This window comes from Trachurus trachurus, assembly GCF_905171665.1.
Source record: "Trachurus trachurus genome assembly, chromosome: 20".
NCBI classification, from domain to species: Eukaryota; Metazoa; Chordata; class Actinopteri; order Carangiformes; family Carangidae; genus Trachurus; species Trachurus trachurus.
In genome coordinates, this window is record NC_139911.1 from 10,840,522 (window position 1) to 10,912,610 (window position 72,089).

The following is a 72,089-nucleotide window of genomic DNA, read 5'->3' on the forward strand; positions in this document are numbered from 1 at the left end:
GACAGGGGCAAGTATGTGGAAATGTTATCCCAACCACACTGACTGCCATCATCTTTAATGGGTGTCACCCACAGGTGGCCCCACAACAGAGCTGTGATTAAAAGGTAATCATATTCTACCGGGCCACCTCACTTGAATGTGTGTGTAATAGCGGCAGCAGTGCAGTACCAGCAGCTTTATTGCTCCCATGGGGATATCCAGATTGTGACATGTGACACGTGACAAATGAAATGTTAAAACGCATAACTGAGAAATAAATAGGACAAATTAATTCTAACATGAGGACATTTTCAACGTGAGTCGAATCTGACATGTCACTGCTGCATTTCTGTTTCCGTAGTCGTGTTGCCAGATCCTCAGCTGTGACCTCATATGACCCTGAGAGCGTCTCTGTTTAATTTTTCATTTCAGTCAGAGCTGTAAGCTGGCAATGAAGAACTCAGTGTGACACTTCACAGTAACTAGTCAGACACGAGCGATGAGTAATGGTCCCCTGGGAGTCTCCAGTGTCAAAAGTCAGAACAACATACTACGATGACACAGATCCAAGTAACCACTGGGTTTTCAATAATTCATTGGTCTCGTAGAGAGGGTTTACAGAGGAAACAGACGGTGCCTGGTTGAGTGTAATTGAGCGAAAATATCCCTGACACTTCAGATGCACGCATAGATTCAGCATCACAACATTACATGCCAAACAACACATGCGACTGCAGGTGTTTTCCACCGTGAAAACCTCAACGTGCCAGTTCACACATAATAAGTGCAGCTTTCATTGTGTGTCTCCAAATTCTGCCTCTGTGTGTTTTCCCTTTGTCTTTGGTTCATCTCTCCCTCTCTCTCTCTCTGTACCTCTCTGTCTATCCCTCTTAATAGTGGTTCAGATCAATAGAGTTTGCCTCAGGCACAGACCTTTGCACTAAAACCAATTATTCCACGAACTCTGTCCACGCAGAATCCAGGCTGTTTTCTGTGAAGCCTGCCTGATTTTTGCATCCCACAAAATGTGCCGCATTTGACATTTGCTTTGGGTTGGAGGGAAAACATGTTTGTTTTGCTCAATGTCGCATTCTTAATGTCACGATCTGAATACACAATGTCCACAGTAACAGCTGTAAGGCTAGTTAGATATAATGGATTGATAAATAACAGTTTGCCTTTCAGGATAATATTTAATACTCAGCTTAGCCTGATATTTAACTTTCTCGCTAAGAGCTAGTTGAGAAGATCGATGACATTCTCATGGATAAGGAGTAAATGTGAACCCCTGCAGGCACACAGCTGGCCACCAACATCGTTAAACCTTGATATTTGGCTGAAATCCAATGTCAGGACAATGTCTTACACCAATGTGAATTGGATGTAGAATACTTACAACAGTTGACACTGATATTTTATTTGGTTTGAAGCTGCTGTTAAGTAAAACCCACATCTTCCAAACCTATCATGTGAAGAGCATCTGACATTAAACTATAGTCATGTCAGTTAGCCTATCCAACACTGGGTTTTGATGTAAACCAGATTTTCATTTTCATATAAAATTTAACATCTGTCCAATGTCTTCCTACTATTACATTGATGTGCAATGCCTGCTGGGAAGTTATGGCTAGTATTCCCTTCTCCCTGCACCAAGACATGTACTTGCAAATCACTACAGATACAACAAACTTTCATTTTACACTTTGCATTCAATATTTAAACAAAGACCAGAAGTAGCAAGGCAGTGAGCCTGGCTCTGACTGGTGAAAGTAGTTTCCATTTAGCTAGCTGTTAGCAGAGGGAAGCTAGCTTTTTACCCCCGTACCCAGTCGTTATGCTAAGCTAACTGGCTTCTGGTACCAGCTTCGCATTTATCGTTCAAATATTGATCTTCTCATCAAACTCCCAGCAGGGCAGCGAGAACAGAATAATCACATTTTCCAAAATGTCCAAAACATTCCCTTTAAAGTTGAGCAGAAATGTGGCATGGTGCTTAGATAACCAGGCAGCCCTTTTTGAACCCACATTAAGCTGCAGCAGGATCAGAAAGCAATTTGGACTGCACCTGCCGACCAAAACATCTTCTCTTAGACCAGAGCCACGGGATGTTACTGTGAGGGTAATACAAACTAGTGAACCATGTGAATTTGTGAAAACTGCTTTTACAGTAGGGGAGAACGGGATGACACACAGGGTTAGTTGATACAGCCCTTGTTTCTAAACCATAAACATTTTTTAGTATGTGACCAAATATTTAGGAGGAAGGCATCATTTCATGTAGTCTGTGAAGGTAAGAACCACATGGGTAAAGTGGTTGAACAAAATTTTATGTCCAAAAAAAACATTTTCACTCTTGAAAGTGAATTTCGTCGATCATAAGAATTGTGTTTAGACCAATAGAGATGATCATGAATTTATTTTATACATGAGTTGTGGTATCTATGAGCTTCAACATGAGGTAGTAAACTTAGCATGGAAGTGAAACATTTTAGTTGTGGGGACTAATAAAGTCAATAAGGTAGCTGTGGGGTAAGTTGAGCCATTTGGCCAGGGGTAAATTGAGCCATCTGCCCTATACACTTAATGAATGTATTTTGGCTGTTAATGTCTTAATAATTAAATCAAGATTCTGGATGTTTATGATTACAGTAAGTATATTCCTGAAAACAGGAAACGTTGTTTATGGTAAGGGAAAGATAAGGGATTCTTCCCAAGATGTGACGTAATCGCAAAACTCCCCAACGCTCTCTGAGTTGGTGGCTCAGCAGGTCCCAGCAGTTTATGTTAACCTCACCATATGAAGATATGTTAGTTAGCAACAAAACTATACAGTAATTCTTGATGTGGTGATCCTGAATATGAAAAGTGGCTCATCCTACCCCACTCTAGATAATGCGCTGACTCATGCCATCGCCCCACACTCGCTGGCACACACACTGCAAAAGTCAGAGAGAAATAGTGATGAGTAATTTATTTTTTTTGACACAAAGAACATTCACCACCCAGTTATCCAAAATTATAGATAATTTAGAGAAGAGTAAAGGACATGGACACCTCCTGGGAGCGGGCATTGTGCAAGGATGGATGCCAAGTGAAGCCACTGCCCTCAGAATAAATGTACTGCGATGATGTGAGCGGTAAGTGGTGATATGGCCATTCAGAGGGTCAGTTCATTTTTAATTTGATCAATTTAAGTGGTTTATTTTCCTGTACAACTGCCAGAAGAAAACGTAGTACCACAATGTTAATAAGCAGCAGCTTTACAAGAAAAAGTCCCGCTTTAAATGTTTTATGCGAGTCAAAGTAACAATATAATGCACTTTGAATATCGAGAGTTATGGTATTTCTAATATATAGTGGTTAATTATTAATGCACTAAGACAGCAGAGCTAATTTCTTCCACATTATATATTTTTGGCTCGTTTACGGTTTTTGTTTATGTTACATTTAAGTAATAATAGCTGTCTGATAAATGAACTAATGATGTAAAATGTATAATATTTATATATCCACTACACTCCACTACATTATTCATGTGGAGTAGATATATGAGGTAGCACAAGAACTTAAATAAAAATAGGAAAAACCCCAGTATTGTGTTGTGTAATTCAGTACTTTCTTCCACTGAACAACAACTCTAGTGCAAGGAGAACTACATCATCCTCTACCTGAACTTCAGGGCTATGGAGTAACATTACATTTACCCTTCTATATGCTGTAATTGTAGACTGATGCAACCTCGGACCATGCAGCAGGGATGATACTCTTCCTCTCATACTTCCCATTGAGCTCTCGGAGCCACAGGACAGGCAGCAGCTTTGATATAAATGGATTTCTCCACACCCGTCTGGTCTTGATGCACCATTTAAAGGGAAGATCTTACTGGGCATCATGAACCTATTACAATACTGTCACCGCTCAAAGCTTTCCCCCCACTATCCAGTTTCCCTTCTCTACAGGGATCAAAAGAGGAGAAGACATAAAGGAGCAGAAGAAGAGGGAGAAGGGTGACCGCTGGTCAGTGGTAGCTCAGAGTTCAACCCCAATGATGTAAATCCCTCACTGTTATTTTGTCAACCAACATATGTGGTGGTAGATTTTTGGGATTCACATTTGGTCTGCTGTGGTTTATATTTTATTTTAATGGTTTAAGGCCTCAACCACTCACTGAAGTGTGTAATAAGAGGTTAGGAAATGTAAAGTCTTTGCACTCATCAGTGTAGAGCAAGGTTATGATTATCATCCAGACTTTTGGGAAATATAGATTGAGTTCTAATATTCTTTTAATACAGCAGTGTCATTTAAGAAGGTTGTTGTAAATGAAAAAACCTACACACACACACAAACACAATCACGTTCCCTCCTGGTGTTATTTCATTAGTTGCCTGTTTTCCTCCAATGGGAGGACTAAATAAGGACTGTGTCATTGGCTTCTGAGCCTGAATAGTTTGGTCACTCACAAGGGAGAGAATTAAAGGCTAAAAATGGAAGCAATTTTCTTCTAAGATTAGCCTGTGAGGAAACTAAGAAAGATGAGTTTAATGAAGCTTTATGCCACTAAATTTACCCATTCTTTCTTAATAGTTATTTGGTGTTAAAGTCTTTATAAGTTCTGATTAACACACAGGCTTGTAATTACTTTGCAAAAGAGCAGAGAAAGGGAGAGAAATGCAACATGAGGAAGAGGAGAACACAACACAATTGCTGAAGAGAGCAGAAATGAGCCACAGAAAAATTGTGCTGATGAAAACGTTGCTGTAAGACATTTATAAGTTTTTCTGCGATTGCGTTAAGATGGATTGAATAAAAGGAGAAAATCAAAACCAGTGTGCTGTTTATTGATTTTTTCATTGTTTACCAAAGAGAGCCATCTACTGGAGAACTATGTGTGTATATCTTTAAATTAAATAAATAAATGTGGATATTTTCCTGCATGTAGCGATTGTAATAATTGTTCATAGAAAAACATGTACAAGAGCATTACAGTCATAGTTTCTGAACCAACAGAATTAGATTACACAGTATTTCCAAGGCTCCACAGACCTTGTCCCCCAAAACCTCTATCCTTTGTTTAGCCATTACTGTGACTCAAACATCTGTATAATTGGCTATATGTTCCTATGAGTCCATTCCCAAGCCTGCAATACCCTTGGCTCCCGGTTTTTCTAATAAAACGGGAATGAGGGATTGGCAGTTTGCAACAGTTGATGTGACAGCAAGCCTTCATATGAAGGTCACTGTGATGGAAATGTGTTTTAACACTGTGTTGTAAGCTGAAAGTCATACATGGCACACTTCATTCAGTCCACGTAGTGGTCAATGTCATGTAATTTGTCAATGTTTTAAGTGTCCCAGGCAGCGATCCAGTGTAGTTCTATATGGCTCTAATTGAATAATTGGTCACTTTGACATCATGGACAAAGCCCAGTGTTGGATGCAGTTAGAGAGCACAGGCTCTGTGAAATGTTAAAAATGCAACATATGGAGTCTTTGTGATTCAGACAGTGTCTCTCCAACCATCATAGTTTTTGACTCCGTTCAATTGTGGAGCTCAGGACAAAAAAAACAATTCATCACACATACTGCTGTCCCTCTTTTTCCCTCTGGCTCATTTCCCCAAATGATTTTGGATCTAGTGCCAATGTAGTTGGTGATGTGTTTGGAAAAATAAGCATCTTTTCAAGGTGATGATGACCCTCACTGGAAAAAAAAAAAGAAAAAAGCGGGGAAGCCTCTGAAATCCTATTATCTAGAGGCCTGCCTTATTTTATTGCCATCAGCAGTGCTGGCCCATCAGCAGCATGGCAACTGTTTCCAACAATTGCTCCCACACTAATTCTATCGCTGTAGTGAGACCTGCCCAGGGTGTGGACATTAAACTCAATTTTCATCTAAAAGTGATTGCATAATGTCTGACAATGCAATTGAGGTAATGTGGTTATGAAGGTAAATGTCATGTCATACTAAGGAGACAAAACTTAATTTGCTCAAATCATAAAGTAACGGCTAAATCTTTATTCATTTGATATTAATCAGATCCTCAATTAGACTCAATTTTACTACGTCTTACAGTGTGTGTAAAATTAAACTTTGAAGGTCAGAGTGAGGTAATGGTACAGTGTGAGGCAAAATGACCTGCATCAACGCTAAGCCTACATTTCTATTCACACTTTAATTAGTTGCAGAAGCAAATTATTTTGCGAAATAAATACTAAACTGCATGACAACAGACCAATACACAAACAACACAAGACAAGGAAAAGGAGTTATTAAAGTGTATTATTAAAGTTTTTTGAACTGAAAGATACAAAATAATAATAAAAAAAAACAGATTGCAGTTTAAGGCCATTGGTTTAATCTAAAATATTAACCACTAAAAGCATCTATTGTCCCTGTAGATATGCTGATGTAATATCAGAGGGGTGAAACAAAGCTTCCCCAACAAGGAGCTGACCTGTGGATGTTGCACCTTAAGATGCACCGCCATGATAAGATTTAGATTACAGGTACAGGGTCAGTTTTCCCCATGTGATCTAAAACATGACCTTTAGCTAGATAACCAACAAGCAGCAAACTCAAAGAGCAGCCAGCAGACGATGAAACACACATCTTATACTAAGGTGGACTTTGCCAGCTGTTGCTGAGCTGAGCAGTGCAGACTCTGATATGGCCTAGGCCACTTTCTCTGGTGAGTGGAAGTCTGCCATGCTAGCTGGCAACTGGCATATTTATTCCTGAGTTGCCAGCGAGTGTGTGTGTGTCTGTCACCCAGGCTTAAAGATTTCCAGTGAAGAAAACCCTATAAGCTTTCTCATGAATCCCGCTTCTTCAGTAGTTTCTCCCAAAATGCTTGTTGACATTAGAAACACTCAGGTAGATAACTAAACCGATGACAACAAACTGACTCTGTTCCCTCATCCAAACAAGTTTCATCTTCACTTGGCCGTCGGAGTCCCGGTAGTGGATCAGGAAGTGCTCACCATCATAGTCATAGTCATAGGAAAAAGGTGTCTTTTCCAGCTCCATGGTAACCGGTGAGCTGACACACCAGAAGGGTTTCTTGAACTCATCCAGCAGAGTCAAACTCATGATGCAGCAGTTCTGGCAAGAAGAAAAGAAAACACGCGTCAAGACCTCTTTCCTGTGTGAACGACCTGTGTGATCTAACTGGGGTTTCTCTACGATGTATAATTCAAGGTTTTGAGAATTAATGATAAAAGAGAGATTTCAACTGTATTCAGAGAACCGAGGGAGCCCCTCCCTGGGAAGTAGTTCTAAAATTTACTTTTTAATAGGTCTGTGATCATCACAATGAGAAACTGCACACTCCTTCTTTTTACCAGTTGTCAGCAACATACTTAGGATGCCTAGGGCGTGCATTTCTTCCCTCTAATAACACATAGTGGGACTGTGAGAGTAGCTGACAGTAGGCTCCGTGTAGTACCTCCACTGAGCCCTGCAGGGCCTCACACCTCCAGGGCAGGGTGATGCTGCCTGACAGTGGGGTGTGCTGAGACGAGTTTGTCCTGCTAATGGCAGTCAGCGGGATGTATCCGCTACAGATCTGGGCTGGTCAAAGACAACACCACACATCAACAGCCAGTCTTTGTATTATAATGATTCAGCACTTTACAATAGTTTAACTTCATATGTTTACTTCTTGTCAAAACTTATTTACTTTACATGCCAAAACCTTAAAGCATCAAATAAAAAAGTTAATTTCTCTGTGAAGACGGCTTGTTGTTTTTACATTTCAAAGACTGAAAGACTGTTAGCCAAATATAAATAATACGGTTTTAAAAAAAACTACATACTTTCTCAACAATTTCACAATGTAATGAAATTTATATAAATATATAAATTAATTACTTTTGCGGCAAAATAGCTGAGGAAAGCTTGCAGACATGAGCTTGCATACAGTGTTGTGGAGAGCAATGTGTAGTTGGTAACCATGGAGACCATATTCAGGGTCTATGTCATCAAAAGGGGATTTGACCATCGTCTCTGCATAGGGGCTGGAGGAAGGAATGAAGTAAAAAAAAAAAGAAGATGAAGAAGAAGAAAAAAGGTAAATTAGAGGCAGACTGTGTTGTGTGATGAATTGAACTGAATTAAATGTATAATAAAAAAACACACAAAATAACAATTCAATAAATAAATTTAAAAGGAAGTAGGATGAAGCCTATGTTTATCCAGTCCTACCCCTATTCGCTTCCATTTCAAAGTAAATTCAACTTAAAACAGGTCTCTAGGATGAAAACATTGAGGAAAACAATGTTTCAATATAAAACGATTTTCTGAGGTTTATTTCTTCAGTGGCCTGTAATCATCATGCTGTAACTGTATTGTGCTCTCACAAGAGACCAGAAGAGGGAGCTATGTCCACACTTTGCTCAAGTGCAAGACTCACAAATTTAGCAGTGTCAAGAAAACTGTGCAGTCCTGCTGTTTCGTCTCTCAGATGATCAGTGAGGCACTTTATAGAGTCAGTGCAGCAACCTCCCAACTAAGTATCAAATAACTTGTGGTACTTATGAAGTACTTACTTTCAGATGCAGGGAAAATGAACACATGAACACTCTAATGTCTACAGATGATGCATCAGGGTTTGGAGACCAAAGTGATTTTCCCTCCTTTGTGTCGTGTCCAGATGGCAGGAGGAAAACTCAGTGGTGTGGCGCTACATGACAAGAATAGCCATCTTTATATAAAAACGTGATGGAGTCACATTGTCCTCTGTGCTGCTGAAATACAGGTGCCACTGATGCTGACGCATCAACTCTCACCCCGTAGTGCATCATAGATGGCTCACATCAGGAGCATCAACTAAATCCTGTCAGTTATCACACCCTTTGAGTCTGAACCCTAACCATCTGATGGTGATACGATGCACATCACGCACGCATGTGAAGGAGAGGTGTGTGTTCAATTGTGGCCTACCAAACCGAGGATCCCTGGATGCTTCTCTCCGCTAGTCTGTGGAAGTGGAGGGTGAACATGATGAAGGCAATGGAGCACTGCTCCTGCAAAGAGAGTCAACAATTAAAGGCAATTTCAACCTGGGGCTGTAGTTTCCTAATATTTTAGGTCTAAAAGAATGAATCTGAAGATTTTCTTTTTAATGTCTCCTGTTGTGCACTAGTTCTGTCTGTCCCGGCATCAACACAGCAGCATATAATGGGAGTGGATGGATCTTGGGCTGTTTACATCCCACAAAACCACATTTTTTTTCCACAGACAACGTCAGATGGCTATCCAAACATACACCGAGCCGAGCGGTTTGTTTACTTCAAGAAAGCCGACATGTTTGTAAACGGAGCTGTAATACAAGTCTCACGAAGTCTCGCGCGAGAGTCAAGTTGACGGGCTCAGTATGTTTACAGGTAGAATAAACAATACCTAGACTTACTCTTACTGCTATGAAAACGTTGTGCCTCCGAGTTGATATTCCTTTGTTGATAAAAAAAAACGGGAGCTACAGAGTCGTCAATTTGACTCTCGTGCGAGACTTTGTGAGATTGCGTGAGACTTCTCAGCTTTCTTGAAGTAAACTTGTATGTTTGAATAGCTATCTGGCATTGTGCATGAAAAAAAAATCAGGTTGAAATTATATTTCCTTCTAAATCAGTGATGTTGAGGTAAATAAGGTGCCATACCTCTCCAGCTACTACAAACCAATTCATAGCAATTACAAATTTTGTTAATTACCCTCCAGGTACCGATGATGATTCCCGGCTGTAGCAGCTTCATTTCAACCAGTCTGTCCTGGCCAATGACCTGCGCGCCTTTAGTTAAAGTCTGCATGTCTAACTTGGCCATGAGGGACCTCCAGCCAGGTCTGACAGGACAAGCAAAGACAACATTAGTTTTTTTCTTCTTTTTTTACTCAGAAAAAAGAGGAAACAGACAGATGGACACCTCCTCTCTTACTTCTTTAGGCCGGGGCAGCTGAGGGCTATCCTCCTGACGCCGTGAAGTTGAAGGGTGGAAATCTGCTGGTAGTTGGGCAAACAGCGTCCTCCGCTCCAGCACAGAGACACAGAAGTCTCGCAGAACCGGGACCAGCTCAGCTCCAATGTGGCCTCGCGCCCTGACTTATCAGAGACGGTCAGCTCCCAGGTGACGCACAAGTTTCTAGAGTATGACGTGACAGATATTTGTTCTTTGTACTATAGTTGATACACAGAGTAGGGTAACAGAAGGGAAGGCAGATGAGTGCTTAGTGGTTGGTTCAAACAGCTCTCTCCTTTATAAAGTAGAAAGTAACTCACTGGATGTTCCCTGACAGCTGCATGAAGACGCCTGTGAAATGCATTTTCAACAAAAACCAAGTCATCAAGACTTTTATTTGAGGTTAACACAATGCAAATAATCTGCATTGTAAAAGCTGACACTCGCTCTTTAAATCATGCAAACTAGGAGTTTAGTGTGTGCTGCCTTTTTTCTGACAGTAGTATGGAGTAGTATGGCTGCGGTTAAGCTGTTCTAGCTAATGAAATGATATGCAGCGAATGAAATGAAACCGCAGCTGTTGTGATAAATCTCTTGATCCAGTTCTGTCTAAACTGTGATTCAGAGCTGCCCCTACTGTGATGCAGCCAGTGTCTCGCTGAGGCACCATCCAATATCAATTAAGTGGAGGAACAAAGCTAAAAACTGGAGCAGCCCAGGAGGCTCCGGATGACCCAGGGGATTTCACTCTTCATTGTCTGTCTGTGTGATGTCTTGTGATGATTATTACCAAGGTAAATCGCATGCTCCTCAGTGTTTCTAACAGACAGACCCCCACGGGGAATTGTCTGAGTTAGGTGGGAGGAGGGAGAAAGCGTGCTTGCGTGCATGTGTGTGCCGTGGATGATGGGTTGGGGGGCTAAGTAATTTATTTCAACAATTCAGACAGCCTCTGCAAGGAACACAATTATTTCTACTTCCCCTCTGTACCACAGCGACTGCCACAGAACTCAAAATTGAGTGCTGCACAGCCTCTAATCAGAGGTTATAAAAACACAGCAGAAACCGCGGTGGAGGCGGAGAGAGGGAGCCTTCCCCCTGCGTGCCGGCATCCCCCTGAGCAGACATCACATTCAGACAGAGACCTCCTCTCTCACCTTTAATAAGAAAGTGTCATTAAGTGCGATATAAAAACAAGCCGCGCTTTGTTTTTGATTGCCAGTGGCTTGAACTGTCCTCTAGTCTCTACCCCTGAGCCGTCTTGACAGGGAGGGTGCACCTGCAAAGTTTTACTGTTTGCTAACCAATGCAGCCGGTGCCAGGGGTTTCCCATGATACCTCGCGAAAAGATGCTACACATACCAAGCAGAAGGGGCGAAAGTGGATTACAGTATGTTTCACACACACTTCCATTTCACTGCAGAAAGCAACAGACTGTAAAATACGAGGATTGCCTGAGAAATAATGAGCCCCTTTCTCTCACCTCGGCGGCTCAGATGTTCAAATGCTTGAAAAAAAATACACGGTAAGCACTTGATTAGTTTAACTACAAGCAGCTCTTCTCAGGCTACTCAAGTACCTAGTGAATAAAAATCAAGTATCTGGTACATTAAACAAATCATACACCCCAGGTGCTTCATCTGAGTGGTTTTTCAAAAGGTGTTTTTTTTTTTAGTAGCATCGCTCCATCTCTTACCTGAGAACCTGCTCTGTTTGACTGGGCAGCCCAGTGTGACGGCTGATGAGTCCAAGATGTCTCTTCCACTTGTTCATGTCACACGCGGCTACAGTCTTGAAGTACAGCCACTTCCAGTAGCCAGCAGCGTCATCCCGCAGCTCCACTGTGGCCATCTTCAGCAGCAGCTCATCCGTGCACTTGGATTTCAGCTTTTTTTTCTTGCCAAACTCTGCTATGTATATCTTGTTCCACAGAGCACTGCAGGTGAGAGGTGGCAGTGAATGAAAATAAAGGGAAACAACTGACTGAATGACAATAAACATATCTGGTGTTGTTTTGTTGATACTACTGTATGTAAGACATTTGAAGACAACAGTAACCATAGGTTGTCATTTGTGCTTTGCTTAACAAAAAAAATCTGCATTTTTATTTAGGATGGATGCTTTACATTTCCAAAGCCATACAATAAAAGAAGTATGAGCTGTCATATGATGTCATGATAGCACAGTGTGGTAGTACAGTGCAGCTTGTACAGTAGAGTCTGGGCAGCTGCTTCATACTGACTGCCTCTGCATTTTTTTTTTAAATTTTTAATTACTCCTTAATTATGTATTCTAAATTGCAGCCTGTCGGGACGCTGAGCTGATCTGCAAATTAGTTTGTCTTCTAGTTGTTCACCACCAGTTTTGCTGCCTCCTCATATGTGATAGAAAACTTAAGATCAATACAAAGTGCTGTTAGCGATCGCTGGTCCCAGTGAGACTCCTACTCAGCTCCCTGCTGGTCACACTCACACCATGGTATCATTTTTTTTTCACAAGTCATTATTTCTTCGTGTTCTAGCATGTTACTGTACGCAGGCTCAGAATTACAAGACCTGTGGTGCATTATATTCATGAAAACCACTTTACAAAACTGTATTCATATTCCACCGCATCTTACACTTTATCTAGATATTTGTCTTTCTGAAGATCTACATCATTATTTTGGTTGCATGACAAAGATGTTGCTCTTCTCTGTCTAGAGCACTGCCACGCTGCTCAGTATTTCCATGTCTGCTTAAGATGAGTCCTACAAATTTGTCACTTGCACTTAAAAAAACAAATTTGTCAGGGCATTAGACATTTTTCAAACTGTTTCCAGTGGTTTGTTTTGTTCACAAGCCCTTCATTTTTCACAAAACTGTTGAAAGAAGCCGAGAACAGACTGAAACAGATCTAAGATTTACTTGAGGTGAGACAGTTTGCCGATTTGTGGACGAGAAAATTAATCAGCAACAAATTCTGATAACACATTAATCATGTAAGTGAATTCAGCAGTTCCAGCTGATTGGATGTGATTATTTTCTAAGTCTTCTGTGATATTAAACTGAATATCTTCTTTTTTTTTGGTTGTTAGTCAAATGAAAAAAGTAATTCAAACATGTTAACTTGGGCTCTGTGAAAATTACAACATTAATCAGTTAATTGAGAAAAAAATTATCAGGAGATGAATCTGCAATAAAAAGCGATTGTTTGCATCATCATACAGCAGTGGCAGGTTAGTTTAACTTTGAGTGCAGACAAAAACAACGTGACAAGGATGAATTTCTTTGCGCAGCACAGTCAGTTCCCTGACTTGAAAGAATATCATATTTACATAGTGTTTAATTAGATAAACATAATAATTTGTAAGATATGCCATGTAGGCTACTGTATGTGAAATTAACAAGACTTGCCTGATACTTACTTATCGTTGGCAAGCCGGTAGAAGAGCTTATTGACATGGTTGAGGCTGAAAAGCGCAGAGGCATCCAGGTATGACAGAATCTTAATCAGGATCTCAGATGGCAGTCTACAAAAAAGGTAATTAGACATCAGAACAAGGAAGTGACACCAGCGTTTTTCATGCCACCTGTTGCTCACCATGCAGAGGAACCAGCGTACGAAACAAATGCGAATGCGCTCTCACCAGGCTACTTGGCAATCTAATCATACACTTCTGGCAAGAAAATGAAACGACTCACGTCAGTGTTCTCATTTAGTGGACATGGTGTAACATCACAAACGTATGAACAATATGAGTGACTCATCGTGTTTGTAAAGCGCTCTTACAATATCTTAATTTAAAAATCCATCTAAATCTCAAAACATGAGAGGAGAGTGTCACATCTTCTGTAATTGACACCCAAGGGAATCAGAAACTGTGGTGTCAGAATAAGACCCTTCTCACTGTGCAGGAAGTGGTGAATTTAAGTGTGAGTGAGACGAGCCAAACTGTGAACAAGCACTCATCCATATGAAAGCTGAAATCACTGATGATGTTAAGTCTTTTGTCTTTCTCTGGTAAATATGTTTGGATATCAGAGTAGACATCTGCTATGTGTACTGTTTATTATCATTATTACACCTATTTGCATTGTTTAGTGTGTTGAAACAATTAAAGGGAAGCGTTTTTCCTCATACTACTGAGAGTTATTGATCAGGCTTGTCTGGATGCACCTGTCCTGGTTAATGATGCCACTAGCTTCCAATTAAATGACTTGAGTGAGTAGGCTAATATATTCATTCTTGCCTGGTCAGTCATTTCATAACAAACACACAGAACAACTTCCAAATTAGGCACTAAATGAATACTAAATCATATTCTGTGTAATTTTCACACAGGGATTGTCACATACTTCAGCTTTAAAATTCAAATGGCTCAAAAAGTTAACCTCCCGCTGACATTTAGAGCTGTCAAAAGGCAGAGGTGCTCTTCTTAGTCAAGTTTGGCAGGTCTACAACTTTGGGAGAAGGAGACTAGACAGGGAATGAGTCTGCTGCAAGTAGAAATTCCAATGGATCCACAGCGTTTCCAGTGAACTGTCACATTTGGATGACACTGTGTTGCTCTTAAACCAGTGCATCATACAGTATCTGGCTATATCCAAATCCATATCTTTATATCAAAAGAGCTACAATTCATCAGTATATCATTTGCGGAATAATGAATCAACAGATAATCATCAGCAACAATCTAAATAACTGAATAATTATCCTGCATGACTAAGAGTCTTGACAGTCCAGCATCTGTGAGATTGAACTGTACAATCTCACAGTACAGTGTTGCTTTGAGCTAAATGTTAACATTAGCATACTATGTCACTGTATGCTGATGGTACACAGTTATGTTTCCCACATTCAGTATGTTAGCAAATCTAATTGACAGTAAATCATTGATGGCAATGTCCTTAGTTCTGTAGATCTTTTGTTTGAAGAAAAGTTACGGGATCATGAGGGTTGTGACAATTGGAGCGAAACAATTCATGACAATAGTGAATAGTTGTCACAACGTTAAAATCCAAACCAGATGTATCAGAATGAAGACAGTGTGGCATTTAAAGTCTGTATCCTCTGAGGACCCTGACTGTGTCTAAAAAGATCCACAGCAATCGTTTCAATATTTGTAACATTAGGCTACACTAAAAATCAAAATGCAACAGGTGGTTGGCTACTTCAGAAGCATCAAACTGTTGTTTAAATAATTTACTCTGCACAAACATGGTAACTGTATCAAACCACCAAAAACCAGCAATGCAAGCCCAGCCACTTGCAAAGACAAAAATGCACAACCAAACCAAACAAAGTGCATGCTTTTCACATGTGCAAAATCTCCAGTCATTACTCTTTGTCATCGTTATCTGAAAACATCTTGTTTTAGAGTACAAAACAAGCTATAGGTAAGTGTACCTATTAAGCCCACCAAATCTGCTTTTCAGCCATTTTTAATATATACCACCCCAATTTAAGTGAAAACATTTTAGTTCAAATGATAGTCTAATGTCTAATTTGAAGTGTCAATCATTCATTTATAGCAATTTTTATTGTTTTTATTGTTTAATTTGTCAAAATATACCAAAAATCTGGCATGGGCTTAATGGGTACTTAATGTACCCTTTAAGCCCATGGGTGTTCCAAATAAGCCCACTTCATGATTTGTTGATAAATACTGTATATATATATTTAAAAATCTTAAAAATCCAAACTTATTCTATTAAAATATGTAATCTCTTAGCTCTCAATAGCTATTTTCATTTTGTCTCCACTCCTCTCCTCGGCCCTGTAAACGGCATTTGAAATAGGCATGATCGGCCTATTTGCTGTGTTGTCAACACAGAAAAAGCTAAACTTACAACATGTCTTCTTTGGAATGTAGCCAAAAAACTATTCATGAACAAAATAAAAATTAGAATGGAAATTACTCTTCGGTACTTAAGCTTTCAATATCTGTTGTCATTTTGTCCGTATCTCTATCCTACATTATACAATTGGCATTTACATTTGGCCAAATTTTCTGGTCCAGCCAGCTGGTTGAAAGTGTTTTTATCTAGATTTCTGAAGACCCAATGACTGAGAGAAAGACAGTTTCCTGGTTCAATACTATTTTAAGGATAATAAATGAATCAATTTCAGTATTTACAACTAAACAAATAACTTTTTAAACATAAAAACACAGCTTAAATAGAAACAATTAATACAATTAATGAATTGGTCGATGCAATATCACTAATATTTAAATTTGGGTATTTAATTATCTGAATTATGAAGCTGATTGTTTAGGTGAGGTCAAACTTGGGCAGGAAATGGTTCAAAAGTCAAAAGGAAGAAACTCTCCATTGAAACACAGCCAGTGGGCTTAATGGGAGCAGGTGGGCTTAAAGGGAACATCAGTGAATTATTGGTTAAAAATCAGAATATTTTTATTCTACACACATGGCATTTAAAAACAACTACATGACATGAATCTGTATATGCTGCACTAACATAACATGAAAAGTATTAATTGATCATGTATTTAAGTAATTAGCTATACTCATTTACATCTGCCCTAAATGGTGTGATTTTTCTGCTACTGTCCCCTTTAAGCCCACTTGGTAAAAATGTTAATTAAAAAATAAATAAAGATAAATATTCATATGTATTATCAATTTAACAATACAATAGGATATTCTGCATACAAAAATGTAAACTATCCATGTTTATCATGCTTTATGTCATGGCAATGAACAATGCTATGCAGTGGCTGTATTGATGCAGCATGTGGGCTGTTTGCTAGCATGCTAAAATGCATATTTTGAATTCAAAAGAAAAACTATTTCTAATTCTAGTAAAATTCTACCACATGTTTTATTTAAAGCACTAATCTCTTACATTTTGGTAACAAATGAGTACTTAGCTAAAGTCGGAGTAGAAATATGGAATAAATATTGTTTTTTTAGGGCATCAAAATCACTGAAGTTTTTTTGCAACTTCTTCGGGAGCAGCAGGCACAAGTCACACATATGCTTCGATAACTCAAGATTGACAAATCTGATTTGCTTAGAATAAAAAGTATAATTTATGTAACAAGCTGCTTCATTGGAAGAACCATGAACCAGCAAAAATGGTAATGTAGTTTTTTTTTATTTGACTCAGTAGTCACAGGTGGGCTTATATGGTACGTGGGCTTAATAGGTACACTTACCCTACAACAGAAAATGACATGCACTCTCTCTTTGTTTTATACACTTCTCCAGCACTAATCTAAAACTAATACTGTGTGGTGCTTTAAATGTTTGGGACATAATTTTTCAAGCAAACTGTGGCAATTTAAAATAATAACAACGAGATTTGTGCTTATTGAGCTATGGAGACAGTTTCTAGAAAATTAAATTGAAAAAAATATCTTTAAGTGAGCACCATAAAACAACCTTGATTAGACACTCTTGTTTGATAGTTCCACTAAAATAACAAGAGAATGAGACTGGGTGAAAATAGCCATTTGAGGGAAAAGCCTGGCGTTTCACTGCTGCATTTAGTGCCTAACTTACATTCATTGGGGGGAGAATCCGATTCCTTAATTTGAACATGTAGTGAAGTGTCTTTCACCCATATTGATTTTACTGTGCTTTTATTGTGTATTGCTGCCAGCACTGTCTATAAATCCTTTCACTTAGAAGGCAATAAAGCATCAGCACGTTTCCTAAACACAGCCTGGCTCCAGTTTTTTTGAATGGTGAGTGTGTTTTTGACAGATTACCTTTCTAGAGACGGCTGAGATGATTTGTCAACTCTTTTGGACGTCCTCACTGCCCGCACCCTGGAGGTCATTTGTTTTGAAGCCAACATTTGTCTCACTGGTTTTGAGCACTTTGGGTCAGATACAGGTTCAGTTTGTGAGGCCATGTTGTCTAATGTTTGTTCAACAGCATTTTAGTAAAATTTCGACGCTAAATGGACAAACGTGTCCGCATAAAGTTTGTTTTCTCTCATTAAAACCGCCGGCAAAATAACCACAACAACGTTAACTACCTTAACTTCCGCGTCAAGTCGCCATGGTGACGGCGGGTCAAGTTCCGTCGATGAGCGGAGGCAGGATTTCCGGTGGGTAAGGGCACTCCTGCCTTCAAAATAAAAGCAGGGGGAAAAAACTAAGTATTACCAGAGAAGGACTTTGTTATTACTCATTGACTGTATGGAAATTACACTGTCATTGAATCTACTTTTAAAAAGCCAGTAATTGAAGTACAGCTGGGAATAGTTTGCTAGATTGTCTTTCAGTAACCAGGTCAGCTTTCTGCAGTGTTGCTGTAATTTGAAAGGCCGGCGATGAATTAAAGTGATTCAATAACCTACTGCACTTCCAATAAGGTGGGGGGCCCACAGGAGGCACATTAAAAACAAAACGGTCAAAATTGAAGCAGCACAGGATGAGATGTGCTGACCTTAACGTTCTGGCGTGTGTCAAATCTCTGAGGCAAAGACGGTTCAACAACACAGCAACTCAAAGTCCTAACTCAACTCACAGTGGCAAGTTTGTTTCATCTCAATTTTGAACTGGACAAGTTACAGTACAAAAGTAGGTGTGACGGCATGTGATTTTAAATGTTTGATTCAGGAAAGGTGGAGTAGCCTACCATATACATCGGCCTATGCGTATGAAACAATCAGCACTTTTCTGAACATTTTTAATCTTTATTTCTTCTAATCAGGCAGCAGGATTGCAAATTAGTTCTGACTAGAGACAGAAAACACACCGACACTTCTTTGCCTTATTTAACAGTTTACTTTTGAAAATATCCTTAGTAGCCTATTATATTTATAACTTCTGAAACAGATGATGAAACTATTATGAAATGCTTCATACATTATCTTCATCATTCTGTTGCAAACCAATCCAACTGTCTAACAATTGGTTTTTAGAAGAAATTACACAGCCTTGATTATTTTCATCTTACACGAAAGTAATGATGAGATAGCCTACATAGAAGTATATACATACACAGTATATAGACACTGCAGTTATTTAGGCCTACTTTAATTAAAGTTGCGTCTTTAAGTATTTAACAGGAACAGTCAGTTGTTTCCATTGATACGACCTCAATTTAAATCTTATCAATAAAGTTAGAAAGGTTACCTTGAGGGAACCTTTCTGTCCCTAGACAGAGGTGAATAAGTTGGTTTCCAATATGTGAACACACACACACACAGTGTGTAATACCAGTTGCTGTAAGCTCTAGCAAGCACAGTACGGTCTGCTGCAACCTTTCTCAGGGGTTAGCAATATAATTCCTCATCAGGGTGTTGGCTCAGTACAAGCAGGGGAGGAACAGACAGATTGATGTTATTTGTCTCTTCACACATGCTAAGATAGAGGTCACACCTTCCTGATGTAAGGCAAGAGAGACACAACACAATCTCCCCCTCTCGTTGTCATGATATTTATCTTAAGAGCTGCACTGAGAAGGGAGAGAGAGAGAGAGAGAGTTCACAAATGAACTTGTTTGAGAATCTGACCTCATTTCAAATATGAAGATACAGACATGTTCATAGCTACATGCAGACAGATGGACAGGCAGACAGATGGACAGAGAGATATTTATTTTACAGTGGGTATTTAGACTTCATGAAGCATATGGTCGTGCTGTTGCGTTTTAAGTGCACAGTGTTTGTGTATTAGGCATAAGATGACTAAAAATGCCTTCTGCATTAGGCAAAATCTCAATCAGAGGAATCCTGCTGATAGAAATACTTGTCTTGGTACAGAAGAACACAAAACCAACCAGACTGAAGCTAAGTCCTTTTCCTTGCAAAAGCAGATGGCTCGCTTTAAGACCCATCACATAATCGACCTCCCCGTTCCTGGAAGCCAGTAGGCTCTGCTAGCTGTCAGGGAAAATAACCATAACATTGTTGTCAGTCTCGCCGATCAGCTTCCCTGATGGAAGTGAAGTCCCTTTTAGGGCAACGGCAGCCGCTGGTATGGTAATGCCATGTAGGCCACATCCCTTTTCCCTTGCAAGCCCCCACCCCCCCACCTTACTTGACATTTGATGTTTTCTGTAGCTATGTGTCCTTCTGAAGGCCTGGGGTCAGTTGTGACTCTTGGATACCTGATGTCACTCTTCCGCATGGTTTGTCAGTCAGCTCTGACAGTGCAATGTGGGGCCGAGAAAGAGGGGAAGGATCACTGTGATTAAGTCTAAAAAAAATTGCTTTCTCTACTCGTCGTAAAGATGATTTGATAAAATCTTGCCTTTATCAAACCAACTTGCAGAAATGTTACCATACCACATCTGTGTCTGTGTCATTTTGTGTCAAGGCTTTTTCACGGCTTTATTCACAGACGCATTCAGCAGCTTTAAGTGAATGATTGAGTTTTGCCCTCCATTTCCTTACATTCAAAATTTCAAATTCCACTCCTGATGGATTGTGTTCAATGAAATGATGTCTTCTCCTTCTAGCTACTATTTACTCAAGCTGCATGGAGTCTAAGACAGTCTTTACAGTCCCCTCCCCTGCAAAATGTGAGTACCATGCATAATATGGCCAGTTAGCATATCTTAACGTAGGAAAGTGACAGCTCATTAAAGGTTCGACCAAGCCCACTCTGTACAGCCCTTCAGAAGTGAGGAGTACTGATAGGGACCCTCTACATGCGACTCTTTAAAGGATGATGACAAGTCAAGAAATGAGAAGAAAGGCACAAAGAGGTGCAGGGCATTTATTATGAAGTGAGAATACTTCAATGTGTAACACACTTAAATTGATTATGGCTTGTTTATTATGCCTGATGTACATGTGAAATATCCTGCAGATACTCCACTACACTTATATCATCTAATATGCAAGCCAGATCTCACTGAACCTTATTATTTGAATCACTTTCATGCATTGATATACCTACACCGAGGAGCAGATATAGCTGCACAATTGAAACGCACCACTGGATGGCGCACGAGTATCTTTCTTGGACTCATAAAAATGCTCGTTTACGTCTGAAATTAGTAACATATACATGCATGCCGATTGTACCATGCAGCAGCAAGGTTACCCGCTGCAGCCCCTTTCATTTCAGATTAATCAGGATGAGACATGAGAAACCCACCGCATATAAATGACAGACACTGAGAGCAAGTGATCTCTGCGGTCCTGAGGGGCCCCTGCGCTCACAGCATTGATCTGATTAATATGTAAACAAACCCATTAATCCACGCATGTGCTCTTAATTGCGGGATACTTCTGATGAGTCTTGTTGCAGTGGCTGCACACAAAGAATGGGCGTGAGTTGTCCCTCGAAAGGGAGCCCAGAGACTCTTGCTTTTTTTGCACCAGCGATCTGAGCGCTCAGTCCACAGTCTGCCAGAGACAGAGAGCACACCAGCGGGATGGATGGCACAGGTAAGTCGTGATTTACCTTTTTTCTCAGCGGAAATACCTGCAAAGTGTTTGTTTTACCATAATTATCAGTCAGACTAAGAGCAGGGGATTACTGTATCATCTCTTCCATTGGCATTATATATTGTTGGAAAGTGCTGCTGCGCACTAATCTGTGAGGAAACACTCCGCAGTAGCACAGATAGTTGGTTTGGTCAATTTGGACAAACGCACAAATGAGTAACCATATCTATAACACGACTTGTCGGATTTTGGTATTTACAGAAAGCGACTGCCTTTCTTTTTACGCACGATAGCCATTTTACGCACGAATACGAATATTCAAGTTGAATCACCAAACTATAAAAGGCATTCACCTTTGGCTGTCTGACATGAAAATTCATTTATTTTCTCTCTCTTATCATCAGGATTTACAACAACGGTTATCTGAATACTCTCCCAAAACTAAGAGGACGAGGACGCACAGGAGGGAGGGGAGTCTCAGCCGGAGAGAGTCTGAGTGCGTCTGTGTGTCAGAGGCTTTTTGAGAGAGTGAGGGAGCATCACAGATAGAGGAAAAGAGAGAGGGGAAGAGAGAAGGGAGTAAGTCTGGACCAGGTGATCGAATACTAACAAACCTCCAAGGGGCTACCGGGTTGTATCAGTGTGCACGGGACCAGCGATCTGACCATGGTGCCAGCGCGCTGCCCGGGACCCTGTGCCATGCTGGCACTGATCCTCCTCATGGGATGCGGCGTGGTTTTCTGCCTCGGCCAGAACGACACGGAGCCCATCGTGCTCGAAGGGAAGTGTCTTGTGGTGTGCGACTCGAACCCTTCTTCGGACGGAGCGGTCACCTCCTCACTTGGCATATCAGTCCGCTCCGCTGGGGCAAAGGTGGCTTTTTCCGCCGTGCGTGGAACCAACCACGAGCCGTCAGAGATGAGCAACACGTCTATGACCATCTATTTTGACCAGGTCAGAACTGAGCACTAACATAACCCACTTGCAGCGTAATATAAATGAGATTGGCCCAATATGTTGGCTCCATTACTGTTTTCTTTTTATTGTTTTCCCTTACCTCGCCTTAAAATCTCTTTGCCGTGGGCGTACATAACTTGTTTAAGGTCATGTTTCATAGATTTTCTATCACTGCTCTCGCTCTGTGTGATCTGAGCCCTGAGAATCCCCCAACCTAGAAGAACACAATGCTGCTTCCCTTTCATTCAATGCTCTGCGTAACTGGCACGATTTGGAGATGCGCTGCCAAAAGGATGATCAACCATGCATGATCAGTTATTACATATGCGTGCTAGGCCTCGGCCGAATCTACACGTGCACTGCGTAGCTTTTTATTTTTTATTTTTGTTAAAGATGTCCCAATAAGTTTTCACGGCTGAGGGCTTTGGACAGCGGCCTGTTATACGCATGACGTTGGGAACCATCCCAAACTGCGACTTAAGTTCAGCCTAAAAACATTTGGCATAGCAGAACCAGAACCAGCCTATCTGATACGCCTGTCTGTAGTCACGTAGCGTAGCAGAGACAAACAATACACAGTAGCAGCTGTTATGTTAAGTGAAGCATGCACATTGGGGAGGGGAAAAAAAGAAGGAAGAAAAAAAGATGGAGCGCTGTCTCATTGTGCGTCCTTTCTGGTCACAGGTTTTAGTGAACATCGGCAACCATTTCGATCTCAAAGCAAGTGTTTTCCAGGCTCCAAGGAGGGGGATATATAGTTTCAGCTTCCATGTGGTGAAGGTCTACAACAGACAAACCATACAGGTGAGCAATGATCAAATATACATTCAGCATTTTGGAACATTTTAGTGCTTAAAATCCTGAACATGCCCGTGTGTCTGTGTGTGTGTGTGCGTGTGTGCCCCCTCCCTGCAGGTCAACCTGATGCAGAATGATTACCCGGTTATATCAGCTTTCGCCGGTGACCAGGACGTTACGAGAGAGGCGGCCAGTAACGGAGTACTGCTGATGGTTGAGCGGGAGGACCGCGTCTATCTGAAGCTGGAACGGGGCACCCTCATGGGTGGATGGAAATACTCCACCTTCTCAGGCTTCCTAGTCTTTCCTCTATAATCTAATCTGCGATGAGCCAACGTCGCACGGGACTCTGCTTAGGTTGAGGAACAGGAAACGAAACAAAAAAAACGAAAAAAACAAACAAAAGAAAACACACAAAAAAACATGCCATTTATTTTTAACTTTAAATAACTGTCAGCCAAGGAAGCCGACGAATATCTGTATACCTACACTCGTCCACTATCTAGTCAAATATGAACGTTTCCTTGGAGTTTCATATATCCAAATCCATCAGTCAACTTTAACGCAATCTGGATGATTAAACGTATTGATCGGCCAGTGGCGTGTGCTTGTCGGGTATGTGGATTTTTTTCTTGCTTGGAAAAACAAACTTTTGTCAAGAGACAAACGGGTGCACCTGGAGAAAAAAAATGGACAAGGGAGAAGATGAGGAGTGGAGGAACTGATGTCCTGGACAGGCAGAGTGTGTTATGCTCTATTTTATGTTTGTATAGCCTTAAAGAATATATGGTTTCCGTCCAAGTGAAATATATGGAATTATGGACATCCAGAGAAGAAATGCTTTCACACCCAAGGCATTTTTTTGCACGAATGGAAGTTTTTTTTTTTTTCCTTTTTTCCTTTATGTTTTGTGCTGTCAATGGTGTTGCGTTTGGATGCTGAACATATTGAAAATAAGCCAAATGTAGGCCGCCGAGAGTTTATTAAAAAGAGAAAAAAAGGCGACATATTTCAGCCACCGGAGACGACTTAGAGCCCTTTTATTAAAAAAAATTATTATATAATTTATAAAGTACATATTCACATTATTGTGTGTTCTCCATTTCGGAATCTGCGTAGCTTTGACTGATTTAATGTTCAGTGACGTTGCTCACCAAATGTACATTGTGGAAATAATAGAAGAATCCCTATATGTCCCGCTTAATAAAAGATATTGTATTGTATGTAGGCTGAGCGCATTGATCACTTTTTATTCACATGGCTTTCAGTTTGAAGGGAGTAGACTGAGAAAAAAAAAAAAAAAAAAGCTCAAGGGCCTCAAGCAGAAAGAGACGCAGCTGCTTCAGTCGCTGTCCGAGGTGCTGAAATATACAGATGGACTCAAAGTGGCGCAGCAGCACTTGTTACACGTTGGTGTAAAATAAGAACTTAACATGGAGCAGAGACCACAGAGAAACAGATAAACTAACTTTTAAAAATGTGATTTTAAACGTGCTTATCTAATGGAATATAAATGCTGGAATATAAATACTGAGCAATCAGCTTACAGGTCGGCTCGGTCACACTGGATGCGCCTTTTACGCAGCGCTCGACAAAACATAAAGCCTAGTCCCTCTTAGAATAAACAGAGGAGAATCACGCTTTTTTTTTAAAATTATTATTATTTTTTTAAGGCTGAAATGATAAACGAAGAGAAAAAATTCTGTAGTTTAACAACTTCAACTTCCTCCGCCCTGTGGTGCAACTTTGGGTTTCATCATATAATTGGATGCCATCTTGTTTGAAAATCAACGTTTTCAGGATATTTCCGCCCACACACAGCACCCCCCTCCCCTCTCTCCCTCTGTCTCTTTGACACATATACACACACGCGCACACATACACACAGTCAAATACATTCCCTGCCCCCTAAACGCAGCCAAAGTCTGAATCATGATTCAGGTGATTCTGGCCAATCCAGGAAAAGAAGTGACTTGTGTTGGGTTTGTGTAGGCCTTACTTCATGCATCTGTACATAAACAATACACTTCGGTTTCAGAGCCACTTGATGGTTGGATAATACAGTTTATTCAACCACCACATTTTAACATTCATCTAAATGTTTGTTATGCATTAAGTAAGTTTCTGTGCAACATCCGCTGGTAGTTAATAATATTGAGGACACTTGCTGCTTTTGAATTCAGGTGAAAGCCTTTATCCTCTATTGATTTCCTTTGTTAAATCTCTGCATGGCATAGACAACTTTGAGACTTTGGGGCATTTGAGATGTTGGACTGAGCGAGAGCAAAAGTACTGCTGCTCAATATCAGAAATAAAATTCTAGTCTGTTGAACAACTCTGAAGTTAAGTAGCCTAAGCTGTTCGCTGCAGTTGGTCATTAATTTTGCAAGTCTAGCTAAATGGTTGGCTGATGTGAGACTGTTGGGTCAAAGGTTGGACTGTATGTGAAGTCATGCCTCAGCTTTGTGTGGTGGAGTTTAGTGCGTTTGGAGCAGGGCTGTCTTACAAATGCTGTTGTGCTAACTCTGGGGATACAGTAGCAATACACGTTAACACTTCCTGTTTGGGCGGCGTTGGGCTCTGCTGTTGTTACAAACATCCTCCGCAGTACAGGTGCACAAAGATTTGGAAGGAAAAGAAATAGAGAAAAACCACTGGTTTCTTGATTACTGTGTGTGAAATTGCAACATCATCAACACGGGTATCAACTCTCATGCATTTAGATTTTCTTAAATTTTTGTCAAACCTGTGATGAGGATGTGAATCGTCTGCCAAGGAATTCTCGATGTTGCTTGACATCAAACAAGTCCAGGCGTGTTACTCCCTTGACTGACCTGCTTAAAGGCAAAGAAACAAACAAAACAGCACAGGTTGAGGTTTAGAGGTGTAGTCTGAGATATGTAAATGCATTTTTGAGTGGATTTTCACCTGAAAACTGAAAAGATGCCTCACTGAAACTATGATTTTTGTTTCAATGGAAGTCAATGGGAACACATGTTGAATTTCTTCAAGCTTAAACCGGCCAGAGACTGTTTTTCTTTTAATTTCCAAACTGGTTTCTTTAACGAGGAAGGTTCTCAAGTGACCAGATGAAGAGCGTCTGATTGGTTGAGCGTTGCAAATCTGATCCTAATCCTGACAAAAAGTTATTTTCCAGTGGAGTTGTCTGTTTAATACAAAGCCAGCGTGACAATGACAGAAAAAAAATACTGTCAGCAGAGTTACGAGCCAGACTGCAACACTTTGTGATAATCCTCAGCTTGTTTGAGACACACTCCACTGTTGGAGCTACTGTGTCGACTCGAGGACAAACATAAGAAAACATGAACATAACAGTTTGTTCCATCGGGTTAAGAATGTGACCCAGCAGCTGCTAAGCTTTGAAACCATTTGCATTCTTAACTGATAATATCCTACATGTGAGCATCTGGAAACTTGCTTACTTGCCTCTATCTTTTTATTTCCCACCATCTTCTTTTTTGGTTGTTTTTTTACATATACCTTGATCTTGTGAATAACAGAACACAACAGCTGAGAACAAAGGAATAGACCTGCTGATAGCCTGCTGATGCCAGCAATAGGACTGCACAAAGCAGCAGAAACTGCCAGCAAATCAGAGTGATTTGGAGGGTGTATTAAATTGGCCTATAAAGTGCTAATTGTGCCCATACTGGAATGAAAAGTCTCTTTCCAAAAGATCCCCTTAGCTGATTAAGATAGTTGTCAAAAACATATCAGTGCACTGAGCAAATGAGAAATGAAAATAAATACTTTTTTTTTGGTTATTGGATACTATCAAAAAAGTCTGACTACGTGCTTTCATGTAAAGGATTTAAATTGTACCTGGGACTGTTGAAGTGCTGACATGCTTGTTGAAATTCATATCTAGGAGAACTGTTTGCAGCTTAATGGGAATGTTATACCTAAAACAATCTGTAAATGTGACCATAATGTGACAATTTCTACACAGCCTAACTGGATTTTACTGTTTGTCGCAGAAAATATAGAGTCATTATCAGAGTATATGGCACAATTTAGCCACCCTGAAAACATTATCAGTCTTCAGATAATGTGGTGGAGTGCATGGCAGTACTTTTTTCTGGGATATGCAAGGCACACGCCCTGAACTCCTATGGCCTTAAACAATTTTAGAGCATTACTTGATCTTCCAGGGTCTCTTTAAAGATTCATGTTTGCCCTTGTGACGCACATTCTCCAGCGATTGGCTTTTTAATTTGTATGACTCGAAGACGCACACAGCCCATGCATTAAGATCATAGGCTGGCGGCACCGTGGGCCTCACGCAGTGGGGAGGTGCAGCGCTGCTAAATGCATTGGAATCTAAATTATGTAATAGACTCATCAGGCGAATGTCATCTTTGGTTCCAGACTCTCATGGAGAACGTCAGTTTTTCATTAATGAGGTTGTTTAAGTGTGTAAACACCCACGCAGGCTGAAACACGCAGAGCACATTTACACTTCTAACCGTCATGTACAGTACATGCATGCACGCACACACACACACACACTCGCACACATCACAGAGTTAAATCCTGCTCATTCAGCCTTGAACAAAGCAGCTCCTATTTGGAAACATGGAGACTTATCTTCAGTCGTTGTGGAAAACAGCATTACAACCATTTTGGCGACAAGAGTTAAACTCGTCTACGGCTGATTTAGAATCTGTCATCTAAATATCAAGGCAGCTTTTCAGCTTCTGTTGTATTCTCTAACATTTAATTACACTGCCTGTGCATACAGTATCTTCACTGGGGTGATTTGTTCGGTTTTAACAGGGATGATAGTTAGCAGGTAAAGTGTCATCATTTTATCTGGAATTCTTTAACAAGAAAAATATTTGTGCAAACAAAACGAGCACCACTTTCCTTCTCCTCGCATCAAAATACCACTACAATTTCTCTATTGAGTGACAAGTCCTTCATTGGAAAACGAGACTGTAAATTTTAAACCTTGCTCTTGCGTGATGCTGAAATTGTTATTATAATGTTTCTTCTGGCACAAAATCGTTGTACATGTGGAAAAAAAGAAACACTTGCTTTTCCATCCTTGGCATAATGTTGCACCACTTTGTCATGTTGTTTCGCATATTGGTAATTAAGCTTCAATTTAAATGTTATTTAATGAGGTTTCCGACCGACAAGAGTCAGAATCTTTTTTTTTTAGGTAGAATTATAGACTATTTTCAGTCAGTAGGAAGCACGTCTCACCTTGAAACTTGTGTGTAGAGTTCACTTGTGAAGATGTCAGTGAGCAGCTGTCATCCTCAGACCCAACATTTCATTTTTTCGATTCAGAGATCTTGAGGTCAGGAAAACGTGTTGATATCGTTGGCAAACGGCAAGACCCTTAAGAATCAGTTTCCTGACCCATCTTGAATCCCAGCCCAGGGTTTAAGAGCAGAGGAGTTGAGCACTTTGATTTGCTTGCTTCCTCTGAGAGCCACAGAAAGCAATAACAGAAAGCTGAGCATGTAAACTGAAGACATAATGTAATAATTATCTCAAAATGCCCATGTGACTGCGGCGGTCAGTTCAACTAATGAGGCAAAGTTTGCTACAAAATGTGTTTGGATTTTTTTTTTTTTTGGAGAGGGAGTTTCTATGCGTCTCTCTTCTCTCTACTGCTGGAAATCAGTGTGTGGACTGACGTGCATTGTGTCGTTCTAGAGATACACACTGCCAAAGGAGAGAGACCTTAACAAGATTTTCAACCTTTCCTTTTGATTGCAGATGAGCTAAATACATTGGTATGCATGAGAGGGAAAAAAAACTCTCAGAAAAGGTGTCTTTTGCCATAGACTCATTTTCTCCCAGTCCTAGTCCCTGTTATGGCTGAAATTGCCTTAAGTGTGATTGTGAGTGCGAATAAGCCTTTCACAGCATTATTTTTATTCAAGCTGTTCCCAGGCAAACCTACAGGCAGTTCCTTTTGGGTCTGAAATGACGCTTAGGGGCCCACTCAATCTAATATCTAATGTGGCTGCAAGTTAAAAGGAAATGCATACTGAATGTCAGGATTTATTGCCAGTTTTAATGGTCCAGACCTCTTTATATCATTTTTAAAACCTCTTTCCATAGGTTTCCTTCCAAATGAGCCCTGCTAATTTCATGGGCCGTGGTAATGGCGGTATTTTGCCGGCAAGGCGTGGAGACATAACCTGTGTAAGACATAAAACGCACTTTCACATAGGCTACTGGAAGAGTTTTTTTTTTTACTCTAATATTTTTATTGTTAATCATAAGACTATATCAGATTATATAGGTCAAATATCCTTTGAGTCAGATTTCACCCCAGGCGTTGGTAATACAGTTATGGGGTTTTGCAGTGACCCAACTAATTTGCACTTGAATGGAAAGACACTGATGCAAACGGAGAATACACTGAGAGGACAACATGTGGCAGTGGCTTGTTAATAATGCATTTGTTTGCCAAACAAATAAATAGACGCATAACACAGACAAACATCAGTCACAGAACCGCCTCTGTGAACAGGCCCATCCCTGAAGAAAAGGGGGGGGAGAGGAGAAAGACAGAGAAAGTCTGTTTATTCCTTCTGCCACAGCCTGCAATATCCATACTGCTGAAACACGCAATTCCCCAAAGAAAATACAACCTCGTCCAAACCCCCCCACACACACATACACACACACAGACCGTACACAGACAGTAGGCAACGCGGCACCAGGCAGCCCAGGCTCATATGAACAACTCCTTGATGTGATAGTTCCAATACATCATCTGTCTACACATTAGATTCAGGCACAGCAAGCCTGAGAGAAAGCATCCCGGACCCAGAACCTAACCAGTTTAACGACATTCATTAGAATGGGAAAAACTGTGCCTCAGCACAACCAGCTGGGGTGGATGACAAAACACACACTGTGAGTTGTTGATCCTCCGGATCAGGCAAACACACTCAGAAATACACACATTTGTGTTGCACAAGTGACAAAGATGCACGCACACACACATACACACACAGAGACTTGACACTGCAGAGGCAATAAGACTATTTTTACAGGTGTAGGTATGGATTCTGGTTATGGTAATTTTATAGATCATTTGGAAGGGATATAACACAGGGTTTAATAAGGTTACAATTCTTGCCCCTGTAACTGAAAATAGACTATCACCAAGCACTGGCAAGCAGCCTGTATATGTTATATTGCTAATGGAAACCCACACACAACTCAACATTTAAGGCACAGTTTGTTTTCTGGGTCGATGATCCAAGGGACCAAAAATCAGATGCCACATGTAAGTCTCTTTATTTTGTGCTTCTTTCTCTCTTTATGCATGGAGCTTTTTAAAAAAAAAAACAACAACAAAAAACCGTGTGACACAAGTGTGCTTTTTGCAAACGATGCCATAAAAATCCAAATACATAAAAGGACGCTCATCAACAGATCTGAAAAGTCAAACTGCCCGAAGCGTGACAAACATTTCTGTAAAGCCTCTCCGGGGGATTCCTGTCAGCTTATGAATGTTAATGGAACAGAATCTGAGACTTTGCTGTAGATTATGGCGTTTAACCACAAGTCTGTGATGGCACAGCTACTTGTTGTAGCGCTGTGTTGTTCCACATGGACAGAGATGTGAGCAGTTTACTAATAACTCTCTAGTGCTTTATAGATATAGACCATCGCCTCAGATCACATGTAATGACCAACACAAAAGTCTTCTCTGCTAATATGACAGAGGCTGCAGCTCTGATGTGTCTAGACGGTTGGACCCAGTTGATATCGATTTGATCCTATTGACAGCAGTGGATATTTGTTTGTTTTTTCACATCAGACTCTGAACTAGTTGAACAACACTGTTAAACAATGGAAGTGTTATGCTCATATACAGAGACCAGCTTAATTACCAAGTCATGGGAGGTGTTGTCAGGAGCCATAATTAGAGCGGAGTGTCAAACTGAGTTTCTCACCATATAGAGGGAGTGCTGCTCAATACAGGCTGTGTCCTCTGTAATACATACAGTACAATACAGTATAGGTGTGACATCAACATGGTGTGCTGTGTCTCCAGTATTCACTACATACTAACTGTGCATAGGAGTGGGACTCACCAGAAGCTATACAATAATATCACAATAGCATTCACAGTATGATATTATTGTGATTTTCAACATTTTGCCATATCTGGAGTATTGCAGTAACAAGACAAATTGTGATTTATTACCTTTTGGCAACTGCAAATTATCTCAAGAGAGGAAAACTTTGTCAACATCTGTTTTATCTAATGTGAAAAACTTCTCAGTAGGGGCGGCGTTTAGCTCACTTGGTAGAGCTGCCGCCCCATGTTGAGGCTATAGTCCTCACTGCAGGCATCGGGCGGCCCTTTCCTGCATGTCATTCCCCCCTCTGCCTCCCCATTTCCTGTCTCTCCCTCAACTGTACTATCAATTAAAGGCAAAAAAAAGCCCCCCCCCCAAAAAAAAAAAAAAAAAAATATATATATATGTATATAAAAATTCTCAGTCTGTTTATCTAACTTAAATCTTTACACTCAACATGAGATTGTTGAGCAAACAGACTGACCAGCACAATCACAGTAATTACTGCTTTAGTATTCCAGTACCAAAAACTTCAATTTGTATTTCAATTTACACAATAAAAGATTGATCCTTGGCATTCATATATTGCCATACTACGCTGTATCGATTTTCCACCCACCCCTTATTGTGCACAGTATATATTAAATACTGATCACAGTACACAGTTTTGTTGCTGTACCCTCACTTCATTCTAACAGTAAATAATACATTATGTGTGACAACAGTTGTCTTGACTTTGGAGGATCTCTGCCAATTAAACTTTGCGTCTCTGGAGCTCTTTCATCGCCCTTGCAAAAGATTTTTGATTCTTTCCAGCTGTGAGGAGTTCCTCAATTTCCATCACGCAATGCACTGTGGGAGAAAAGCTGCTCTGTCTCAATTTGCATACTTCAACTCGCACTTGCGATTTCCAGTGCGCAGGTGCGCTGACATTGACAAATATGGGAAATATGGCCAGACTTATCACCCTCATGGTCGCCATCTTGGCTACGTAGCTTACAGGGAGAGAACACTGCAACCACCAAGGAAGGAGGAGGACACATTGTCAGTGGCAATGAACAACTTAATTTCTATATCACATGACAGAGGGGACACACTCAGGGAGAGTCAAACAATAATTTTAAATCAAGTGAGCAGGTGGACGACAGCCATGTTCACATGTTGCAACAACAGTTCTGCATTTAAAGTCACACATTTCAGCATATTGTTTACACAACTAACTGTTGGTGTGACATCTAGTGGCCAAGGAAGTTGCCTACAGACCCTTTAAGGCAGTGGTTTTCAAAGTGGGGGGCCATGTTCATCTTTCTAATTGCCTGACAGTCAAATATCACCCATGATGTGGGTGATATTAAACAGTTTAAACAGTTTGTGTAGTTTGCACCTGACATCGAGCCTCAAACTTGGGGGGTTTGCAAAGGGGGTCCTCGGCCAGAAGCTAATGCTATTCGGGGGTTTGGGAACCCCTGCTTTAAGGTAAGTAAATGGTCTGTATTTATATAGCGCTTTTACTATACCTGCAACGATACCCAAAGCACTTTTACATCATACATCGCATTCACCCATTCACACACTGATGGCGGAAGCTGCCATGCAAGGCGCTGACCACGACCCAACAGGAGCAAGGTGGGTAAGGTGTCTTGCCCAAAGACACTACAGCAGCAACCATGATAGTAAGCTTTAAAGTCACTTGTCCAAAAACAATTTAGAAGAATGATTTTGATTGTTGCTTTATGATTCTAAGACAGCAGTGAAGTTTTATTTCTTCCCATAAAAAACTACTTTTATGATAATTTAGACAGACCCAAAGGTTCGCATATAAAGTCTGCATGAATATTTGAGTATGTGACAATAAATTTGAGGGTGCTTAGAGTAGGATTAAGCATGTATTCACAGCATTAAAATGAATGACCTCCTCCTTCCATAGCACAGATACATAACATAAATCAAACTGTATCATGAATATAAAGTTCTGACAAAACTTTCAAGATGAAAGACTTTTTTTATTGTTTGAATATTGTGACTGTGACAAATCTAAGTAGTCTGCACAATCTTCCAGAATTAGAGTTGGACGCCAAACAAGATATTCCGCCAGCTTCGAGTAACTGCTGCTCAAAGTCTCTACAAGTTAGCATCGTCCGTCATCATTCATGGTCACACACACACACCTATATTATACTGAAAATAGTACATTGTGACCAGGAATTTGTGCTAAAACAGGATATCCTCATGCATTGAGCATGTTCACATGTGGACAATCTCAGGCATCATTATTTCTCACCTTAATAAGCTGTTGTCCTGGGTTCTTCCTGCTGCCTTTTAATAATGATACCAGCTTCCAGGATTCACCATGCACCGCCTCTACCTGCTACTGGAGAGTTGGCTTTTGGACACATTGACAGTCACGCCCACATGTGGTATTTTAAACAATAAGACAAGCTGTGAAACGTTTGGGAATTTCTAAAAAAAAAAGAAAAAAAAAAGAAAAAAGAAAACTACACAGATGTGGCACCTGAACCAGGACATTTAATCGGTTCCAGGAACTCATTAAATATACATGTGCTGTTCTTATGCAGAGGCCCATTTATTGGCAGATTTTAGGTCCTGACCCACAGTTTCAGCCTTCCAGTATCCTCAGAGGTATCGTAAGTGGCAGAAGAAATAGGGAAGATAGAAGGAGCTCTTCTATCTCTCAATAAAATGTTTTTATGGGGAAAATATACATTCGAGAGAGAGTGAGTGTCATATTTTTTCATAGGACTTGGAATTCATGTCATTATTTTTTGTGTATACACGCCTTTTAAAAATTCCAATATTGACAAATTGCATGTTGCTGCGGGTTAGATCAAAGTCTCTGTGGAAAAGGAAATAAAAGCCTATGCATGTCAAGCGCATCTTATCATAAACACATGGGTGGAGAGGCTTGGTGGAGGGATTGAATTGAGCCTGTGTTCATCGGAGTTTCTCCACAGCCTCGGGCTTCACAGGGGACCTTGAGGAATGCTACAGGCATGTTTAAGGGCAAAGAGAGTGGATGCTAGAGATGGAGGTTGATCTGCGATCAGTCCACCACACCAAGAATGGAAATTCATCTGGCTGTCAATAATCACCTTCATTTACACTCCTGCAACATGAGAAGCTCTACGAAGGAACATGCCAGGAGCGGGAAGGTCAAGGAACGCCTGTTAGAAAACATATTATTCATGGGAACATTCAAACCCAGTTGCATGATTATTTCATTTAATTTTAGTTTCATTTACTTTCCATCCATTAGTCATACAGCTCATCATTTGAGGGTCGCAGGGGGGCTGGATGTAATCCCAACTGTCAATGGACGGCAGGTCGCCAGTCCATCACAGGGTTGACATATAGAGACTAACACAACATTCACATCTATGGGCAGTTTAGAGTTGCCAGTTAACCTAACCCTCATGTTTTTAATCATGGGAGGAAGCTGTGGTGTTCAGATGGAAACCTCACAGACATGGGGAGAACATTCAAACCCCAACAGAGAATGGCTCCGGCCAAACAGCGGGTTCAAAATCCTTCTGCTGTGAGATGACAATGCTAAACCACTGAACCACTGTGAATGTGGATCAGAAATTCACTTTAAAGAAATAGTTTGTCATGTCATTGGTATCACTCTCATGTCAGCACAGTAAGAATGAGGATGGAAGTAGCAGCTGGTTAGCTTAGCTTAGGCTCCCATCGCCACCTCTAAAGCTCACAAAATAACACGTCACATCTGCCTTACAATATGGTAACACAACAGTGTGGTTGTGAACAACAACTGAGGAATGCCATGACTGTTGATGAGTTGTCTTAGCTTCCAATGCAAAGACTATGAACGCTGACATGTTATGATGATGTTTTACTACTGAACTGACTTACTTATACTATTTTAATGAGCCATTAATCTATGTTTAAATCTTTAAACTTTATTGAGTTGATATTGTTTATTACTTCTATTTCATCAACATACATGTAGAGGGGAATACTATTGTGATGGAATGCATGTTTGAAAACCTACTGAATGATTTGCTATTAAAGAATTTATTACACTAATTACTATTGTGTATCACTTTGCTTTGGGGTGCACAAATACAGTAGGAGGTGATGAAGTAATGAGGGATTAGTTGGTAACTGCCGAGTGGGATGTATCAATTCATTTATCAGTGCTCATGTGATCAGAAATGCATGAGTTAGTGAGTGTTTTGTGCCGCTCAGTAGGGGTTGGGGTTGGGGGGAGGGGGGGGGTCGCAGATACTCATGAAGAAACTGGTCATTATGTTGATTCACAGATATTTCTGAACTACTTATGACCTCATGGTTGATGAATATTATTAATATTAATTTCTCCCAGTCTGCTCTTTATTCACACTATCATCTTTTTTGAGGCAGCGAGCTACTTTGGTAAAAACTACTCTTCATCCCATCTTTGCTATTTCACAAGGAGTTATGTTTTTGACTATTTCTGGACAGGATGCAGTTGCCAGGTAAAGATAAAAGTGAGTCCCTCCCTTGGCCCGGCTATATATATATATATAATAAGTTAATTAGACTTCCCTCCAGCCAGGCTAAGGCTATACTGTTTCCCCAGTCTCTGTGCTAAGCTAAGCTAACCGGCTGCTAGTTTCATCTCAATGAGAGAGTGGTATAAATCTCCTGATCTCTTTTTCTGAAATTAAATTAGCATATTTTCCCACAATGTCAACCTCCAGTTTGTTTATCAGTGCTGCTTTTCTCAGTTTCAACCAATTAAAATTCACATTTTCATTGTTTGAACACTGTTATCCCACAACATGAAATGAGTCCCTCCCTTGGCCCGGCTATGAGCTTCTGTGTGTGTTTACCCTCTGTGCTCCATGGCTGCGAGAATGAGCCTCCTGTTGGAGGCTGGTGCATGCGCTGGCTCAGATCACATGTTTAAAGGATGCGTTAGAGAGAATCCACTTTGGGGAGAACCTTGCGCGGGATCAATGCTGGCATGCTGATGAGCTTTGCGCAGGTGTTGCCAGAGGCACCGTGATAATGGTCAGAGCATGCAGAATCATTCCAGGAGCGCTGATGGTTCAGGACGAATTAATGACATACACACACCACCAAACAGACACACATACAGACAACATGCAGGATCGTTGTTGCTGACAGGCTAACGTCATACTGAAAGGTGAAAGGTCAGAGCCACTGTCTGTGTCCAGGAAATTAAACGCAGCCATCAGCACTGACCCTGACAGAGCAGCTGAGGAGAGCTGAAGCCTCCGCACAAACACAAGGATGCTCTCTGTAACGTGTGCGATCCCATGCTGGGTTCCCTAATTTTGAATGCTTTAATATTCAGTATATTGAATAAAAACTTAATTCAGAATTATTTAAAACCATTTAGAATAACATGACAGCGGAGCAGCAGTGCTTCGAAAATCCATTTTGTTCTGATGCTCGTGTCTGGTTTGTGTTGAGATTTGCCCAATCAGAGTCCCTCCCCATCCATTCTGCCCCAGTTCTCGAATAGTCCCCATCTGGTTTGACAATCTGTTTTGATGGAAATCAGTTGTTTTTTCCTCCCCTCTCTCATCTCCACTCGCTGCTCTTGCGGTTTTTACTTGAAGTTTCCCTGCGATCATGGCTCAGGCGCTTCAGATGAAACTTAGGCATGATCACAGCCTCTCCAGCGTCGCCACCAGTTCCTTGCAGCGCACGCCTGCCCCCGAGGAGTGGCTCTTTGCACAATAGAAACCCTCATACTGCACCTTAGATATGACTCTGAGATTATTGGGATGGGAATTTAAGTGTTATGCCTCCATACTACTGTAAAAAAAGAGGCTTTTGAACCATCTGTTAATTTTTAAAACGGTGATTGTTTTACAGGCCGTTTCATCTGCTCATCTTAAAAGACCCATTGTCAGGCTAATGGTCTTCACGGGAGCTGGATGATGTGTTTTGTTATTTCCTTTTATCTGTCTCTCTCTGAAATACAGATGGTTTTCATTGTTCCCTTGAATAATTAAGTGATTGACAACTTAGCTGCTTAATAGGAGGTAAAAATTTATATTTGATTAATTGAAGCGAGAACTTCAAAAACTAGATAAAATTATGATGCAGGACTCGGTTCAGGGCTATTTTCCTAAAAGCTAAGAAGGCTAAAAGCAACAGCAGCTCATTCGTACACGGAGATATCCAGCTCTGTTTATTTTCCTCTCCATTCAGTGCTAAATGAACACTGACAGAATATGAGGCTGCAAAACACAAGTTTAATGCACCAAAAACAGTGTTAAATTTCAGCTGGCAGGAAAGTTTTGTCAGCTCTGCATGCCTTTGGATGACAGTGTTGAAAGAGTAAACACAGTTAAGAGAGTCAGCAAGAAAACAAGGGAGGGGAGTCGACTCCCCCTCGTCGCCCCTCCTTCGTCTATCTCTACGGAATAACTGTGACTACCATCACAAACTCTGTCTCTGTCAACAACTGCCAATGCATCTTCAGACGGTAAATCGTGATCAACGTGCAGAGATGCTACCCAGGCAGAGAGGCGAGGAAGCAGAAGAAACAGCGCTTTTTTTTTTTTTTTGCTTTTTGCTTTTTTTTTTCATTGCAGAGGCATTGTGAATATTCTTTTGTGTCCTGCCTTCCTACTCCTGCCTTTTATATTGCAAAGTTTTGGAGTGTTTTTAAATGCAAAGGTGGTGTGCTTTTTCTTCTCCCCAAGTGCATTCCCATCCCAGAACACTTTCTGTATCTGTGCGCCCCCCCTCTTTCTATCTCTCTGCCTCACTCTCTCTCTCCTTTCCTCTTCCACTATACACTTCTTTTTCCATCTCCCACAGGTTCACCAGATGATACCACTGACGTGACGTTCTTTTTCTTCCCTCCTTCCCCATCTCCTGCACATATAATTTTCGGTTTTGACTTTATTTCAAACGGGTTTTAAGGCAAGTGCTTCTATCTCTCCGATCTTTCATCTGAACGTGCGTGAGGAGGATGGAGCCAGATGCTCAGACCGAGCCTCTGTATACACTGAAACAGCAAAAAAAAAAGCAACGTACAGCTGTCAAACATCTCTTGAACCCACAGACAGACACGCAGGACAAATGCACATGTATGCAAAGATAATGAACAGCCTCTCTAGCAGCACACACTGGCACTCTCTCTGCTGCAGCTTTTATGTATCCAAAGAACAGGAAAAGCTCCTTTCAGCTTTGTGTGCAGAGGAACAGAGGGATGAGGGGTGATAACACACCACACATGAACCTTAAAACATGTCCTACATCAAAAGATCCGCCTGTTTTGCGTCGAACCCCTCAGATTCTTAGAACACAGTAAAACTGCTCAGTTAGCGGTGGGCAGAGAAGAATGAAAAGAGCGCTTGATCCATGTTCGACAGTGTGGGCTGTATTTAATCCTTGCCACAGACTATACAAGAATCCTGTTATACTCTTCATATTCTTCAAAATAGCAGGGTTTTCGGGGAGGCGCTTCAACCGCATCCCTTCTTACCGACTCTGCATCCTCCTTCATGGGCTGTCCCAGGTGTTCCTGCATTTGTGTGATTTAATAATTAAAAAACAAAAACACAGAGGAGGGAAGAAAGGGAGTCCTGTGGCCACTCCCTGCACCCTCAGGCTGCTCTTCTTTTATCACGGATTGTACTTCCTTTGCGCCACAATGTGTGTGTGATGCTATTCTTTACTTCTCTGCTGTATGGGCTGTTTCTGTTCAACTAAGAACAGTCCCCCTGGTGAATCAAATCAGGAGATTATGAGAACATTCAAACAGACCAAATTGGCTTCCAGGAGAGCTTAAATCAATCTAAAGTTAAAATTGCAGCGAAAGGAGCCTTGGGTTATTTGGAGAAAGGAGGCAGATGTAGACAAGGAGGGTTGGTGCTGGGGCTGCTGGGGCCGGGGGATAGGAGGGGTGGAGGGGGTGTCTGAGAGTAAACCAAGGCTGTTTTGGGTAATATGAGCGTGAAATGCGACAGCATCAATTACTGAATGATTGAGGGCAATCCGACTGTGTGTGCTGCTATTCAGCAGGAGAGAGGAGGATATAATGGATAAACAGTGATTATGCCAAGTCCTCCAGATTGAGAATGTTCATATTTACAGTGTGACACTGGGACAACAACAGCTGTATTACTCCCTGTCATTTATGCAATATGTATTTCATTCCAGCATGTCTCCAATTACCTAATTCTTACGGAGCACAATGGAGTGAATTCTAACAGCTGAGGCTAATGGATTGTGGGCTCTTTCGGGAGCAATTGTGTCATGTATTCTTTTCTATTAACTTCTCTGAGTAAGATGTTGACTTATTTTCTCTGAATGGCAAACTAATTGACCCGTACGCCTCTCTGCAAGAGCAAGTCATGTTTTTTCATACCATTTCGGTCATGGAGATCCAGCTTTAAAATCTGCCTCATTTCTGCTTTAAATTCTGGAAGGGACAGCTTTCATCTGCCAGAAGCCAAACCTGCACCATCCCACTTCTGTCTCCCTCTGTTTCTGCCTTTGTCTCGCTCTCTGTCTAACCCACCACCCCCTGCTTAGTTAGGCTTGCTAAGTGATAGGCCATGGCATGGGCTTCTTCGTTCAAAAGACAGACGCATCATTAGGGGGCTGAGGAGTGTAGTTCCTGCCCCCAGGGGAGGGATGACAGTCCGTCACCGCCCTGGGGCTTACCTTACTTTGGACTATGGAAATCAAAGATGGTGCTGTGAAATTTGAATAGAAGAGGATGAAATACTCACAGAGCTTTTTTTTTTCCACAGCCAGTATGAATTCTGATGTTGGAGGAGAGGTTAGAAAAAAAGAAAAAAGAAAAACTCAGACCGTTTTGAAGTGATAATGATTAATCATTGAGTGAAGGCCAGGCCACTTAACAGCGAAAAGTGCTTTTGAGGTTAGTGCGAGTAAATAAAATGGAATATGAGTAAATGGGGACATAGCGCTGTCAGATTCATGCTTGTGCCACAGTCGGCCCGCAGAGGAGTAAACATATTGATAATTCACAAGACCCTAAACTCCACTGACAAACCCTCCTGAAATACTGTTATATTCCATATGTCACAGAGGAAGACGTCTTTGGAAATGAACAAACCTTTTGATTTTGCCTTTTGAGGATTGCCTTGAGTTTGCAGTTCAGCAAGTGTCTGCATCTCTGTGGTAACCTTGTTCTGTCAGTACCGTAGTTTTGCTGGAGCTCCTGTAAGGTACAGTACTGATCTGCTGCTATTCATGACAAACAAAGGCTCTCATTTTGACTGAACTGCAGCACCACAGAGAGCACAAGTTTGGATCATAGACCCAGAATCACTTTGCGTTTGTATGACTCCCTTCACTCCAATTACTCAAAGCACTTACTCGAGAGAGTCATACATATGCAAATATACTAAATTTGAGGACGTAAGTGCACGTGTTGGTAACATTTTACAATAAACTACTCGCATTTATGTGTGGTTGCAACATTTTTGGTTGTTAATATCAATTTAAATGTGATTTAATTGTGATGACTTTGCTCTGGGCTCTGTCATTTCTGAAGTAATGGTGCATTTGGTGCTTTTGCAAAACTCAGAGTTTACTTGACAGTTTAATAAGATGACGCACTACTTATCGAGAGCAGGCACATAAACAGTGGGTAACGGTGAGGTTATCTTGAGGTAATGATGCATCCTTGTGTGTTAAGCCGCAAAAAAATGTAAATAGTGTGGAATACGGATGTAAAATTTGTTTATGGGCCATTTAAAAATATAGTTTGTTGCTGCTGTTAACAAAATGAACAGCCATGGCAGATGAACTATACATAGTGCTACTGAAAAAGTTAAAGGAGACATATTATGCTCCTTTTCCACAAATTAAAATAGTTCCCAGGTGTCTTAAAGACATGTCTGTGACATGCTGTGGTCAAAATACCCCAAGGATCAAACATCACGGCTCTCTTTTCATCCGTTCACAACAGCCCTGTTCAGAACGGCTGGTTTCAGAGCCTGCCCCTTTAAATGCAAATCAGCCACTGCTCACCCCGCCCCATCGCTTCTACTGGTACCAGGTGGGGTGGGGTTATGCTAATTTGAAAGCTAGTTACATCACTGGAAGACATCTGAGGGAACAGCTCATAAAACCACATGGATTTCAATCTAGGGAGCCTGCAAATTACTGATTTTTTTTGTCAATTCTCGCATTTTGGGGGCCGGAAGGCAAGATATACACTCCGTCTCATAACGTTCTGTTATTATCTCATAGCGTGGTGAATGTGCAGGTCACAACTTGTCCAAGAGAGCGTTTTGGAGTTGTTGGTCTGTGTATTTGATGGGGGAAACCAAGAAATTCCATGAGCCTCCGTAGCGTAGCTCTGAGCAGCTCACGGCTCTGCTCCGCCGTTCAAAAAATAGTTTACACCGACAATTAAAGGTAACGAACCTACTGCTAAAACTAAAGGGATTATGGCAATAGGCCCAATTGCCCAAATGTTGAACTATCCCTTTAAAAAATGCTTTACTGATACACCACCTGCAAATGCATTTACTACATGGATACGGGACACTCAAAACGGTGAGCTCTTTAGTAGCAGGATGTGACTCTATGATCCACTCACATATGCCTCCGACAAGGTATGGATGATTTATCTAAAGATAAATGTGACCATGATTTCTTACATTACAAGTCTAAAAGAAGCTCAGTAGCCTTTTGATTAATTTTCATTTGGATCCTGCGTGATCTAATATTGACCCTTACTTTTGAGAAATCACTTAAGTCACATAAAACCTTTTAATTGAATCAGCATCTGAAAAAAGTTGATCCACTCCTTGCATCTGTCTGTTGATATCAGTGCACGAAACACAAGCAAAAACAATGTAGAACATGACACTTCCTGGGCAGCAGCTCTGCTTTGATCGGGATTTGTCATTGTTTAGCGAGCTGAAAGTAATGGAGACATGCTAAATGTGCCAGTATTCATGCACGACAACACTAGATCACACAGAAGTTGTTTTGTTTTTGAAGGAAGTGACACTGTATTTTTCAGCTTTAAGGAAGTGATTACAGAACCGATATGATAATTACACACAAGTTCATTACCAAAGAATCAAGAGTATTGTCATCTATTGTAATTCATAATTATCTCGGATATAAATCTCACTTTGAGCAAGTCCCTTAGTTATTCATTAATTACCAATTATTCCCAGATTTCTTCTTCACATTCACATTTTCCACATCTGTGCACTCTACTCAAACACACACACCTACCTACACTGAAATGCATGCATACCATCAACTGTCGGCCTTCAGCCAACAAACATTATGCAAACATGGCAATTTGGCTAAGTGTGCAACAGTACTGCACACGAACAGCAGGGATACGAGTGTGAATATGACGAATCCTGCATCGTTGCTTCTTGCTTAAAAACATTATTCGGGGGAACAGTGGGGATTAAAAGACCCCCCACCGTGCTATCCATTTTGGCTCCTGAACAGAAATGTGTTACTTGGGCGGTGTTCTGCCTTCCTGTACACACGGGAGTCTTTGTCAATGCTAATTGGCCAGCCTACCAACCAGCGAAGTGGAACACAGCTTCCCGAACACATCGTGGCTTATTTGTAATTGAGTGAATCCAAATGGTACTGTGCCTGTGGCAGTGTGGAAGCCACTGCCGGCCCTGGGATCTAACAAGGGCGTTTAACCTGTAATTTTGTACCTGCGTACGACACACTGGTCAGGGGGAAGTCATCAGTTCACTTACTGCAGGTTGTGGAGAGAAAAATCTCTCATCCTCCCCTGCACTAATAGCAAAATCTCAATTCCCTGACACCCAATTCATCTCAATTTATTGTATGTTGTTTCCATGGAGAACCTATTAGCACATTAACTGCGCACTCATTCTCACTGCCACAAACGACAGTGAGAAATAGATTCCTCTCAACTATTCTTTGCTTCCCTTTGTAACTGTCGGAAGCTGCTGGGTGGTGGTAAGACAGCAAATGCCCCCATTTAATGTGTAGTGATTCTTTCTGTGGCATTTTGCCTCCTCCTGTTGTCTCGCCTCTCTTATTAACATGCACTTAAATTCCCTTTGTTCTCTCAAGTGCTCATTAAAGAATTCAGTGCCTTCTGATGTCTATAGTTTTACATAATTAGAACCCAAGAGGGTTCCACGTGTGCACTAAAGTTCTCCATTTGTTTTACTCTGCATTAGAGGAGCAATTTGTTTAATTTCTCTGGAGTTTAACCTTGCTGACTGTGATGGAAAAGCACCTGCAAATCTCTCATTCAGTCAGATCACTGGTGAGAAAACATCGCTTGTGAGTGTTGTCTTCCTTGTAATGTCTGTGGGATATTATGCATTTCCTTTCAGTTGCATGCATATGACAAGCTACAATATACAGTGTTGTGTTATTGTCTTAAAAGCCTTAAAGAATGCTTTACAATCATTATTATAATCATGACTCATGGTACATTGTTCAGCATGATGTAATGCTTGAGTATTATATGTTTGCGTGTAAAAAACATTTAAACACTGGGTTGACTTGGGTTGTAGGTTTACAGTACATCCATCCTGGCTGTCAAAACTTAACTCAATGTTGTTAACCAAAAAACCTAAAAATGTCACAAGAAGAGTTTTGACATTTTAGAAAATCCACCTATTCTCTGTCTTGCCAAGAGAAGACTGATACAACTCTCCCATCTGCACGCTGAATGCAAAGATCCTGCCAGAGGCCGATTAGCTTAGCTTAAGATGAAGACTGAAAACACGGAAAACAGCTTGCCTGGCTCTATCATGTTTGTTTAATCTATAGAAAAACTCCAGAAAAACTCTTTCTTTGTTCTGGACCAGTAACTTTGTGAAGTATCTACTGGATGCCTTCGCTACTGGATGCTGTCCGCCATGTAAAAAGGCTAGCTGTAGATGTAATATTAAGTGGAGAGGTATTGATCTTCTAATCTAAATTATTAAAAACTAAAATGTCCATTTATTCTATTTTCATATGCTGTATCCTTAACTAAAATGCCATCCATCCTGTGTACCCCTCTGTTTGACCCCCAGACCCTGCCTCATACACCATCCAGCTGCCAGGCCCTCGGTGCTACATGGGGGACCAGGCGCTCGGCAGACATCTCCCCCAGGAGCCGTTCATTTCCTAAGCCAATATTACAGACTTTCTCCTTGGTAAACCCTATGCTAGGAGGAAAATTATCGTTTGTGTTACATCTTCCTCTCCTCTCCTCTCCTCTCCTCTCCTCTCCTCTCCTCTCCTCTCCTCTCCTCTCCTCTCCTCTCATGATCTTGCATCAAAAATGAAAGGAAAACATTTGGCAATGTTTCCCATGCTACCACTGGTGCCAACATCAGCGACAAGGACAAAGAATTTATTCAAAGCCATGCCCTCTTAGCATCTTGCCTTTTTTTTTTTTTTTTTTTAACCACAATTTTTCAAATCCAAAATCCAAAAGCCCTTTGAGCCCATTCCTTGTCTTCCTTGTCTTACAGCTGTACAAGGCCAAGGGTGAAAGTGATGCGTGCGTGTCTGTGTGTTGTTTATGTGCCTATTATATGCACACAGTTTGAGTGTACTGTAGTACGTGTACGTTTGCTGGTCTGGAGTACAGATATTGTGAGGTGGGGAGGGCTTGATGTGGTGTTCCAAAGTGAGTAGCCCGCCGAGGAAAACAATAAAGCACGAATGACAGGAACAGATGGCCCTCTTTATTGTCCCCTGAAATGCAAACACTGACTATCTTTGCTTGGTGGGTGGCATTATTATATATTTATTTCTCCCTCCTGTCCCTCTCCCTGCTAATAGCACTGGTGGCTGGCACCCACCCACTTCTAAAACTAAAAGGCCTGATAAAGGGCTGGAGCCAGATGCTTATTATTGGTTGCTTAAGATTTAATGGGCAGTGACACAGAACAAAGATGACAAGGGGTGGCATGAATGTCCAAACAGTTGGATGAGAGCGCACAACAGCGCCACATGCAAAACGTGTTCTTAAGGAACAGTACGACAAAAACGCAGCCACACCTCGGCTCTGTCCAAACTTCAATCTCAAGTTTACTTTCTAAAAATCTGATGTGAATGCCATCAAAAATCTTAATTTACTATGCACAATAGAGTATACCACATATGTCAAAAAATCATGAATTATGGACGGATTTTGGCATATATGCACATGTCTGAATATCTAATTTCACTTCTCAGCAGCACTGGGCTTCACAAAAATGATTTCTTCTACATTCAAACACATTTACCCCCTGATGTGTATTTGAAGCCTCTACAGTGCAATCAAAAGGTATAATAGACTTCTGTGGTGTGTACACAAGTTGTTTTCTACTCTAGCATCCTCAAAGGAGACATAGATTGGCTCTGCTCTCAGCTAAAAGTCTGACAAAACCAAAAGTGTAATAGAATTAAAAGCTAGACCAGATGTGTTTGAAGTCTTGTGTACCTTGCGAGTACCTGGGAGTTTGATGAGGCAGAGTCACTGTCAGGCAAAACATCTGTAAACCTACCTCACACAGAGCTTTCACACTGTTATGTCTTTCATAGTAAATAAACACTGTCCTTGTTTTGGGAGGAATATGAATATATAACTAAGCACAGTCTCAGAGATCAACCTATTTATGCAAACTAATATAATTTCCAAATCATACTGTGACACTAAAGATTAAGGCTGCACAATTAACTGCAATGTGATGAAAACTGCTTATGGCCAAGTGCAATTTCCAAATCACAGGGGATGTTATTTCTTTTTGACAAACATAAATGGTGTCACAACATTGTTGTGCACTGTTAGCACCATAAGTATTGTGTTACTACAGAGATGCCCTTTGTGGAAAAAATGATATTCACAAGCCGAAAGGTGTTGGGTACAAGACCCAACAGGAGTCAAATAATTAATTCCATATTAAAGTGAAAATGAAAAGCAAAAATGACGATTGCAACAGAAATCGCAATTGGAATGTCTGTCCATTTGTTTCTTTGCCCATATAAATGAAATATGATATTTGTTGCATACTGTGCAGCCCTATACTAGAAATGGGCGCACTGTGTTCAAGCTTCACTGCAGCCTTTTCTGTAATACGTAAACCATCATTTCTCTAATCTTACCTGAAAAGTTTAATAATGTTGTAGTTGCTATAAGTGGATACTGCAGACTAATGAAATAGCATATTTTATGACATATCTTACATTGATAATTAGTATTTTGCAACTTGCCAAATACAATCATTGTCAAAAGAGAGGGGGCGATGGGAAGGGCGACTGAGCCTGCAGAGAAACAAAAATAGGAACTGAAGAAGGAGAGGCTTCAGTAGAAAAGGTGATGCTGGTAGGAGAGAGCCCGGCACAGGTCACTGAGTGATCTGAAAAGAAGCAGCAGAGGAGACGTGCAGAGGCCGAGCAGCCAGTTTAAAGTGCCTGACCTCTGGGGTGAAGAATCAGGTCACATCACACATCAGGAAAGAGAAAGGGTATTGGGTTGGAGAGGAGAAAACTGACTTGGAGAGTCCAACCAAGCCGGCTCTTCGTAAAGAAAAAAAAAAAAAAAAAAGCAGCAATACTGAAGTCATAAGCCCCTACAGAAGCTGCAGGAAAGATTTTTGGGACTGTTAGAGAAGTACCAGGCTCAGATGGAGACAGAGGAGAGAGGCTTGCAGACTTGGAGAGCAGTTAACAGAAAGTGGGAGGCAAGTCCAGAAAAAAATATCCATCTTCTGAATGCAACTGATCCTATCTCAGCACCCACTGCTGCAATCATGATCATTATTAGTCGTACAAGTGAAGGGGACAGGGAGGTGGAGAAGGCTGCTGGTTGTTCATCTCTTGCTGGGAACAACAGTAGGTCTCACTTCACCTCTCCGCCTCCTTCTCCCAATCATCTCACCACCTTCTCCACACCTCTTGGTGCTGTCACCAAGTGCTTGCTCATGGGGGGGAAACTTTGGTAAGGACCACCACCACATCCAACCTCCTCAATATTTCCATAATTAGATGCTTAATTAAAACTTAATTTAATCTAATAAAAAAGCGTTCTGTAACTGTGCGAGTTTGTCTTTAAAACCAACCCTACATGGGTAAGTGGTAAGATGTATTTCTGCATGTATCACTCTCTTCTTTAAATAAAGAAACAGTATTGCAATAATTGATGCGGACTGTTTTAAAGGTACAATGCTGGTTGTCAAATGTTGCTTTTTTAAAATTTGGATTTAAAAAAAAAAAAGCTAAAGCCACATTTCTGACAGGACTAGTGAAAACAATTACAGACAGCTTTCACTTGGATTAGGGAGATTACTATAGTTTAAGCTCCTCATTACTGAGTCTTCTGCAAACATACCTTCCAGTTCACAGCAGCAGTGTGAAAGCAGGATCCTCAAACTCTGCTGATTTCCAACAGAGCTCAGAGTTCAGCAAAAAATGACATAAATACTTAGCCGAGGCTCTGCCCTCACATCTTTTTGTTAAATCATTACCTCATTTGTCTCTCTTACTCCTCCTCGCCCCTTCCTCCTCTCTAACTTTTGCTCGTCTGTTTCACACGACAACCTCTCTCCCTCTCACTTCTCTCCTCCTCCGTCGTCTTATCTTTCACCAAATCTCCCCCTCTTATCTCACATGCTCTCTCATTGCCCCCTTCTATTCCCTACCTCTCTTTTTTTCTCATCCCTCCCCCTCCTATGACACCTTCTTCGCCTCCTCCTCCTCCTTCTTCTCTCTCTCGCTCAGCTCTGCGACCATATTACAGTGGTGGCTGCCCCGGTTTTTGCTGGGTTCATCGCTCCTCTCCCTGATAATTCCCCTGTATTAACTGGCTGGAGTTATTACCCGTTATATGAGATGTCTATGTTGAGAGCGCTTTATGAGATCCTGGTCCCCGTGGATAAGATGATGGAGTTGGTGAGTGCTGTCATCCCCCAGCTGTATAATGGCATCAGTTGGGAAATACACAATGCCATGGATTATTGATAGAGCCATATCTGCACTTCTGCTGACAAATTCTTGGCCTGGGTTGAAGGGGCACATAATCCTGAAGAATATCTCTGCTAATATGGCCGCCTCCATGCGGTAACACCTCGGCTCTCTTTGGGGTACTTTGGTTTCTCTCCTCCCCTGTGACAGATGATCAACCATTCCCAGTGATTCAAATGAGAGGGTGAAGATTTATTCCAACAATAGGCACTCCCACACCGTCTCACAGAGAAACAGAAAGGGCCGTCTTCCTGCTGATGCTGCTGCTGCTGCAACTCCCAACACCAAAAAACATGATTGTGTGTGTGTTTTTTTTTAATGGCAGGAAGTAAGAGAGAGCGGAATCCAATGAGGAGGACATGCAGAGTTTCAGGATTTATCATGAAAACAGCTCTGAGGCTCTCATAGGTGCAGCCCAACATGCCGTTAGTATCGGAAGGTGATACAACAATATTGCAACAGAAAGATAGCTCCTCTCATTAGCGGTTCACCACCCGTCAAAACAAGGAGCTAAGAACGAAGGTAAACAATCCTGCACTCCCTATAAATAGAGAGTAGTAATTCTCCTGGCTCTCATTACATGCCTCCTCCCTCTCTATTCCTCAATCTGTCTGATGCGCTGTGGTGGGACTCGGGCTCAACGGCGTTTAGTCGGTATGAAGACCACAGGCTGCATTCTCAGTTATGGCCTTGATTTTTGATCCCAGATGCAAGGAGTAATCTCAGACGTGTGGAGCATGCGGGGAGGGGAGGAGCGCGATACAATAACTGATCAAATGCGAGCGGTTAACGAAGCTACCAAGGGACGCTACCGGCTTAGTTAAAGAGGCCTTTGCTGGGGCTGGTTGGTTCGAGTATGTATCAGAGGATGCTGCGTCTACACGAGCGCGCGCCGAACTGGTCACAACATATTTGCGTTATCCATTTGAGAAATTGCATGTAAATGACCAGACGAGAATCTCGTTGAGAATTGCTCTTCATTGTTCATCTCGAGACTCGAGCCTCAGCAGCCATGTTGCTTTTCAGAGGAATATGAAATTACTATCACATTGAGGGAAATCAAAGTCTTGTTCTGCTGCAGTCCTCTGGGCAGCATTGTGCGGTATTGCTTTGGAAACTGGCCTAATTGGTATGTGTGGGCCAAACTCACCCCACTGCCTGAAACTAGCTGGCTTCATGTTCACAACAATTGGATTTGGAATAGCTGCCCTAGATTGTTTGTGTTTTGCAGTTGGGTGTGTATGTGTGTGTGTGTGTATGCGCCATCACGTGTGCGAAGCTAATTCCACTCGCTTCTCTGTCTATCATATTAGAATGCATGACTCTTGTAATTGCTTGATGTCTCTTGTAGCCAATAGCGTCAACCATGTATTTTTAAAAGTAGTGGGTGGCTGTGGTCTCCTACAGAAAAATGGAGGGATTTGAGCTGAACAATTAGTGGCAGCTTCCATCCGACAGACAATATTTCTTTTTACACAGAGAAGGCCATACACTGAAATAAAAGGCTCGGTGTATGGCCTGGCCGCGCACCAGAAAGCAGAGAAAAAAGGAACATTAAGTCACCTATAATTTGCTTTCCCATAGTCACAATGTGAAACAGACACATGACAGCTTAGTGATTCATCTAGTCCATGCACCATGTCTGCCTCCTGAACGATGATTGGCTCTGGCACAGGGCTTGCCTCTACCATGCAAGCCGAGCGTGCAGGTTTTCCCCGACTCAAACCCTGTGATTTTGTCTCCTTTGCTTTGCACGAAAGCATCTATTAACCTAATGTCTCATTTTGAAATATGGAGGCAGGCTGTTTCTTCTTTGCATGTATCTGCATTCTGTGGTCTTACGAGTGAAAGCTCCCCTGCATGCCTCTCATCTCTCTTCGGAGGCTATAAATGCACAATGTGTAAATAATTCGGGGAGCATATTAACTCTCATTTTGTTGTTCAGCAAAACCCTAAGCACTGCCAGTAATGTGCACTGTGCTCACCTCCAACATGGAGGTTTGCCGAATTAGCTTGCGACTGTAAGTTTTTTCCTCCCAAACGCACCATGGTGCAATATAGGGGGAGAGAGAATGTGATTACCAACACTAAGTTATTGCCTCGGGCACAATTAAAACTTTGCAGACGCGCATTTCTGATTGCAAACTGAATCAGGTAGGGTGTTGGTGGGGCATGTTGCTTGTTAATTGGTTAATTACAGAGCAGGAAGGCTTGCTATACAAGTATTAACTGGGAAGACTGCTCTACATTTTCCGTCAATCCCACATGTAAACCAGACACTGGGGCAGCCCCTCGACTAAAAATAAGCTGATCAGCAATTTGGAGCTGTGTGGGCTGTCTCTCATCATGATGGAGGAGCGTTTAAACAAATGGGCGCTCGCCGCTCACACACCAAAAATGCCCCTCTTCTTCTTCTTCGTCTTTCTTCACAATGCTGCACAGAGGCAGTGATGCGCTTCTATTCGGAGAGAAATGCCTTCATCTGCATAATTAGCCAAAGAAATAATAATAGTTGTATACAAGGCTTGTTTGGGTGTGTGTGTGTTTTTGTTTTTTGTTTTTTCAGCACAAAGTGAGAGGATTGAAATACATCTTGGAAATGATTGGAGGTTATTTTTTGTTATGAAGCTGTTCTCTGCAAGATAAGGAATAAATCTGGTTAACCATGGACCGGCCCAAGGACTATGAAGTGACTTAACACCATGACTTACAGGTGTATTGCTTCATGCCACATGTTTCTGACAAAGTCGGGGGGAAAAAACAGCCAACGGCATGGACTTGCCACAAGGACACATACATACACACGCGAACATCAACACGCGCACACTTGCAACAGACACACTCACGTACATACATGCACACATGCACACCTCATACCTCTGGAGGAAATGTTGCGATTTCTTAGTCAATGCCCTGAACGCCACAAATCCTACAGGTCTTACTCAGAGCCAGTGTTCACTGTTGCTTGAGTAAATCAGAAGTGTTTTCTGACTGCAACTGCATTTGAGTTTGATTAAAGCAAAGCCACAGGCTAAAAGCTGTCCACATCCCTTTATGAGCATGCTTTTCTGACCTTTCTGTTCAGCGAGTCTTCTTAGGACTGAGGACTTGACACAACATGACATGTTGCCAGGTCAGTAAACATGGTGTTGCTGGAGATGAAACAGCAGCAAGCAGAAAACAAATTGGAGATTCGATGCGTGCTTTGATTCTCTTCATCCATTATTAGTGAAAGTACTTGTGTTTGGTAAATAACAACACGGTACATTTTTTATAGGTGGCTGCTATCACTACATGGAAGCAGTAGTATTATTATCTGAGCTGGGTTTTCCATGAAGATTTAACTATTTTTTGTGTGTGTATCTCTAGTTCTTTCACATTATTTTTTATGTGAAAAGATTTCCCAGTGCATATCTAATTATTCATACACCTATTCGTTAATTAAGAGAAAATATCAGTATAATTAACCCAGTGACATATCAAATGTGTCAAAAGCCCCTCAGATATGTGGAATATCTTCATAATAAATTAACATGATGTTGTCTGTTGTATTAATTACATAGTTGGCAGTTGTCTTAATAACATTTAACACAGCAGACTGGAGCTCTGTATGGACACCTGTCTGGTTTGTGAGGTGTTCTCCATATGTGGCATGAGAAATGTTAACTCTTATAGCTCAGTGGAGTTTACACTCTCCCATTAGATCCAAAATGACTCATGTTTGGCTTTGGTTGAAAATCAATGTATCCTGCTGCTGCTACCCTCATCATTTTTCAGGAAAATAATTATTTGATGGCCACAAAAATGTGAGATAATGTTTTTGTCTTTTCCAAGAAATAATCTACTAACTAATCTACCCACAAATATTAAGCCATTTAGTTATGACAGCAATTTAACAGCTGCAGTAATGTTAGCTGCCAAGCTAATGATAGCTACTTATGAATCAGCAGATACTCGACAAAGCTGCAACGGCAGTTTTTCTGGCCACGGTGGGGTAGTGGAGACGACTGAACATTTAAGTTAGTATGGTGAATCAGCAATATGTTACATTGACTTTTACATTTAGGCTACATATAAACAATGAGAAACAAGCTGCTTATATTTTTCTGAAATGAAAAAAATATATAAAAACACATACCAAAGGTAAAAATGTATTGCTGTGGTTTGTGATCAATTGGATTAATGTAACTCTCCACTGAAAACCGGAGTATATTGATCATTTTGGCTCAATTAAATGCATTTTAAGATTGACCTTAATAAAGACCTCATAAAAAGAGAAGATCGGTTTGTTTACTTACACTCTAATTGTTGCAGGATTATATCCCAGTTGTTCAGGTAATTGCTTGCATGCTTTGTATGAACATTCAACTTGCTTTACAAAATGAACACAAGTTGAATGTAAATAATGCATTCTTTCATCATCACTGACCTGTATATAATCCTCTAATTTTTAATAAGAATGATATGCTAAATAGTGAAATCTGCATTCTTCCAGCATGGATTCAAGATCATTTCCAGCAAGGACCCCTCCCCCAACACAAGTATCTACTTGTCATTGCCCATTTAAGGTACATAACAGGTAAATAAATCAGCAGTTGAGAGTAAATGATCAAGTTATTGAGTGTAACATCTGTTTACATAGCTTTATTTCACATTAATCTGCCTGTTATGTGAGATTAGTGATAGAGTTAAGGTTAATGATCTATGACAAGAGAAAATTAGTAGCTAGTAAATGAATAGGTTAGCAAGAATGTTTTTGTTCTCTGAGGATAGCGTTGCAGATTTATGGGGGGAGGGGGTGGGGGGTGCAAAGATGAATGCGCTGTCTGTCTGCTATTCACATCTCTTTGGCAAAGACTTGCTTCTGGATGTTGGCAGCCAGACAGTAGCTAATACTAGTGAGCAACCAGATTAATACTGTAACCCCTCCAACTCTGCCTGTCTGTCTCCATCTCTCTGTCTGTCTCCTCTGCAGTTAGATACTTAGAGTTATTACTGCAGAAATTAACAAAACAAAATCAAAGGTTCTGTTTTGTTTTCTTATTCGCTTTTCTCGGGAATCTCTGCCCAGTGTGCCCACCTGGGAAACCACTTCCTCAGCTGATCCTGCTCACGGTGACGTCTTCGCCAACTGGTCTACAGCCTGGCAGTGTCACCCGCTGGCCCATCAAGTCCACGATTGCACAGGTACGCCAATGTGCCCGCCACCCACACATTCCTCTTATCTACTGCCAGCCCAAGCCTGGACGAAGTAAAACTGCTGTTATTTCACTAATACAAGCCTGAAGGTATTGGTGGGAGGGAGGGAGAAGAAAAAAAAGGGTAAAAGGATGCTTTCTATAATGAGGGAAGAATTTGGTGGTTGCAATTTTCTATTGGCTGCATATACACAGCTCATATTCATGGGAGGAATGTAAGTGGAAATCACCACAAATATTTGCACAGTTAACTATTGTTTGAGATGTGTTGGAGTCTAAACATATGCAATTACTTAACACTTAACCTAAAGTAAATATAACACTGCTTGTATGTTTCAGAACAATGTGTACATTTGGAATTATTGCTCTCTTAAAAATAGCAGAGCCAGATTCTCCCCTTGTTAAAAATGAGCAAAAATGACCTCTTGCTAATGAGATAAACTCAGCCAATCCTGTTTAAAAAATGGTGTCAAAAGAATAAGGGAATTATTTTAAGATGAAGATGTGACCACAGTTGGGGGAGTGCTGGCTAGAGTCTGCAGGTTTTCAGTTATCCTTTGCATAAATTATAAACCCTGCACAATTACAGTCTCGTACACAGTTTTGTTTTATGATTCCCTCTCTTCCCTCTCTTTCCACCGAGCCACCACTGCCTCAACAACAAAATCTTAAGCTTGAAATCACACAACCCACACAGAGTGCTATCATCAGATAAAAGCATTGGATGATGTGAAGTAATTTATTGTGGCACTTGCTCATACTGGCACAGAGGGTTACATCATTGGCAGTATGAACTGGTGCCTTGCAGCTAATATCCTGTAGATTGATAGGATATTTTCTCCATGTCTGTCTCTGCCTTTGCTGCCTTCCCTTAACAATGCCAAGAGGGTATAGACTGTTGAGATTTCTGCACAGAACAAATCATGCTGTTGTTCTAGTATTGTTTGACAAACATCCAAGAACTCAGGGTAGATTGACTCAGACTTGCATATCATTCTGTGGTTTTGGAGACTAAATGGAAAGTGCCAGGGGTGAAGTCGAGGCAGAGGGCGCTGGGAATGGGCAAACTGATTTAACAAGCACAGGACAGACAGATGGTGCAGCGAAACAAAAACACAAGAAAAAAAAGGACAACAAAAAGGTAATAAGAGCGAGAAGGCCCACATCAGAGGGAGAGAATGGCAGAGAATCCCCCTGGTGAAAAGTTGTTGTGCACCACAGATCTCAGATCTCTCATCCAGAAAACATCTTAAAATACAACAGGAATAGCAACAAAGGACAGTCTCCAAATGTTAGAAACTGTCATTATCCTGATCTGTCACTCTATCAGTTGCTGGGAATCAAAGTCAGCATCCCTGACTGAGGTTGGAAAGTTGCAATATAAAACAGCAGAGAGGAAAATAGTCCTCTTGGTGCACATCACATTTAAAAAAAACCATTATGGCAGGAAGCTGGGGCAACTCAGCAGACGTAGCGGGCTTAACAATTAAAATGACATTTATGAACTCAACCAATGGGGAAAACACAAAGTGGCTTTATTAAAGAATTAAGGAATAAATTAAACTAAAGAGGCACCATGACATTTGGAGGCTTTCTCACCCAGGAACTATGGCAAAGAGGCAAGCCTTTGCTCAATAACTGTGTGTGGTCCCTCTGTCTCTGTAGACCATATAATGCAGTCAGAGGCTGTCCTGAGGGTATTATAGTAGCAGTATGATTCACAAAACTGTGTCAAGTTGTTAAAGTATCTCAATCTTTGTGTGTGTTCTCTGATTTATGAATCTGTGCAGGAATCTGTCAATGTGTCGTCTGAGCTGTGGATGTGTGGCGGAATCAGTGAATGTGTTGTCGGATTTATAGCATACTGAGATTTGTGCATGTGCATACAAATCTGTAAACGTGAATGAGATCTGCATCAGAACTTGCACCACGTCTGAGACCTGCAAATCTATATGTGCCAATCTCTTAGAGGATGTTCTGTGCCCTGAGCTAAGGCTCACAGGTTCATGCTCTGCAAAAACTAAACAAAACATCATAACAAGCAATCAATCACTAATTTAAATGTTATTTGAAGTGAACTGTCAATTATTAGAGCCATTTACTATACAAATATTTCAGGCCTGTGCGCAAGCTGGCCCAGTGGAGTCGACGAGTTGATCTGATCATTAATCACCGCAAGCCCACTGTACTGGTACTGAGGCACGTTGTGAGGAGAGCGCTAGGCAGCCTGCCACCACTGTCCTGGAGACAGACGCCACGCACATTTGCAAATCTGAGGCGTGGCAGGATTGTAGAAAAAGTCAAGTCATGTGTAAAAAGATGCTTACAAAAAAGGCAGAAAGAAGAATTATCTCTTTTTTGATAAATTGTTTCTTCTTGTACAGAGGGAGACAAACTTTCTCTCCATGCACTTTTGCAAATAATGAGTCTACATTAATACCCCCATACGTTCTGTTTATGTGGACCCTCACCTTGTAGTCGACGTCATCAGTGTTTCCAAATTCCCGAGCCACCCGGTAAAGATCTTGTACGGTACATCTGTAAGGCTGCTTTGCTTGGTTTTAAAGAAGTGTGGCCAGAGGGTCTAGGAAGATGACAGGAGGCAGAAAAACATGCTCAGCGACACACACAAACACACTGCAACCAAAGCACAAAAGAACAAAGAGGAATCTTTGAACTCTTGACTGACAAAAGAATTCCCCTTTAAATAGACCCTTCGATCTACTGCACAATTAAGACAGAGCGTAGAAACAGGAAGTGTCATCGTTTTACACAACTGGCAAGTACAGTAAGATGAAACAAGTTAAGATCAAATGAATGATCAGAAATTGAAATAAAAAAAACATGTCTGTGTTTATGCCCTATAATCTGACTCCTGGATGTGGGCTAGCTGTGCAGCAGATAAAGATGTTACATCTGATAAACAAACAAGCAACAGTCATGATTATAAATGCGTGAAGTATGAATGGGACAAAATGGTATTCTTTGTCATGCCTGGCTTGAGCTGGTCAAATGCCGGAGTAGATCAGGATCTGGATTTGTATTTGATGGGTATCAGGAACATTTGTGGGCATTTTGGCACTTTGGATCAACCCTGTCACCTAAAAATTACATTTCTATGAACATTTTGGCAGAAACCAAACAGCTATTTGCATCACAAAGTGTTTTTTGGCAGCACTCGCCCTCCCCCATCTCACAAAGTTATGTTTAGGCTAATTTCACACTTGGTCAAGGTTTGGCATGGTCTGGCAACACAGGGTACTGGCAAACAACACTGATAATCCCTTTAAGGTATGGGGGCAGTTACAAAATACCTATGGGGTACATTGAGGTTTTTACACTGGAACAAAGGTCCAGAGGACAGAGTAGGTTACCGTTATGCTACAATAAGTCTCAGAGGACAATATCAGCTGCCACTCAGCAGCAAACATCCTCCTTTATGACCTGTATGCAGCTCTCATGTGGCTTCGCCTGCCACATGGGCAGATAAAATTCAACCAGCCTGCAAGATTATATGTGTCACTCACTTATTATTCATCTATAATTAGTCTCCACAACAACTGTGTTTGACTGGCATTGGGGCCCCTCAAGGTGCACAGCAGTAGAAAGCATGCATCCCCTTTCCATTTAGGTTAACACCTGCACATTGCTTGTTATATTATAAAATGGTGATTTAATTACGGGGTAAGTAGTAGCCCATTATATATTAGAATATGTGCCTGTTAATCAGAAAATACCCACTATATACACTTTCACCTTAAATTCCCAGATTTTTATCAATTTACTCCCTGAACTTCACACCTTGTTCTCTTCTACCTATATCTGTTCTTATGGCACTGGTATAGCCTACTGTTACTTTAAATTGGGAATGATTACACTGTGTTCTGAAGGCTGTAATTTAACACTGAACGGTTACAACATCTTGTATTGTGCTGCTATACTGACTATACTGAATTATCATTGTCACTGATGAATCAGTAGCTTTTAAAAGTGAAGTTCTCCTCATTGATGGCTGACATCACCGCTGGGAGTTAGGCTGTGTTAACTGTGTCAAATACTCTGCTAAAAAGCTCAGTGTAATAAAAAAGCAAAGGGTATTTAAATGAACACTGAGTAATAACTCTGCTGCAAATAGTCACCTGCTAAGCTATAGCTACACCTAATAAAAAAGTTGAACAGCAGGCACCAGACTGACTGTTACCACTGAGCTGGAGACAGTCAGTGATGCATTCACTTACTGATCACGTGCTTCAGTGCCTTTGAAAAGTGATGCAATAGTGGACAAACCACACAGTCAGTGATTGAATGAATCAGCAGCATTATGGGTGAGGGCTAGGAGAGACTAGTAGGGCTGGTACTACAAACTAGTCACAATAATACTGGCTAAATTTAATATCAACCTCACCCGAGCTACCACCTAGCTTTTATTATTTTTTTTAACAGTTTCTCAATAGCAATTCTCCCCAATAAATCACACAGTTGGAACAACATAATCTCTAAAACAAATACCATACATTACAGGACTACTGGATTAGATAACAGCAGTTCAAGCCACACATAAACTCACATAAATTACAATAGAGTTTCTGCTACTGGTAGTGTTAAGTGCTGCTCCTCTGTTTCCTTCATCACAGTGACTAACTACCTGCTGTAGAAAACTACACTCGTTCTGCTCCATAGCTTTCTGCTGGTTTGTTTACATGACAGGCAAGACTACTAGCTACATTAGCTTAGCAGTTAGCATCGGCAACGCTCTCGCTCTATGTCTGTCGCTTTCTGTCGTTCAGCGTGTCGTGAATCAACAGACGGACCTGTTCGTTGGAGTTTGGTGTTGTTGTAACTTAAGTATTTTGAGTTTCAGTTCTCAGTGTCATTTTTTTCACAACTTCGGTGTTATCTTCGCTTACCTTCAATGCTAACCTCCTCGGTAGCTAAACAGCATCCTGCCTGGTTCCATGTTTACGTGCAGCGGGTTCCTGACTTGTGACCAATCAGATGAGGATGTGGGCGAGACAATTCGAGAACGCTGAGATGTTGAGTTCACTGTCAAATCTACAGACTAGTTTTTTTCAAACACGTATCTGAGCAAGATCTGTCATTGTCATATCTTTGGCAGGGCTCCAGACTCCGTCTAAATGGGGGCATTTTGCTCCTGATGGCCCAGGACAATGCAAGTAGCCTAAATCTTTCATCTACTTGTACAAGTGCAACCAGCCTACCAATAGCCTTTTTTTTTTTTGTGGAAAGGGCAACTCAATGAATCTGGGATCTGACATTACAGGTGGCAGGCCAATGTGTGTAAAGATAATGAATGAAAGGGAAATGTGAATATTTGCTTTACAAGACGATTTACAGTGTGCGCCCCTAAATCTTCTGCTTGTATTTTATTCTTCTAGGCCTACTTTCATTATCTCAGTCATTGTTTTACCTTCAGTTAGATTTTTATAATGTATCATTTTATCAATCATATTACCAATGCTGCTGTAGGCTATTGAACATAAGTCTAAGATAAGGCTATCTGTTCATTAATAAATCAGCGTAGATTTTAGTTTACTTTTAAACACCCTTCTTTAGTAAACTAGTGTAGGCTTATGTTTGTAATTGGGAATTTCTGTGAGTGTGATTTAGCCCATATATGCATCTGCTGTTGCTCACATGAACACTATAAACTGAGTTGGCTCCCATCACCAACGGAAAAACTAGGTTTTGCCCATATGAAGCCCAACAAGGGCCCATCATCAACTCATCATTGTTAACACATTTGAGACCTCCATGGAAACTGAGGACAAAATTATCACATATCAGCCCTGATGGAGCCCATCTAGGCCCCACATGGGTGTGCTGGCTGCTGTGCTCCTAGTAAAAAAGGATGGATTCAAGGAAAGTTAGGCTGAGGCCAAATTTGCACTCCAATGCCATGGCTTAACCAGTTCAGTTATTAACATGGTGTTTATGTGGCAGCTGTCCTGGTCCAGATAGCCTATTTATTATTGCAGTGTCTCCCTCCTATAACCTCCTCCAGCCTGATGCTGGTGGTTTTCCTCAGATGATGTAGAGGCGCAGCTCTTGGTTCGGCCCACGATGGATAAATATCATCAGCTGAGGTATTATTTCTGTATGTAAAACAGGAGATAACCACATTAATAACAGCATGCAGCAAAGGAGAGAATAAGAACATGTCCAAGGTTATTGCCATAGATTGGCCTGCTCCAACTGCTAATAGGTGTGTTTGTATTCAGCTCCAACACATGGTTCACCATTTACCCCACCAGAGGCATGTGTGTTTGGTGTTAGGTCTACTGAGAACCATTAGGCTAATTTAGATCCCTGTGTGTGCGCGTGTCTCTGTGTGTGTGTGTGTGTATCTCTGTGTGTGCAGGAGCATGTATATGTGTTCAAATGCACATGCAGACTAATTTAGATTTTAAACAGTGTGCTAGCACGACACTTCAAACGGATTACAGCGCTGCAGCCTACATATTTTCCGTATAGGGGCTGTTTGTGGCCGCACAGTATCGATATTTGCATACTTGAAATATGAAATTGCTCTCAGCATAATTGTACCCGTGGAGAAGTGGAATCTATGAAAGCAAGTGAAGAGGAAAGTAAATGGCATCAGACCAACTCAATAAGATTTTCTATGTCCCATACATTCATTATAATATTTTAACGCGTGAGATTGATTATTTATACATATTCATCATTTGCGCACATGACTGGCTGTGGCGTTACAGGTCTCAGCACTCTGCAGAGTGACTAGTGACCTTAGGCTTTTTCCTGTATATGTAAAAAGTGAGCTATGACAGAGCTTGACACAAAGATGCACACACACACACATACACACACACACACACACACACACACACACACACACACACACACACACACACACACACACACACACACATACACAGACACAGGCACCACACCGCACACACACCTCAATGCTGACTGTGGAGATAAATAAATGAACATCCGTGGTCCCTCTCCACCCATAAAATATAACCCACAACCCTTCCCCAGGTTGTTGTGATTTGGAAACAGCTGTTGTTGTGGTGGATTCGCCCCTCTCTTCCAGATCACGTTTCCCCTCTGCTTCTCCCCAGGGAAGCTCTGGTAATATTTTTGCAGTTGGGAGGGGTGTTGAAGGGAAAGGGGGGGGCTGGTTGTGAGCATGCGGGGGAGAAACCTCGTCTAGTTCTCTGTCAGAGCTTTAAAGCCCAAGGAGATACTTTGAATAATGGAGCACCTGTACACACTGTCAGTCCATATACAGCACAAGCATGCCATGCACACTTCCACTCATGTATATGTACATTAAGCATATACACAGTGAGCCTGAGTCAAGAGCAAACGTGGAAATACCTTTGTCAAATGAGATGTTTATCATAGGGTTCGGTATTTGCGCTGCATGTTATATTTACAGCCAAAACACTCATTACTTTGCTATTAAACTCTCATCTAGCGCAATTTACAGTTGTATGTACTCTGTCATCTCTAGAGCTATCACCACGAACAGCACATTTATAAATTATCCATTTGTAACAATGTGGCTTTCCCTCGGTCTCCATCTCTCCCCACCCAGCAGCCCCCTCATTTTGCAAAGCATCTACATTATTGCTAATCACCGGCTCTATCTCCAATGATATTTCTTTTTGAATAAGAGCCTATAATTCATCTTCCACTGCTGAGCACTATTTTAATCATAACCTTTTCAGACTCTCTGAAAGGTGCATGTCTGCACTGACTGCCAAATTATTTCTTTCTGTGTCTGTGGGAGTTTGTAGCTGGAATTTTGTTGCTGTTGAGAGTTTCTTTCTTTTCTTTTTTTTTCTCCTCGCTTTTTGCCCTGTAAAGGAAGAGTTCAACATTTTTAGGATATGAAATAATTCACTTGAAGAGAAAATTGACAGCACTGTTGCATCTGTAGAGTAAATATTTAACTACAGCTAGAGGACAGTTAGCTTAGCTTAGCATAAACAACAGGGGATGGGGAAACAGCTTGTTTGGCCGTGTGCAATTTTCTGTTTACAGTCTGTTGAGATAACGGGCTGCAGCTTTATAGTAACCATAGACAGACATGAGAGTGGTATCAGTCTTCCTCTCCACCAAATAAGAAAACAAATAAGTGTATTTTCCAAAATGTCAGACTATATGTGTTTTAATAGTGTGTGTTAGTGCCTGATACACATTATTATGGCTATTTTATGGCCTTGTTGATTGTAATAAAGTGTGTGCAGCATTTTTTATATACAAAGGATCAGAGGGTGAACACATATGTGCATTAGACATCTGTGCATGTGTTGTTGTGTTTGTGTAGTAGCATATTTAAATGTGCGCACGGCATTCCCCATTAATCCAGGGTTTATGGTTATGGTTGGAGCAAAAGAGAAAAAAAAGGCATTTTCTTTTCCTAAATAAGTCATTTTGAATTCAGCACCCTGAATATGTTTATTGCCATTGTCTGTGGAATACGCTGCAGCTTTTTTAATAGTCTGCCCCGTGTGCGCTCATCAATCACAGAGCAAGAGCAGCCCTCTCGCTCTCTCCACAGCCACACGCTAACTGAGTTACAGGGCTCCGAAAACTAACTCCAAGTTTTGAAATGTGATAAAAGTAATCGCATTTCCCCCCAGTCAGTATCCTTACAGATGTGAATCGATGACATTAATTACTGCATCTTATTATACGCCACAAATGTGTTTTTGTTCATTCTCATTTATGAAAGAGGGCCTGATAATTTACCAGCAGGGGAGGGAAGTCGGGGAATTGGGTGGCAGGGCTGCATACTCAGCAGCAGAGTCATAGCAAACCCCCCCCCCCCCCCTCCCCGTTCAGCCCCCCACATCAGTATGCAATATTAAACACAGAGGGGAGGAAAAGCAATACTTAAGTTTGTGAAATCCAGCATTTTCATTTATTCTGTTTTACACGATGTAACATCTGTTTTTATGTGGAAAACTGTGGAGATTGTAGGTTGTGTGTTTCAGCACCATTCTGTTCTCCAGACAGATGTGATGTGCTCACAATAGATTTTTTCCAAAGTTCGTGTTACCTCTTGGGAGCTTCACACCCACACCCACACACATACACCACAGGCTGCATATGCATGGCATCAGAAGACAAACAAAAAAGAATTAGAAACCTCAAGGGCTGTACAGTATAGTAACTGTTTACAAACAGGAATCTAAAGGCCCGGGGTGACAGAGCCTCTAACTAAGACAGAACACTTCCTCTCACAGACAAGTGACATTACCAAGGCCAGCGATGCGCGACTAAAGCCTCATAATTGTTTGGGTTTCCTTTATTATTCACTCTTTACAGCTAAGTGCCCATATGGAAAAGAAATTACACTCACTCACAGACATGTTATGGAATATGAAATATAGAGAGGCGCTCAAATTATGGCCCAGTTCATTTAAGCATTATGACAGAAGACATCCTTGTAACACCAGTGTGGAGTCGGAGGAAGATTCCCAAGAGGATGACACTGTGTCTCCGCCATTTATCCTTGTTAAAATTTCAATAACACAAGTCTCTTGCACATGACACTTTTCAGTAGTCTTATCAATACAAACGGGATTTGACTGAGTTTAACTGTTAATATTACTACATCCTATTATTCATTGTATGCTATTTCCTGTTTGTTTGTTTCAATCTTCATTAATGAGAAACAAATACATGTATTTTTCAGTCTGAATAATTTATTCTTGCACCATACTGTAAGGTAAAGACAGGATTAGATTACAATGGTAGAGGAGTCATGAGAGGTTAATTGCATACACTGTCTTTTTAAAAAACACAAGTATGTTTTTCCCATATTATATCTTGATGTTTCAAATAGACTCATCCAGTGATGACACTATCTCCCTCACCTCTTTGATCACTGTATATTCATAAATCTCTTTACTTAACCCTAACAATCACGCGGTTGGTTATTCTTCAGCAAATGTATCTCTTCATGTCACCCCAATTCCAAAAATAATTTCAATAATGAGTTTCTTTCCAAAGACACACATTTTAATTAGGATTCTTTGCCCAGAATAAAAATGGATTTTAAAATGGCATCATTTGGCAGACAAAGATTCATATTCAGCGTGGAGCCACGAACAGGAGCCGGCTGGTGAAGCTGAAGAGTGGACAGGTTAAGAGGTTCCAAGCCACTGAAGGAGAGATGCAGGCTGTGATGGCTTGGAAAGAGAGCGGCGGCTGCATGCTGTGTGAGTATCAGGCTGGCACTTGCCACAACTGGTGGTATTAATAAGACCGGGCTAAGATGAGCTCTGGGACGTAGGTGACTCAACATGTGCTGGTGCCGCTGATGGGCAAGTGCAAATGAAATTAATGGGTAAGGGAAATCAAGTGAGTGAGCCCGAAATCAAATTACCAATCCAGCCCTCAAACAAATTAGTTGGGTGCCAAAGTTGTAATTGATAGCAACACAGGATGCATGCTATTGGATCAGACAATATGATCTAGCATGCAATGGCTCTGATGTGATTTGCTGCTGTGTTATCATGATTAAATATTAAACATGTGTTGATGACAGCGTTCCCCTCGGTACGCATGGCCTCACAGGACAGGGGTTGCTGTAAGGGACAAGTTGCATTCTGTGTTCTGATTGGCCCAGTCGTGGAGGAGCGAGCTGCATTTTAGGCTCTGTAGCACCAAACACAGAACATAATTCAAAAAGAGGAAAATAAATTAAACGTCCCATCTTTAACAATCTAATTTGGCAGTGAGAGGAAGCTGGGAGCCGACGAGCTGCCTACACAGCAGCAGAATACACTTTGTAATAACTGCGCAGAAAGAGTAAAACTCTGAGTGGCAGCTATTCTGGTAGCATCTCTTTCTTTGGTTCATAAATGTGTAAACCCTGATTCCCATTAAAGGCTTACTCTCCTCAGTTCTGTGTGTGGCTTTTTTTCTTCCCACGGTGGAGAGGGCTTTTATATAATGAACTGAGATGCTTTTAATAAAATATAATGATCAGCTAAAAATTGGTTTGAAATCAAACACTCCACGGTGGCTCAGCAAAACACGTATCTCAAGGCACATCTACTCTTCCTGCATAAGAAATTAGGGATTTTGTTCTTTCTGTTTTTTGAAAACCTTCAAACTCCCTAAAACATCAAACCTTTACTGCTCTACCAAATTCTTCGGCTTTGTCCTCACAACCGCTGTGCATATATGAGCGGATTTTTTATGATGTGGAAAATATTTCACCAGGAGCTATCGGCTTCATGATTCATAAAACATTGTATACAATTGGAATACCAATTGGCCTGTAGCTCACAAAGACAACACAGAATTGGAAGTCATTTGAGTTTATTAATAATGTAAATACTGTTGCAATGCCATGCAATGCTGTCTTATTTTCTCTTTTACCTATTCGGGAAAGCAGCATCACTGTGTAAACAACAATGAAATAGAATCTAAATTTAAAGGAAGGATACATCCAGACGTGTTGTGAGGCAGCACGAGGGAAAATAAAACTTAGTCCTGTCTTTGTTTTCCCTTTATCTTCCACTCTTGCTAATAATGGATTATTTGAAAAGTTCAGCCTAATTAAATTGTGAATTGCAGCACAGTATGAAATCCCCACAATCCATCTGAGTAAACCTCATAAACAAATAGTGTAGAGCACGGTCTCACGTGTTTGCCTTATGTGCACACAACCAACGCAGAGCACACAATAGTGCGTGTCAACCCAACAGGATGTTTCACCTGAGATTGTGAGTTGTGAATGTTTAATGTGATTTTGTTAGTTAGTTGGACATGTCATGCTGACATTGCTCCAGGCTTGGACACATTCACCTTTATCTATACAATGCAATGTATTTATATATATATATATTATTGTTATTATGCATGTGTGTATGTGCATGTGCGTGCACTTTGATAGATGCTTACCTAACGGTGTGTGTGTGTGTGTGTGTGTGTGTGTGTGTGTGTGTGTGTGTGAGACTGTGTGCATGTGTGCATATGTGTCTCTGTTTCAGCACGGAGCTGTCTCCTTTGAAGTCTGTTTACTGTGCCGAAGCCTTGCTGAGAACACTGGGATGGCAATCTGTGACACCATTGACACCTGGCATGTAAACATTGACAATAACTCAGTCATAAAACCTCCTGCCGGTTTGCCCTTTCTTACCTTCATATGCTTTGGCTGCAGACACAATGCCCCCTCTGTTCACAGCAATATCCCTTTTCTTTCAACTTTAACTGCCTTTATTTTTATTACTTTAAATGTGGTCTCAAAAAAAGTGTATCCCACTTTTATCAACTTCTGGCACAGATTCTCTCCTGTTGTATGATGTTTTAAACAGACCAGTAACTCGACAGTGAAAAGTTTGAATACTCAGTACAGCAGTGCAACTGGGCCGTGGTAGTGATATATCATTAGATACACTGATGCATCAATGTGTAATAAGAGTTTCACTGCTGCAGCTATTGAAGGTGAACCTAGTTTTACAACTTAATATTCAGTTTCCACTCACAATTCTCTCTCTCTTTCTCTCTCTCTCTGTGAATCAGATGACTTCATGTCATCTCACCACAATCTCAACCAACCAATCACGTTCACCTTCTGCTCCCCTCTCTCTTGCCATCAGCTGTCACTTCAGGACATGTGCCACGACCCTCTTCCACCCCCCTCACCTCCAGTCTTCATATCCCGGCGAACTGCTGCAACCTCCTCCACTTCAGCCACCTCCAGTCTCCATCTCCACTCAGGCTGAGCTCATTATCACTGCTCATCACAACCACATCTCCAGCTTCTCCTCCTCCAATCTTCAAGACCACCACCAGTGTTTGGACCCCAGGGTGTTTGCACTACTTCACACAGCCTCACCCCCTTTTCATATACGATCACACTGAGGTGGGTCTAATCCACTAAGACTCTAACATCTCCCACTTTTCCTCTCATGTTTTGCACAATAAAAGTGTATTCGTTTACACACGTGGAGTCTCTCCAGATTGAATTTATATAGTCCAGCGGTTTCTAAGATGGGGTCAATTCCTTAGATAAGATAACTCTGAGGTGATTACTGTAAGGTTATAGAAAAGAAGATTTAGTCACTGATCATTTTTTGGACATTTCTCTAATCTTCTTGGTGTTATATTGGAGAGTTAGAAGGAAGCCTATTTTTAAGCTTATTTATGACCATTTTTTTGTATGAACACTAAAGCTTACAGCTATTTAGAAAGCACTTGATTCATTTCAGTTATTCTTCAAAAATGTGTAAAAACCGATTGATTGAAAAATTTGAATAATGAATTTACTGTAAGTTTTTGCTAAATTGACCCCAGTGACATCAAAGATGTTAGATGTCAGATAGGGTGAGATAGGGTGGCCAAGCCAGGGCTAACCGGTTGGCATGCTAAGTTAGCTGAAGAAAAGAAGTGAAAAGTTTCAAAGCAAAGAAGACTGCTTTTCATGGAGACAGCTCTTGGAAGTAAATGAATGCAGTCTGATGTTGAACTCTAACATTTGTCCTTGTGTCAATGCAAACGCTAGCTTTGTAGCAATAATGACAAAAAATGTAGGCTACCATATTATTCCAAATCAAGTGTGGTAGAAACATAAAACAGTAGGTTATAAAATGGAAATACTTACGTAGCTACAGTAGCTACAAATAGGCTACATCAGAATTGAGCCTGTATACAGTACTGTCCACCACTGCTGTAATATCTAAATAAGATGGTTTTCTGCCACGGTCTGGAGGCCAAATATATTGTAGCAAACTGTGTAGAAGTCATCACACCATTGATTTTGGGGAGATTTAACAGCATGACACCATCATTTCTTCAGTTATTTATTAATTTATTTTTTTATTGAGACAGTTCCTTTTTGTTGGAACAGATCCTCCCGAAAAAGCCAGGATTTATCGTTTCCATTTCGCTGTGAACTTCACTAACCACTTGTCTCATGTCATTTCCTGGACCAGTAATCTCACCACTGTCCTTGCTCACACTGAGGGCTCTTATGAGAAACAATTTGCTTTTTGAACATAATTTGTCACCAGAGCAATGCTGCTTCATTAGCATATCATCCTTCTAACTCCTGCCTTTGTTTTGACAGATAGCTTTCATAAGTCACTGGTAAAAACCTTCAGCGGACGTTTGGGGTTTTACTGTCACATAGGCTCCATCTGCTCAGTTTGGTGCGGTTTTTATGCTGCGCCATCATTCACCTCCCACAAGCAATAAACACTATCTCTCTAGTCTCTCCCTCACTTTCTCCCGTGCACTCACTTTCTCTCCCTCGTTTGCAGTGGTGGAGGTCTTTTTTATAATTCTCTTTCATGGGAAGAAAAGACAAGAGAGCAAGAAAATAGTAGGCAGAGTATTGGTAACACAAGGGGTTTGATCTATTGTCAGTGTTAAAGCTCATGCCCTTATTCTTTTCTGTTTTGCATAAAACATATACAGTGAATGACAGTGTCTTTGCCTCTTTAGAGAAGAAAAATACCTTCAAAGATCTTCTGAGGAATGTATTCTGATTACAAAACCATGATGGGAATATGAACAGCGTGGTGGCATTGTGTGCAGCAGCTTTATTTTAAACATATCACAGATAAATACATGACATTATCTATGTTAATTTCTCTCTTTTGATATCGCTAAATCCACTGCAGAATTTCATACATTTGTACGCTGTCGGCGGCATGATTTATGAACCCTGCCCACGACAGACATTAGGGATGAGATACAATTGTTTTCCCAAATCAAAATAAATGGGTCACACAAGGTTCTCATATAATCAAATATTTTGCAGTAGAAAGCCAGCCCCGCAATATAGACTGTATAATTGAATCGTGTGAAAGCACAGTCGATTTAAAACAATAGATTTGAAGGATGAGGAAACTGTCAAGTCATGCATCATAGTCAGCATTTCACCTTAGGTTGAGGACGAGATCACTCGAGTTCATTTCAATCTTTCTTTTGTAAAACACAACATAATAGTTTCCGCCTAAAAAAAAACAACAACCCAGAAGCTCCTGTGGATATTTTGACATTTTAATAATTCCAACACACACTTAAGTATTGATGACTGTATGAAAAATGGCCGTTTGAATTAACACAAAGTAAGCCATAACCTCAGGGCAAGATATTTAATCCTGATAAGACACTGAATAAATGACTTAAGATGAATAAAATATATACTTTTGGTGTTTGTGTCAAAAACAACTCCTCCACAAGCTTCACCTATTAAAAGATCTTTTTCATTCCTCTTCACCGCCATCAATCTCCCTCTTTTTCTAATTCCAGTTTTGTCATGTCCACTTTGTTCGATTAGAATCCACATATACAGTGACTATATCAATTTCCCCCACCTCAACCAATGAAATTACTTCCTTCAACAATTTGGTCTTTGCAGGATTTTATTGGAGTACCATAACCATTGCTACGACGGAAAAAAAACGGAGAAAAACTCAACTGTATGGGCAATTCAGCTGTTATCAATCACCAGATGCGGTTGCCTTCAAATAGTAAGTGTGTTTGGTTTTTTTTTTTTTTGACAAGAATTTTCATTAGAAATAAATGTGCAACATGAGAGTTGCTGCCTTTTTGTGTAGGAAGTGCACAAGGTGAACTGAGGTGTGCACATTCAGAGCGACTGTATTGTTCTTTTGAAACATGGTCACGTTGAAGTGAAGTGAAGTTTTCATATTTGTGGACATGAGTGCAGCTGAAGCCGTGGCTTATTGAGACCTCTATTTACAGTATCCTCACCTGTGGAAGTGTGTGATAACTGAGGCTTTGTTAACACGTGAACACTCACACTCTGGTTCAAAGGATCTAAGGGGAGACTGGCTGAATAACACTGTCACTGTCAGAAAGATGAAACATCACCACATATGACTCCTTCATGACAGGCTGAAAATATAACAGTGATATAGACTGTTGGTGACGGCTACTTGGCTGCGTCCTGCGAGTCCTCCAAAGTTTAAGTTTAAGGGTTCAACCCCTAAATTTGATGTTTCCTCATGGGTAGTAATAAAAACAAATAGTAAAAATTATATGGCTTGGTTGTTATTCTTAAAAAAAAAACTGTCAAACAGTCTGTAGTTTTTCCTCTATCCCCCCCATCCCTTCCTCTCTTACTCATACAAATACACAAAAAGAATATTTATTCCCAGAACAGAGCATGAATTTTATTTTGAAGCATAAAATTTTAACATGTCTAGACAAAGCAGTGTATTCCTCATGCACACTGAGGGCACTCTGACTTTCAAGGGCTTGTTATATGCTAAAATACGGTAATATTTGTGGTCCGAATGAAATCTTTTCATTAAATTCAAGGCTGAGGTGTTTGCCCGTGGCATCATCGGCTCTGAACCGTACAAGCTGATCTCCAGGATAATATCTTGGGTTCCCTCTGCAGGATTATTGATCCTTCTATGATGAAAGAGAGTACTGTACAATAGTGGTCCAATTATAGTTTCAACACCTGCACATAGCACAATCCTTTGTATTTGATCAGTGTGTCAAGTACATTATTAGTTATTTGTCATCCTTCATCAGTCAGCAGATCTCCTTGAAAACAGAGTAAGATCTTACTCAGCCCCTCGAGGACCAGTTTGTTATGTGAAATTAAACTTTGTAAAAACCGACTGAGTGGCTTCACAGCATGACCAGAAGAGCTTGCTTTCAAAACACTGCCAATACTACTACAATACACCAATATGAGCCAAACGTAATATACAATATGTGGCTATATATTTCCATGCACAAACAAAGTGATGATCAATTAGCAAGTGGTTTGTGTTCATTACCAGAATTGCCAGATGGCAATAAATGCAAATTTGCCAATTTAAGTAGATTAATTGGTTACCCGATGATGGTGTCCTGGGGTTCATGTTTTGCAGGGAGATAGATGGACATGGGGCTGCTGGTGTGTGAAAGCCTTTGAATAGCTGTTTGACACTTGGTAAAGAGACTATGATAAATACCTAGAATTCCCTCTGGCTATCTCCCTGACACTCACAACTGGCACACTTGACACGGAACAACATTAGATGCGTTGATTCAGTGCATGACTGTATTGATTTGCCTTTGTGCAGTGTTGTCATAGCACATGCAGACTCAATGACTGACACAATCGGTGAAAAGAAACAAATGAGGAAGACGAACAGTTTCATTAATGGAGCTGTGATAGCCACAGTGAAAGCTTTATGAACGGTTAACAAAATCACATAATTGGTGTCCTATTGAAAGGTTAAAATATAAATAAGTATAAGACAAAATATATAGGATGTCTAAAAATTATCTTTTTATTAACCAACAAATAGCAGCCAATGTTTTTTTTCCTTTTTTGTGTGCGCAACAGACTTGACAAAAGATTCTTCCTGGCAGTGATGAGGAGGAAAATCTACCTCACTGTCAGTCTACCACCTGCATTGTTATGTTACGACACTTCAAACATCTGGAGTGCACTTTATGTTTTGAAGCATCCAGTTTCTCCTCAAGAAGAAATTACCAATCAACAAGGAAGGCAGCTGTGGCCTGAAGGCTTGTGAGGAAGGTTTGTGACTGCAAGGTTGCCAGTTTGACTCCCCCCTCCTGACCATCTGGGAATATCTGAGCTGGAGGAGGTGAATGAGAAACACTCTTCCCTCCCCTCAACAACTGCTGCAGAAGTGCTCATATGTAAGGCAGGGAGCTTTCCAAATGATCTAGTGGTAGTTGTCTGGTAATACTGGGCAGCTCCCACAGAATGGGGCTGTTACTGTGTGTGGAAAACCCCCAGGCAGTTAAAATAACATAGAACAGGCTGTATATCAGTTTGTTTAAAAATGTGAGTGCGTAAAATAAAGCAAAACTCAAATCTATTATGCTATTGATGTGCACTATTTCATGAATATGGAATGATGCATAAAATAATTAGTGTATAATTAATAGAGGACAGTGTTGGGCAAAAATGTTTTATAAGAGTCAGATCAATTACAGCTCAGCAAATGAGAGCAAAACAGTGGTTTTCATAGTGGGGTCTGCAGACTCCCAGGGGTCAGTGAAGGGACCCCTGAGTCCCTGGCATGGTGGTGTCGTGCTGTAATAAAACATCTTAATGCATTTAAAAATCTAATCAGATGGGGGTCCATTATCTTCCAGCGTCTTTGATGTGAAAGGGTCTGTGAGCCACTGGGCTAACCATGCAAACACTGGCAGCTTCCTAGTTTCTCAGTTTTGTTGGAGGCCAACAGTAAACGCACCGTCTAATTTCCTGCTTGTGCACGAAGCCAGTGAATCCTGAATCAGTCTGTCTTCTGGATACAGAGGAGAAACTGATATCAATCCTTCATTTAACTGCTGGAAAAATGAGTTACCATATCTCAAAGTAATGGAGAGTTACTGGGGATAGCTGTAATTTCCAATTAAGATATAAATAATCACACAGTAGGCTACAGAAAACAGTACATGTCCATATACATGGGCTGTCAAAGTTAATGCAATAATAAGGTGGTAATGCAAATCCCTTTTAACACCTCTTCCATTTTTATCTTTTTGATGTGTGACTAATGCATGTTCTGTTACATTGACCTTTGCCCTGACCCATACTTTAAATCAGATCCTGGAAATGAATCAGCTGCAGTCCCAAGCTTGAGTGTCGGTGCCATCAGTTGCCACTCAGATCTGCTGAAATGAATGATGGAAAAAATCTGAATGGCAAGTTCAGCTTCAGTCCTGCCAGATGGGTCTGTTGACAAAACTAGGGTTATTTGGAGTTACTGTCGATGTGAAATGAGTTTACACTGCACTATGTTAAGCCTTTATTTAGCACATTAAGGTACAATTTGAACAAATAGAAAAT

General features: G+C 40.9%; 2 protein-coding genes across 2 annotated transcripts; one reads left to right on the forward strand and one right to left on the reverse strand.

Annotated features, from left to right (window-relative positions):
- Positions 1–6,807: 6,807 nt before the first annotated feature.
- fbxo15 (F-box protein 15) lies at positions 6,808–20,020 on the reverse strand (the record flags this gene model as incomplete). Its single annotated transcript, XM_083995267.1, has 9 exons — positions 6,808–7,080; positions 7,424–7,548; positions 7,849–7,994; positions 8,920–9,002; positions 9,688–9,817; positions 9,910–10,113; positions 11,627–11,866; positions 13,337–13,441; positions 20,001–20,020. 9 exons carry the CDS (start codon positions 20,018–20,020, stop codon positions 6,808–6,810), a joined length of 1,326 nt encoding a protein of 441 aa, XP_083851393.1.
- A 1,841-nt stretch (positions 20,021–21,861) lies between these two features.
- Positions 21,862–23,358, forward strand: cbln2b (cerebellin 2b precursor; the record flags this gene model as incomplete). The annotated part of the gene is made up of 3 exons (XM_083995182.1): positions 21,862–22,242; positions 22,930–23,049; positions 23,161–23,358. Exons 1-3 carry the CDS (start codon positions 21,955–21,957, stop codon positions 23,356–23,358), a joined length of 606 nt encoding a protein of 201 aa, XP_083851308.1. The 5' UTR covers positions 21,862–21,954.
- Positions 23,359–72,089: the final 48,731 nt, after the last annotated feature.